At 45.1% G+C, this 72089-nt stretch overlaps 1 protein-coding gene across 1 annotated transcript; it reads right to left on the bottom strand.

Moving 5' to 3' along the window:
* Positions 1-36296: 36296 nt before the first annotated feature.
* Positions 36297-64396, bottom strand: KLHL42 (kelch like family member 42). The gene is made up of 3 exons (XM_084811383.1): positions 62367-64396; positions 40798-40991; positions 36297-38570 (listed from the first exon to the last, which is right to left on the bottom strand). Exons 1-3 carry the CDS (start codon positions 63227-63229, stop codon positions 38125-38127), a joined length of 1503 nt encoding a protein of 500 aa, XP_084667509.1. The 5' UTR covers positions 63230-64396; the 3' UTR covers positions 36297-38124.
* Positions 64397-72089: the final 7693 nt, after the last annotated feature.

Genomic DNA, 72089 nt, shown 5'->3' with positions numbered 1-72089 from the left:
ACCCCTTTCCCAGGGAATCTTTTTCCATCCTGCATATGTAGTCAAGAAGCAAAACACAGAACACAAGCTTAACTGATTATTATCTTCCTTGTCCCTGGAGATGGGTTGAAAGGTCCAGAAAGTAAAGTAAACTGAAGAGTAGGTAAAAACAGTTGAGAGAAACTGCAGTAACCCATCAAATCCGAGTTTGTATAGTATTCGTCTGTAACTTTACTTCTTCAGTAATTCTGTGAAGTGCGTATGTGTGTGCGTGTGCACAAGAGAAATCTATATTCACTACATTTTTATAATGAGATTATAGTGTCCAAGCCAGCTTTGCAGATGTTACCGGCAAAGTTTCAAGTAATTTAAAGAATATGTAGGAAATCTATACCACACCCCCAAACAACAGGCAAAGTATCTGTTCGCCCACATAATTCCTGGTCATTCCATGGACTACCTGGTCTTGAGTCAGCAATGTACAGAACAAAAACAAATCAAAAGGCAGGTTTGAGGGGCCCTGGCAAGATGACCTCCAGAACCAACACCCTGTTGGGCCTCCTCATAAGCTTACCAGCCAGTAGTGAGCAGCAGAGGGGATGGGCATCCTTTTTTCTTTTTCTTTTGAAAGCTTAAAAAAAGAACGAGGACAGCTGGGCCGGTGACACTCAGAAGTGAAGCACTGACATCCAGGCTTGTCCTGTCGCAACAAATAATTAATGCTAAAATTAACCATGCTGTATGGGCTTCTCTGCACAGAAGCTTTTTATCCCACAATTTTACCAGGGCTTCTGCTTCTGGAATCTTTGCAGGATTAAGATCAGCCCTTTACATGCACTTTCACTTTTTCCCAGGGAGTTCCTTTATCTGCAAGTTCTATATGTTTCATTATACAGCCACTAGATGATGCTGTGGCATAGCTGCTGTTATTGCACGACTTTCTCTTTTCATGGAGAAATTCAGCTCATGGTTTTTAAATAGCTCATTATCCCCAATCTTTAAAAAAAATGGGATAAAAGTCAGAAAGCACGGGAGAGACCCTGGAGGCTGATGATGTCATGTAAAGGACCCACAAACTTCCATGAGTAACCAATCTCAACTGCAGGATAAAAGCCTCATGTAAAGAGGCTCTGTGTTTTAAGGCTTGCAATTAGGTTGTTTGTAGTTCATAAAGACAGTACAAGTCCTGCATTAATATTTGGTTCAGTTATAACTACAAATACATTGTTTTATTCATAAGTATTTTAATCACAGATAATACAATTAATGTCTTTAATTTTTAATGTTGACTGAACATTGTCTGATCTCATCATAGGATTTCTAGGAACAACATAAAGTGCCTAGTTCCCACATTTCTACAGCCTTACTCGTAAATCTATAGAATTCCTAGAACTTGCGTGCAATGCCTAAATTGATCATGTAATGCAATTTTCATTTGACCATGTTCAGTACTTTACCTAATGCCATTGAGCAGTGAGGTGTAGTGGTTAGAGTGTCAGGTTTGGACTCAGGAGACCCAGATTCAAATCCCCACTTGGCTGTAAAGCCCACTGGGTGACCTTGGGCCAGCCCCTCTTTCAGCCTAGCCTATCTCATGGGGTATTTTAAAAGTTAAAATGGAGGCGTTGTACTCCACATTGAGCTCCTTGGAGGAAAGATGGGATATAAATGCAATAACTAAAAATAGAATTCCTAGGTATTATACAGAATTTCTAAGTATACTGTAGAATTCCTGAATACCAGTAACATATGCACAAGGCAGAGGCTGATCATAAGCAGAAGAGTAAAACACAACTGAATATACAGGGAGTATTATTTAAACTGTCTAGAAACTACAGTATTTTACAATAATAAGGATAAAATCAGTCCTTAATTTTCCCCAGACAAGTCCTCAACACGCTCGCATTAGACTTCAGACTGCTGAATGAATGAATGCCCCTCTTGATATAGCTTGCAGCTCTTCTGACTTGAGTTGGGGTGGGGGAGGCATTTTGAAATCTCAGGTCCATGTATCATTATAAAGTGGATTTGCAGTCATTTTTAATGGGTCTCCAGGACTTTGCTTTGAAGTGATGACTCACAAAGACGATTTTGTTGAGCCAACTGCACCGTAAAAATATTAAGTGTGGTTTTGAGCAGTAAAAGGTTTTATTATCCTGCTCACTTCCTGTCATGAAGCGTTGCATTAAACTGTACTTTTAAGGGGATTTGACCTATTTGCTCTGCTCTGTGCAGTATTGCCCATTATAAGAACGACTGAAAAACCATGTTATCAACACCAGTGTTAATATGGATTTTAAAAAAAAATCAGCCAAACATGTTCTAACCCAACTATTAATCCTATTGCATTCATATCCATTACTTTCCCTCCTATTGGCTAATGTCAACATGTTGTATCTAAAAAACCCCATATGAGAGGGTTACACCATACAGGGCAGAGGGAAGAGGTATCCCAAAGGCATGCAATATATTCCAGCTTGTAACTGTTTTAAAGCGTTTTTTAAAAAGTCAGGAAATCCCATCACAGATCTCCTGTGTCGGATGTGCTTTGGTCCTCAGGGCCTAAAGGCAACGGTGAAAATATGGCAGCAGTATGTCTGTGGTGAACAACCAGGAGGTAAGTACACTTTTTGCCTCAAATCCAATTCCCAGTGGCATTTTCTCATAGAGATAATGGGAGCTGTGGTTCAGTCGCCAGGATCCAGGCTGAAGATGACACTGCTGCACCAATACACGGATGGCAGTTATCTCCTTCAGTCTTCAAAGAAGCCCAGGGAAGGAGGAGAGGCTTCCCATCTGGGAAGGAACAGCAGAGCCGCCACTCCTTATCGCATACTGGCCCCCTGGGTAAGGATGTGTCATCCTTTCGAGGTCAGGATGGGCTGCCAGGGATGGGGGCGCACAACGAGCAGTATTGGCGAGGGTGCCCCCCAAGGTGGACTGTGATCTCCCCCCGACTGCTCACAGAAATTAAGTAGAAGTATTTCCATATGCAGACATCCTTACTTGATTTCTCCCAACACCCCTAATATAATTTACTTCATATTTTGGGATAAAGCTGTCAGGAGTGATCTTCCTAAGGTAAAACGCCAGCATTTCACATACTATAAACTGTTGGCGCACAGAGAGGAGGAAGTGGGCAAGTGAGAGCTTGTAGATCCCTGCCCTGAGGGAGGCCCCAGGCACAGTTTGTACATGGTTGGCCCCCTCCCCCCTCTCGAGGTTACAGCAAAGACAAAGCGTTTCAATGCTCCGCCTCCGTGTTAATCCTAAAAGAAACAGTAATTACATCAGTAGGCTTTATTCATTAAAAACTCATTTTAGGAAAGATGCAGACCAGATGTTTTACAACTGATTACTTCATTTACAGGTTCGTCACTATCTCCAACCTTAGCTACCGAATAGGAAAGATAGATATTCAGTGGATTGGTGCATATCAACTTTGTGCTTTAATGGAGGCCCTATTTCATGGCAGGAAGACAAGCAAGGCCCAACTATCCACATCCCAACATGCCCGACACAGAGATAGGTCCAGTTCACATGCAATGGTAACCCTAGGTGCCTTAGACCCTGGGTTACCACAAGCAGGTCAGCGTGCTTAATGCACGTGGCTTGATCACTCATGGCTTTAGCCACTCTTTCTGCCAGCTGGAGCAACTAAACAAGCCAGGACACTCCGAGTCCAAACCCAGAACTCTGGTCTGTCTCTCCCCCAGCCACCCAGAACTGTAACCCAGTAACAAACCCTGGGTTACAACTTTGGTTTGTTGGAGGAGAGACAAGCTAGAGTTCTGGGTTTGCACATAACACTAACCAATCCAGGGACAGATCATTTCTGGTTTGTTTAGCCACTCCTACTGGCAGGAGGAGCCAAGTGGGAGCTATTAAGCCATGTGCTCTACCACGCTAGCTCACTCATGGTAACCCAGGGTTTTTTAAAAACCTGGGTTACCACTGTATGCAAACCATACCATAGCGAACTAGGTGATAGTGAAATTCATTGAGTAGCATGTAAGGGAGTACTTCTGTTTGGGGTTTTATTTGGAGACCAGGGGGAGGGTAATCTTCACGACAATGGAACGAGAAGCCCATTGGAGTATTATCTAGATTTTAATGGAATCGGCTTTGGTCCGTCGGGGAAACATGAAGCAAGATAAGTCAAGTGTACTGTACCTTTAAAGTCCAGTTTTCAGGGGTCACACAGTGCTTGAAAGGCACATACTTCTGGGTGGGGAACTGAACTGAACATCATCAAATTGGCAGGGGCTGCTCAACCAATGAGAGAGGCTTGTTTCCCAGCCCATGTCCAGGCTCCCCCTGCTACTACATTATTATGAATGGAGAGCAACTAATAGGGTCCCTGTGAGAGAGTTATTCTCCCCAATGTGCACACTTTTGCCTTGAGAAGCCAAAATCCCCAGTTCTCGAGTGCAGTATCTGAAGGCTCCCCCTGAGAACAGCCCACTCCACCCCACCCCACCGCTACTACATTATTATGAACAGAGAGCAATTAATTTTTCCCCATGTGTGCAGATTTCCCCGAAGAAGCCAAAATCCCTGATTATCCAGTACAGCACCTGAAAGCTCCCTATGAGAGCAGCCTCCCTCATTCCCCCATTCCAGCAAACTGTTGTGAAGTTATTGCTTCCACACACACCGGCCTTTCTCTTTCTCTAGGCGTTTTCTCCCTGCTTGCAATGACAGGTTCCCAAGACCTTACTAGATCAGAGAAGCAACTTTACACAATATCGGAGACATGACTTAACACAACAACAGAGAACCAAAGTAATGCAAACATCAGAGAAGTGCATCACCACGGAGGCTAATTACTGGCAAAATGGGAGTGCAGGGCGATTCTGAAGGCTGGAAAGGCTCAGTGAGGTCATGGCCAGGTGAAGGACATACCGCTGGGCAGGGCTATCATGCAGAAGCAAATGTGGAGGATGGGGCACACCATGCCAGAAGTGGAGAACCCAAATTAAAGAAATAAAACAGAATAAAAGTAGTCTCGGAAAATCTGGCTTTTCCACCAGAAATCTCCAGGGTGGCTGCAGATTGGCCATGATGTCATCTGCCACCAAAGACCTCGAAACATTCCCAATTTGCAGCAAATCCCCCATGAGGGCAGCCCCCAGGAAATTCCATGAAAGTTTTACTTAATTTCTAACTGATACTTATGGTATCAGCACTAAGGCCCAGGCCTGACACTCAATTCCTGGCTTGCTAAACCATAGTCTAGCAGCTGGGAATAAGCGCCAAGACTCCACATTCCCTCCTTTCCCCTCACCACCTCCTTTTTTTGGCACTTACATCCTAATTTAATTAAGTTTGCCATTATGTCTAGAACAGGGAACTATGTTTTAATAGCACTTTACTACACAGTCAGTTCAAAGTCCTGTTCGTAAACTGATGTTAGACCACAGTTCCCCATTTCTAACATAATTGCTAACTCTGATTTAATTAAACCAGGTTGTGTAAGCACCAAATGAGAAGGAGGCAAGGGCATGGGTGAAAAGGGGAGCATGCAGTCATCTTACTCATTCCCTGGGGCTAAACTATGGTTTAGCAAGCCATGAGCTGAGTGTCTGAACCAGGCTGAATTGAAGCAAACTATATGTTGTCCAAGCTTTCAGTAACAAACTGCTGAAAAATGACATGCCCTTCCCTGTGACTAGCTACTTTCTGTTCTTGTCCACCAGTGTTGCCAAATTCTCAGTTCAGAATGCTCATTCCAGAGCTTCAAAAATCCACTGTTTGCTCAAAACGGTCATTCTGGGAACAGGGGGGTTGGGCAAGTACTACCTGCGTCTTCTGCTGCTTAGCAGCACCTTAGGCTTGCGTCTTGAATCAGCATAGCTGCCCAAAATATTGCCATACTGAGCAATTCTGAATTCTTGTAGATTTTGCCTGGTTTCGAATTCATACAGAGGTCCTTGATTCTCATACACGTACATTAATTCTCACATACCTGGCAATATTCTGCTGCCAAATTCTCTAGATCGGAACTCTACTCAAATAATGGAGGTGCCCTTGAAAAGGACATGTTTCCACTGAAGTTTATAATCCGTATATCCTCCTTCCCCGCCCCATACACGTAGTTGGCTTGCTCCCCAAGGCTTTAAATGCCATTAATATAATATGAGCATTAGTTAAAAGTACACAGGAAAGTATCTTCTGTGTTAAGCCCCATGATGCTTCATTTCCATCAGCAATCTGTATTCCAAATGATTTTCTTTTCAAGCTATAGAATCAGCAAACAAAAATCTGGCAAAATGGCTCATGTATTGCTCTGATGATGCCCATATTGACATCTGGCAACTGTCAGCAGAGCACCCTAAAATCTTTACAAGTTTCCAACTCCTTTCTGCCTTCAAACTTAAATTTCAGTGGCGTTACACATCGCAATGCTAGAGTCGAAAGCTGTTAAACCTGCAATTTCCCAGTCCACCTCTGAAGTCTTAGATTCTGGACTGTATTTTCCTCCTGTGCAGATGAGAATCCTGCTAAAAACATCTGCTTCAGCATTCAGTTTTTGCAACCTGCTCGCTCCTTGGCTCTCCTGCTTCCATAAAGAGGTTTTATCTTAACTATGCTGCAGGTCTGGTGGAAAAATGTCAGACTTTAGCCAAAATGAAGACGACCACCAATGCTTAATAAACTACATTCAACTCCTTTTATAGCCAGGTTTGGCCACCATTTGTAAAAACCTTTGGTCAGAATTGAATTTTAAAAATTAAATTATAGACGCCAGTGGGAAAACATAGAAAGCCAGACTAAAACTTCCACCATTTATTAAATAAATGTAACCACAAGTCCCCCAAGTTCATACTTTCCTATTCAGTGAGACAAGCTGCAACCAGGAATAAACCTAGAAATGTGAGGTGGGTGACATTGCTGCCTTAAAAAAACAGCACTAATATCAAAGACAGAAAAACTGTAAGGTCAGAAATTCTGGATAGTCATTAGCATTTTTTAAAGTCACCTCAGTGTTATGCAGCCAATTAAGTGTAAGGATTCTGCTTATTTGCTTCTCTCTCCTTTTTTTTTTTTTTAACAGGTTAAGCCTATAAGAACAAGCTTGCTGCTACTCAATTGTCATTTTTAAGAAGTTAAGACAAATTTTATAGCTTTACACGCTTACACTCAGCTGAAACACAGCAAGTGAGATTTTATTTTGAAGAACTACAGGTTTCTCCACACTGAAACTTCACATGGAATTGGGGTGGGTTTTCTGCTATGCTTGACAAGCGCCCCATCATTTTCATTCTACCACTTACCCGCAACCTTACAATGATTTATATCATAGAATAGTAGGGTCAAAGGCGCCTATAAGACCATCGAGTCCAGCCCCCTGCTCAATGCAGGAATCCAAGTCAGAGCATCCCTGGCAGATGGCTGTCCAGCCTCGTCTTGAACGCCTCCAGTGTGGGAGAGCCCACCGCCTCCCTGGGTCATTGGTTCCATTGTCGTATTGCTCTAACAGTCAGGAGGTTTTTCCTGATGTTCAGCCGGAATCTGGCTTCCTGTAACTCTGCCATCACTTATGTAGCCAAAATGACAAAAGCCACACACAACACGAAGGGGTCCCCCAACTTGGGGAAACCCAAGGTTTATAGAAGTACAAAACCCCTTTAGGAGAGGAAAAAAATATTCATTATCCACTGCCCACTGAGCTCATGCTCAGTGCCCACAGCAGACTAGTGGGCTGTTGAGAGGGACAAAACTTAAAACTGGATGGAAAGGAGTGGCTGGAAAAGGAGGTGCCCAACCATTCACTCTCTTGTTCACCTACCGGTGCCTGCCTGCCCACCCTCTCTCACCAGTTGCCAGCTGCCCATTTGCTTGCAGAGTGGTGAAGGTAGGGCTGGACCTTCCAGGACCCCACAGCCTGCGGGGGGGGGGGTGCACATGCAAATGACCACCCAGAGAACAGCAGGTGATAACGGCTGCAGAAGCAAACTCCATTTTATTCCTGCAGTCATGATGGTGCTATGATTTAAGTGAGCTTAAAATGTGAAGCTGCAAACAAAAATAGGTTTGTTGTCATTTTTAAATCAGCATCGGCAAACCATCTTGTTGTTGTTATGACTTATCAGGAATGTAGAAGCAGTTTTAAAGCATGGAATGGAAGATGTGTGTCAGGGGAGAGATGTTAGTTGTGTGTTTCACAGCTGAGGTAATACAGATGACCGTCTAAAGGGGCACTACGTTCGGAGTCTAAAATTACCTCGCTCCATCACTGCACTTGCCCTGGGCAGCCTCCTGCCTGAGAAGGTCAGTTTTGAAAGCTCCCCATCCCCAGACACACAGACACACCATTTTGGTTTGGGACTCCACTCGGACTGTCATTTACATAGTCAAAACACCCCCACCACACACACACACACACACGGGAGGGGCATTGGAAGACTCGGGGAAACACCAAAGTTTGCAGAAGTACAAAAAACTGTAGAGAAATAACTAAGGAGGACTGAGCATTCTCAGTGGAAATGGAATCCTGACCGGGGAAGGGGGGAGAAATGGAATGAGAAGGGGGAGTGGAATGGAGGGGGTGGAAAAGGAGGATGAAGGAAGAGACACATAGATCTGTGTTATATGTAGAGAGAACCCCCTCATTGTCTCAATAAGTCATTTCTTGGTTCACATTATGAACCAGGACATTTTTATCTGTCCTCAGGGACAGAAGTGAGCGTTGCCCCTGGAAATCAATAGAGGTATACAAAACTTTAATGTAGCCTGAACTGGATGTGTGTCTACCCCACTCCACCACCCCAAAAAGTAGCAGCAAAGAGAAGAGTTCCTTCTCGTTCTAACTCCATTCTTATTTAGTGTGAAACATTTTAAAAATAGCCCTGCTACTGTAAATCCCAAAGCAAATACAGTTCACTGTTTCCATATTGAAGGTTGGAAGGGGCTGTGACTGGGAGAGAGTGGCTTATGACAGCCCTGTTCACACTGGATATTTCAGGTCAGACTTTGAGTGGTTTACAATAAGACTGCAGTGTTGTCCAGAGGCATATTGTAGGTTGGGATTGGGCTGAAGCTAAAAATGTGCTTGCAGCAATCCTGCCCTGCAGTGTTGTCCGTAACTTTTATGCCCACATAGCAGGTTGGGATGAAAGTGTAATACACAACAACCCTGCAGTATAGTTCACCGATATAGCCCTATTGCAGGTTGGAGGTCTGCACTGAGAGAGTAGTTTACAGCAGCCCTGCAATGTAGCCCCTTGTTAATATTGCAGGCCCAAGGTGGGACTGAAGCTGGTTTGGATTCCCAATTAAAAAATATCCCAAAGCTCTCAGATTGCCACCAAGGTCAATCTAGTAAAATTGGCCTACCCAGGCTGCCTTTACACTAAAGAAACCCCCCGCAGTCCTCCCATACTGGAGCCTTTAAGCATTTGCCGCAGGCTCCCAGACAGCAACCACATGATTGCTGAGAGGGGAAGCTTTTAATTTTCAAGGTTCCATAGAACTCAACAGCACCATCTAGTGGCTGTTTTAATTGTGCTAGTTGAAAAGATAGTTCATTAGTTCCAGATCTTTTTGAGATGGAATAACCAGGAAATACCTCTGGACGTGCCCTGGAGGTTGACGATGTCATGAAAAGGACCCACAAACGTCCGTGAGTGAGCAATCTCAATAGCAGGATAAAAGCTCCATGTGAAGGAGCCCCCAGTCCTCCTCCCAGGCCAAATCAAAAGCTCAGCCGTATTCAGAAGCCTCATCTTCCACTGACTTAAATGCAGACTGGCTGTATTTTTAAATATTTGAAAACTAAAAAAACCACCCCAAAAGCCCTGCACGTTTTGGGCATATGAAAAAACAACAACAGTTTTTTGCATTTGAAATAAGACTGAAGCAGGGAAATCCTCTCTTTGCTGCTAACTTTGGGGGGGGGGGTTCACCCCCCTCAGCCACAGGCTCAGGATACCCCACAGCATTTTGTTGTGGGCCACACTTGCTTCCATGTGATGGCCAGAAGAGATGTACATATACTAACATCTTCAGGGAGGTCATTCTAGAACCCCAGGGCTACCACTACAGATGCAGAGCTCCACTCCTACACTTTGCTGCAGACATCCAACATCCCTGCAGTGAGAGACTATTGAGCAGGGCTTTGGTAGATAATCTTACAAAGCTGGGGTGTGGAACCCCTATGGGGAGAGCTCACTAGTAGGCAGGATAAATATTTCAGTTCAGTCTTATAACATATCAAGGTGAGACTTGGAACGTCTCCTTCATAACAACCTGCTTGGCCCATTCCTGCAGCTCTGGCTAAATACATACATGGAAAAACTACAACGTGATAACAAAAAAGGACAAACTCTGAAAAGATTTAGCTGCTTTCAGCTCAATCCACAAATTCTGCCCCTGCCACATTAACTGTCTGTATCCATCCAAAGAGGCTTGCCAGAACAGAAATACCTTCATCCTTTTTCTAACCCTTGCACTGTTTGTTGCTCTTTGATGAAGCATGACCTTGAAGGTGATGCTTGAAGGGCCAAGTTTCTGACATTTTCGGTTTATAAATCAGTCACTTATTCTGTTCTTCCCTCACCTTTCAAGTGATGGGGAGATTTGTCAATCTAAGATAATTTCAGAGGCCGTTTCAGAACTTTGTAGTGTCGTAATTTCAACCTCATCGCACAAGTTTCAGCCTTGCTCTATTTTCTCAACAAAATAAGAGGTTATGAAAAATTTCAATACTATCAGAACCACGCATCTTTCTGTAGTATACTTCTAAACTCTGCAACACTAACTTTTAAACTCTTGTTAAGTTGTTCGGAACTGTGGTTTTCCTTGGAGGCTCAAAAAGGGTTCCTTATTCAGATGGTTGGTAATGGGTGATAAGATTCCTCGAAAAAAGGCTGATCTACTAGTGAGCACATGCTAGAGTGCACTTTGAGTTTACATGAGGCCCAGAAGCCCTGGCTGGTTGCCTACTTGAACATAGAATTCAGTACACTCTAGAGCATACCCAGAATCCTCTGCAATGCATGAGGGGGGCGGTGTCTCAGCAAAGTCAAATCAATGTGGCAAGGGTTTCCTGAGGGAAAGAAACGTGAAAAGTACTTTTCTAGGGGATCCCTGCAATAACTGTTCTTCCTTCCTTCATGCATCCTTGCCTCTGGTTTACTAAATCATCATCACTGGTCTCACCATACGTTAATAACACCCAGTGATGAAATCAATACAGAAATCTGATCCACAGGCACTTTCCAGGAAACAACTGCTTTAAAAAGCTATTATGGCCTCTTAGTTAAACAAAACATCCATGCATGATGTTCACAATCGATTACTTCATCCTTATAATAGGTGGTTCCCTTTTAAGTAGAAACTGGACTTTACCTGTTCATTCAGCAGGAATTTTCTGAGAGAAAGACAACTGCTTTTCTTGAGACACTTAACTGAATACTATTAACTACCAAGGAAGAAAAAAATAATTGTAATATTTATAGCTGACGGGCAAAAATCAAGTCTCTGCAGTTTATATGGCAATATTTATTTTATCCGGAGTCCAAAGTTTTTAATCATAGTACTTGTACAGAATTTGTGACAAGATAGGAAAGGTGGAAACAAGCAAAGATTTGTCAAGGAACATGTTTTCTCTTCTTTAATTTTGGACAGGAGAATCTGAAATATGAATCTTCCTCTCTCAAAGACAACTTATGTACTGGCATGGAACAATGTACATCAACTATGTTGTAGTATTTTCCTGTGTCTTTGGACTTATCTTAGCAACTGGATTTAGTGCAAAAATTTTAGCTCTTGCTCTCACCATCAAATACAGTTCCTTTAAGAAAAATCAACTGGATGTTCTTCTCCTGAGCATGGTAGTGGCAGACCTGCTCACACTTATCCTGATGCCCTTTGTACTGGCTTCGGTCATCTACTACACATGGCTTTGGGGAGATGCATTCTGTAAGTCTTTTCAGTTCTGTTCAGCTTTTTCCTTGGCTGTTAGCATCTATTCCCTATGTGTCGTCTCCAGTGCTAGAGCTAGAATAATCTTGAGACCTTACAGAAGTCCAAAGACTGCAACCATGGCCTTCATGCTCATCTCGGTTTGGGTCCTGAACTTTGTCGTCAGCTTGCCTTTGAGAATCCATGTCACAATGGAAACAAGACTTTCTACCAGCATATCCTTCTGCTTACCTACTGTACACCAGGAACCCTACCAAGTAGTCCTTAGTCAGTTCATCCTACATTATCTCATCCCAGTCTTGGTGATTGCATCCAACTATATCCGAGTTGCTCTTTTCCTTCATAAAAGTCCCATGATGTCTGTGGTGAGTTCTAAAAACACACGAAGAACTTCTGTATTGATTTTTACTGCCACTGCCACTTTCTCAGCCTGCTGGCTTCCTGTGTATATCTTAGAATTATGCATCTACTTAAGAATCTATCATCACAGCTGCAGCTGGGATTCTTTCTATTTTGTCTGCAATATCCTTCAGTACCTTCATCCATGTGTTAACCCTGTGCTGCATGTGTTATTGTCCAAGCGATACAGAAACCAAAAGACAATGTTATGTTGCCAAAAAAGCAGAGTGCACCCACAGATCCACAGTATAACTGATTCGAAAAAGTGTTGTTGTTGTTGTTGTTGTTGTTGTTCAGTCGTGTCCGACTCTTCGTGACCCCATGGACCATAGCACGCCAGGCCTTCCTGTCCTGTGCTCTCTCCCGGAGCGTGCTCAAGTTGCATCAGTGATGCTACATAGCCATCTCATCCTCTGCTGTCCCCTTCTCCTTTTGCCTTAAGTCTTTCCCAGCATCAGGGTCTTTTCCAGGGAGTTTTCTCTTCGCATTAGGTGGCCAAAATATTTGAGCTTCAGCTTCAGTATCTGTCCTTCCAAGGAGCACTCAGGGTTGATTTCCTTTAGGATTGACTGATTTGACCTCCTTGCAGTCCAGGGGACTCGTAAGAGTCTTCTCCAGCACCACAGTTCGAAAGCACTGATTCTTCGGCGCTCAGCATTCCTTATAGTCCAGCTCTCACAGCCATACATTGCTACTGGGAAAACCATAGCTTTGATTAGATGGACCTTTGTCGGCAAGGTGATGTCTCTGCTTCTTACTATGCTGTCTAGGTTTGCCATAGCTTTCCTCCCAAGGAGCAAGCGTCTTTGAATTTCATGGCTACAGTCACCGTCTGCGGTGACCTTGGAGCCCAAGAAAATAAAATCTGTCACTGCTTCCATTTCTTCCCCTTCTATATGCCAGGAAGTGATGGGGCCAGATGCCATAATCTTCGTTTTTTTTTAATGTTGAGTTTCTAACCAGCTTTTGCACTCTCCTCTTTCACCCTCAACAAGAAGCTCTTCAGATCCTCTTCACTTTCTGCCATTAGGGTGGTATCATCTGCGTATCTGAGTTTGTTGATAATTCTCCCGGCAATCTTAATTCCGACCTGTGATTCATCCAACCCGGCGTTTCTCATGATGTACTCTGCATATAAGTTAAATAAGCAGGGTGACAATATGCAGCCTTGTCGTACTCCTTTCCCAATTTGGAACCAATCGGTTGTTCCATGTCTGGTTCTTACTGTTGTTTCTTGACCCTCTTACAGGTTTCTCAGGAGACAGGTAAGGTGGTCTGGTACTCCCATCTCTTTAAGAATTTGCCACAGTTTGTTGTGATCCACACCATCAAAGGCTTTAGCGTAGTCAATGAAGCAGAAATAGATGTTTTTCTGGAATTCTCTTGCTTTCTCCATGATGCAGCGAATGTTGGCGATTTGATCTCTAGTTCCTCTGCCTCTTCGAAACCCAGCTTGTACTTCTGGTAGTTCTCGGTTCACATACTGCTGAAGCCTAGCTTGTGGGGTTTTGAGCATAACCTTGCTGCCATGTGAAATGAGCACAATTGTACGGTGGTTCGAACACTCTTTGGCATTGCCCTTCTTTGGAACTGGAATGTAAACTGACCTTTTCCAGTCTTGTGGCCACTGTTGAGTGTTCCAAATTTGTTGGCATATTGAGTGCAGCACTTTAACAGCATCATCTTTTAGGATTTTAAAAAGCTCCGCTGGAATACTGTCATCTCCGCTAGCTTTGTTGTTAGTAATGCTTCCTAAGGCCCACTTGACTTCACTCTCGAGGATGTCGGGCTCAAATTCAGTGACCACACTATCATGGCTATCAGAAACATTCAGATCTTTCCTGTATAGTTCTTCTGTGTATTCTTTCCACCTCTTCTTAATCTCATCTGCTTCTGTTAGGTCCCTGCCTTCTTTGTCCTTTATCATGCCCGTCTTTGCACAAAACCTTCCCTTGAGATCTCCGATTTTCTTGAAGAGATCTCTAGTCTTTCCCATTCTGTTGTTTTCCTCGATTTCTTTGCATTGTTCATTGAAGAAGGCCTTCTTGTCTCTCCTTGCTATTCTCTGGAACTCTGCATTCAGTTGGATATATCTTCCCCTTTCTCCCTTGCTTTTCATTTCCCTTCTTTCCTCAGCTACTTGTAAAGCCTCATCAGACAGCCACTTGGCTTTCTTGCATTTCTTTTTCTTTGGGATGGATTTTGTTGCTGCCTCCTGAACAATGTTACAGACCTCCGTCCATAGTTCCTCAGGCACTCTGTCTATCAGGTCTAATCCCTTAAATCTATTCCTCGCCTCCACTGTATATTCATAAGGGATATGATTTAGGTCATACCTGAATGGTTTTCCCTACGTTCTTCAATTTAAGCTGAAATTTTGCAAGAAGCAGCTCATGATCTGAGCCACAGTCAGCTCCAGGTCTTGTTTTTACTGACTGTATGGAGCTTCTCCATCTTTGGCTGCAAAGTACATAATCAATCTGATTTTGATATTGACCATCTGGTGATGTCCATGTGTAGAGTCGCCTCTTGTGCTGTTGGAAAAGAGTGTTTGCTATGATCAGCGTGTTCTCTTGGCAAAACTCTATTAGCCTTTGTCCTGCTTCATTTTGTACACCAAGGCCATGCTTGCCTGTTATCCCAGTGATTTTTTGACTTCCTGCTTTGGCATTCCAATCCCCTATGATGAAGAGGACATCTTTTTTTGGTGTTAGTTCTAGAAGGTGTTGTAGGTCTTCATAGAACCGATCAACCTCAGCTTCTTCGGCATCAGTGGTTGGGGCATAGACTTGAATTACTGCCATCGCATTTTACCTAGGAGAAATTTGAGGTGAATTTGGAGCTCCCTGCTAAGGTGAGACATCAGCAGGAATACAAAAGAAAGTCAAAAAGAATTTCAATAAGATGAGATGTGTTGGGATGGAAGAGGGTCACACATCCCTACTCCTAAGTACTGACAACTTAAAACACTGAAGTGTTCAAGAAGTGATCCCTTGTTTACCACTAACTCGTGAATATTAGTTTGATTTAACAAGTGCAGTACATAAAAAACATAAGAAATAAGGAAGCTAGATAAGATATCTGCAGCTCCTCCTCCACCATCAGAATGCGGATGAGGATGCACATTCAGATGTGGATCCAACTGAAAGTAATGCAGTGCAGATAAATGACACCTGAACCCAGATGCAGATCTAGATCTAGCAAGTGATATGCATGCAGAAAAGCCCTGCTTCCACCCCCTGATCCGCTTAGCTGGATTAGTGCAATAGTCTATATCATGAGACCAACATCTCATTAGACATACATTAGACCATCTGAAAAAGTGTTCTAGTTTATTTCAAATATGTGTTTGTTGAAACCATTTTATAGGCAATGCTGTCTGGCAAATAAACACAACTTTTTTAAAATAGCAGAAGGAAAAAAAGACCATTTCATATGCTGATATCCCCCCTCTGCACAGAATTAAATTTGCATACATATGTAGTGTTAGTTTCTTCTCAGTTCATTTATCTTCAGGTATGAACATTATGAGTTGCCTTTGTTGTTTATTCGTTCAGTCGCTTCCGACTCTTCGTGACTCCGTGGACCAGCCCACGCCAGAGCTTCCTGTCGGCCGTCGCCACCCCCAGCTCCCCCAAGGTCGAGTCCGTCACCTCCAGAATGTCATCCATCCACCTTGCCCTTGGTCGGCCCCTCTTCCTTTTGCCTTCTGCATTAATAACAATGATAATCAATATTTAAATAGAATTTAAGATTGTTCAAAGTGCTTCACATATATTATCACAGTAATCCTTAGAAGTAGCCCTTGTAGGATAGGCCACTGGCATTTTCCGCATATTGTAGATGAGCGAGACACACGGAGTGAAGGGGTTGTCTAAAGCCATCTAGATCTGTATTCACAGATGAGATGAGATTTGAACCAGGGACTTTCTGTCTCACAGCCCAGACTACACCAGCTCTCAGGGACAAGGGCAAAAATTAGTATAATCCAAACAGCAGCTGAAGCAGAGATCATACAGCTTGGGTCAATATGTAATTTCTGGATGTTTGAACGCTGCTCAAATGTTGAAGCTGCTTTGTTTTCTTAAAGGATCTATTGCAACTATGTTTCAGCTCTGGGAGAGGACGGGGTGGGGAGGTTTGCTTGTATTTGTTATTCCATGTTTACTTTTTTTGGCATAAACAGCCTGTGTGGATTTGATTAACTTCAGTTTAAAAGAGAGGCTCCACCAACGTGCAAGCAGGGATGCCAAACATTTCAGCATCTATGGCTCTGCTCATCCACCCCGGGAGATTGCTTTCAAATGCCGTGGCAGGAGATGCAAGGAGTCTGAAGGCGAAGGCAGGGGTGAAGGCAGTATTTGAGCAAGCAGGGTTCTGTAACTGCACTGTGGTAGAAAGCAATGCAGTGAGACATAACAAGCCGGTCACGTGACCTCGGACTTCCATCAAGTTCAGCATATTCTTGTCAGTGTTCTCTAGTTTCACTGGGATATTTTGACTGGGGGAAGAGTGAAGCATTGATCGTGGGCTTGTTGACATGGACCGACCTTTCTTCAAGCTTAGCCACCCTGAAGATCATGTAATGTGACAGGCCTCATTCCAGAGATTTAATACTGTTAATGTGGATGTCTTCACCTCTAGCACAAAATCGACATTTAACCTTTGAAATTGCTCCCTTACCGTCCCCTGACCCAGTCCCAAGTCTGAATTCTTGCTTTTCAAAAGCGAGTTAATTTGCACTAGATATAAGCAAATATAGCTCACAAACTTAAAAAGTGTGCTTTTGGGAAACCAGCTTCAAATCCAGCATACAGGATGAATTCCACTCTGCAGCGTAGCCTGAAAAAGTCTGCTGTTTCTATTAGGGCATTAATAGTCAGTTGAGTCAAAACTGAGCTTAACTTTCCCAGTCTCTGGATCAGAAAACCAAACTACTGCAGCCGTTGTAAAATGTTCCAATGAGTGATATTTTTAATATCTTTAAACAATCACACATTGATTTTCAATTACACATTGATCATGTGGGCTTCCCAGTATCTGTAAAAGCCTAGAACATATGGGAAACAGGACCCTTCCTCCTACAGGAGGCACCTTTGAAGCTGCTATGGGGAGGGGGGTATCATCAATATTAATGGCCTTCTTCAGGATCTATAAAAAGCTGTGTTCTATTTATGATAAGTGCAATTATCATCCTCTCTTACTTTCCCCCAGGATTCAACCTAGAAGGAGTAATATAGAAGCAGACCTGGGAAATTAAAACTAATATGCACATTTATATTATCAACAATAAAAAACAAAGCAAATACTTGACAAAATGAACTCTCACAACAATCAAAGAAAAATATTAAAAGCAAAGGTTGCCATATTGGCCATAAGAAAAATTCCAAAAACCATAGTAGGGCAATACCTTTATTAGGGCACCTCAAAGGTGGTGCAAGCTAGGGTCCTGTTCAGGATCAGGCCTCTCCCTGCACCTACTCTAGAGTAAAAATGAAAATGTATCTGCTAGATATGACTTTAAAGTAACGTTTTGCCCCTCAATTTAGCTTGTGGCTCATGCACCGTCTTTATAACCATATAAACTACTTACCAATGAGTTTGAATTAATATATTCACACTGTGCAATAAATTACAGCCATTGACCAATCATTAAAGAATAGAGCTTCTATAAATAAAGTCAAAGCCATTAATGAATGTGACCCGATATGAGCCATAACATACCTTCAAAATAAAAGTTTCCAGGTATTACAATTGTGTACACTCTTCACTATAGGCACCTGGCAGGAAGTGTAGTCTATACGATGCTCTCCCTTTCCCAATGATACAGGATTTTCTGGCTTAAAGGTCTGTTTCCGCTAGCCTTGCCCAGGGTAGCCATATGTCCTACTTTTACACAGGGCAGTCCTCTACTTGAAGGACTGACCAATCCACGACCAGTTTAAAGTACAGGGGGGCTTGAGTGCGGCCCCCAGGCAGCGGACTGAGCAAACACACAGTATTCCCCACTGTGGTGAGATGTATTGTTTTTCTCTTTAAATTATAGTGGTCATTATTTCAAAACGTGGATCTGTTCATGTAACTTAGCATATGTAGAATTTACGCAAACCTATCTCATCTATCGTCCTCTTTTTTGGTGATGCGTTTCCACACTTTTGCAGTGCGTAAGTGGCCACCCTGTCAGGGTTGTGTGCGAAACACAAAGCGCGAGGCGGGCAGGCAGGCAGGCACTTGGTCAGCCGCCTCTTCCCCCAAAGCCAGAGCTTCTGCTCTTGCAGCCCCTGCCTCTCCCAGCTCCTGACTGCTCTGGGCTGGATTGAGTGACCATTCTGCAATACCGGTGTGCCTCTGCTCTCCCAGGATGGTTTTGCTCCCTTTTCGGCAGGTGCAGGCTTTGAACACGCAGAAACGTGTATCTGGTGCATGTATTGCTGGCAGTGACAGTCGTGGTTTTCTCACAGCACACTAGCGCCCTCTGGCTGCTAGTCCGGGGATTACCGGTGGAGTCAATCGTGTGTTGGACGTGGGCCCAGGGAAGAATACCCGAGTTCGCATCCTTGCTCAGGCACAGCGCTCGCTGCGTGATGTTAGCACACATGTAACAGCTACTGATAGTATGACAGTGTCCTTGCCAGTCCATTTCTGGCCTCCCTTCAGATCTACTGTGGATATTGGGAGCTGCCCCTTGGGCGTCACCGACATTGCAAGCTGCCTAAAACCTGCTTTTGACAGGGGCGGGGGCCCTGCGAGGTGGCGCTGAGAAACGTGCCGCTTAGTAATGTGGCACCCATTGGCAGACTTCATAGGAGCTACCCGAGGGAACAGTCTTGCATGCAACATGTATGCATCTAACAAGGGGGCCTGGGAATGATTAATTCGTGTTTACACACATTTGGAGATTGTAAAATACGGTTGGCTGTGAATTACATGCGGTGCCACACACTCTCTTATGGCAGTCATGACATTCCAGTCTGGGTTTAAACTAAGCAAGCACTGATTCACGTTGTCGTTTGCCCTTCCGAAATCCTGCAGGTGTAGAATTGAAAAAAGAAATAATTTGCCATACAACAGACTACCAATTGCATTTGGTTAGACAAATGGAATGTTCACCAAAACAAGTAGATGCAGACAAACTGGAGAGGGTTCAGAGGAGGGCAACAAAGATGATCAGGGGACTGGAAACTAAAGCCCTATGAAGAGAGACTGAAAGAACTGGGCATTGAGAAGAGAAGACTGAGGGGAGATATGATAGCACTCTTCAAGTACTTGAAAGGTTGTCACAGAGAAGAAGGCCAGGATCTCTTCTTGATCATCCCAGAGTGCAGGACACGGAATAATGGGCTCAAGTTACAGGAAGCCAGATTCCGGCTGAACATCAGGAAAAACTTCCTGACTGTTAGAGCAATATGACAATGGAACCAATTACCTGGGGAGGTGGTGGGCTCTCCCACACTGGAGGCCTTCAAGACGAGGCTGGACAGCCATCTGTCAGGGATGCTCTGACTTGGATTCCTGCATTGAGCAGGGGGTTGGACTCGATGGCCTTGTAGGCCCCTTCCAACCCTACTATTCTATGATTCTATTCTATGATTCTAAGAATATCGAAATAATATATGGCCAATGGTTGGTTTGCAAGCCTTGCATGGCCGATCTCACAATTTTATCTAGTTCTCAGGGGGCCTCCCTGCATTTTAACTGGGGTGACATACAAATGTTGCCCAGAGCTTAAACATAAGGAGAAAAGAATGGTGAAATAAAATCAGAATCACTGCAATATTACCTTATTTTTTAAGTTTTCTGTGGCAGTATTCTTGCCCATATGCTTCATAACTGTGAACTCCTTTCTGTTAAGGCTCTTAAATTTGGCAGGACGAGTGACCTGGGGGCAGGGGAGTTACACAGCAAAAGACACTTCTCGTCCCTGGACTGCTATCTGCAGAGCAGAGTAGCCCCTGTGAACATCATAAATAGCATTCACTAATTTAATGTGCACCCAGCACAGAGCCCCCACCCCGAGTAATCGGTTCATTAAGACAACTCTCCTAATGTTCAGCTGGTGGAGAAACCTCTTGGTGGTAAAAGCAGTTTGACAATGGAGTGAATTACCTAGGGGAGTGACAGGCTCTCCCTCTGGAGGCCTTCAAGCAGAGGTAGGCAGACATCTGTTGGGGATGCTTTAGCTCTGGATTTCCTCCATCGAGCAGGGGCTTGGATGACCAACAGCCCCCCACACACACACACACATACACTACATGATTCTACAAGTTTTGCTATTAGATTTCTGTGAATAGGACTAGCACTGTGGGTTGGCTGAAAGAAATACCTGCCAAAGTCTTGGACTTGAAAAAGGAGTGTTAATAGCCTCCACTTGTGTTCAACCTGTACATCTGTAAATAAACTCAAATATTAAAAACCACCATAAAGCCTCCAGTTATCTCCTTCCAAAGGAAACCAAATCTGAGTAAATGCTGCAGCCCTGGAACTTCTCACCACTCAGGTACATGGAGAAAGCATAACAGTATTACTCAGTGCATCCAGAAGCTAGCACCACTACTCTCTCTCTCTCATTATGGACGGGGAGCAGAATTAACATGCAACAGTATGTGGTGAAAGGGAGTACTAGACATGAGAAGATGAAACATTTTGGGCACACATGTACCGTACACAAAGAATGAGGGAGTGGATGAGAGACAAAGATGAGAGTTAAGGCTAAAGGCAGAACTAGATGATAGGGGGACTAAAGACTAGGGCAGAACAAGACTACATGGGAAACAAACACATGGCTGCCACAGAAAACAGCAGCCCCACATCTCTTTCCCCATATTCAACACTACTGTAGAAACAGGATGCCAAACAGAATGCGAAAGTCCATTCTGACCAATGTAGGTATAACGTTTGCAATTAACAAACCAATGTAAGCAAAAAGCACTTAACGCTTTGTACATGAAAACACCTTTACAAGTTTTAATGCTCAAGATCATATAGTCCTTCATTTTAGATAATTTCTGTTATCTAACATTCAGCTACAAGTATGCCTGTCTTTAAAAAAAGGATTTGATTTATTCCTTTCTACATAGGTTCCATCACTCAGCAGCATTTCATTAAGTGCCTTGTCATGCCTGTCAGATGGTTTAATTAATGGGTGCCTTACAAAAGAACGTTAAACGCTTAAAAAAAAAAAAGGGAACTGGATTGGTGGGGGAAAGGGAAGTAGGGACAAAGATTTCTTCTATGAACTCAACAGCCATCTCCCCCCCCCCCCAATTAGAAACACACCCTTTTTGGTACATTTTCAACATTTAACATGATGTAATTTATTTCTGTAGCTTTAAGTCATGCATGGAAGCTTACACCAGACCTCCAGACAGCTCCAGCCTGTGGGTCTGGAATGAATGAAGGCAATATATTCCCAACGTTATTAAGGCAGAACTCTCTGTACCTGCTGAGTACCTCCATAGGACTGTGGCGTGTTCAAAACATTTCACATACATTATCTCACTGACCCTCACAACAACCCTGTAAGATAGGTCTGTATTATCTACAAGGGGTGGAGGGAGTGAGGCTGAAAGAGGCTTGTCTGAGCTTATGTATGATTTTCATACTGTTACACTTATATCCCGCCTTTTCCCCTCGTGCAAGGAACCCAAGGCGGCTTACATGGTCCCCCTCCTATCCGATTTATCCTCATAACAACCCTGTGAGGTGGGTCAGGCTGAGAGTCAGTGATTGGCCGTAAGTCACCCAGTGAGCTTCGTGGCCGAGTGGGGACTAGAACCCCGACCTCTCGAGTCACAGTCCAACACTCCAAACACTACATGTGTTACCTTGCAAGTTCATGGCTGAGGTGAGACTTGAACCAGGGACTCTTGAGCTCACGCTCACTCTTAGGGCCTTTTCTAATACATGAGATGTTAAAGCAATTTTTGTTTTTATTGGTTGATTTCCAATAAGAACACTAAACTACATTGCTCTGAATGACCAGTACCTCTCTTCCAATTTTTGTACTGCTCTAACAATGACAAAAATTCATGTAAAATAGCACATTAGATGCTCAAAAGGTTGATTTAAAATAAGAACATAAGAAGAGCCCTGCTGGATCAGGCCCAGGGTCCATCAAGTCCAGCATTCTGTTCACAAAGTGGCCAACCAGCTGTCGACCGGGAACCCACAAGCAGGGCATGAGCGCAGCAGCACCCTCCCGCCCATGTTCCCCAGCAACTGGTGTACATAGGCTCACTGACTCTGGTTCTGGAGCTAATACATAGCCATCAAGACTAGTAGCCATGGATAGCCTTTTGCTCCATGACTTTGTCTAACCCCCTTTTAAAGCCATCCAAATTGGTGGCCATCACTACATCCATCCTAGTTTAACTATGCGCTGTGTGAAGAAGTACGTCCTGTTACCTGTCCTGAATCTCCCACCAATCAGCTTGATAGGATGACACCAGGTTCTTGCATCTTGAGAGAGGGAGAAAAATGTCTCCCTATCCACATTCTCCACACCATGCATCATTTTGTACTCCTCTCTATCATGTCTCCCCTTACCCTCCTTCTTCCAAGCTAAAAAATCCCCGCTGTTGTAACCTTCTCTCATAGGGCAGATGCTCCAGCCACTTGATCATTTTAGTTGCCCTTCTCTGCACCTTTTCCAGCTCTGCAATATTTTCTTTTAGGTGTGGTGATCAGAACTGGACACAGTATTCCAAGTGTGGTTGCACCATAGATTTGTATAGGGGCAGTATGATATTAGCAGTTTTATTCTCAATTCCTTTTCTAATTATGCCTAACAAGGAGTTTGTCGTTTTTACAGCAGCCGCTGACTGGGTTGACATTTTCAGTGAGCTGTCCACCACAACCCCAAGATCTCTTTCCTGGTCAGTCACTGCTAGCTAAGAGCCCATCGGGCTATACTTGAAGTTGGGATTTTTTGCCCCAACGTGCATCACTGTACACTTGCTTACATTGAACTACATTTGCCACTTAGATGCCCATTCTCCCAGTTTGGAGGGATCCTTTTGGAGCTCTTCACAGTCCCTTTTTGTTTTAACTACCCTAAATAATTTGGTGTCATCTGCAAACTTGGCCACTTCACTGCTCACTCCTAATTCCAGATCATTTATGAACAGGTTGAAAAGCATTGGTCTTAATACAGATCCCTCTGGGACCCCACTATTTACTTCCCTCCATTGGGAGAATTTACCATTTATTCCTACTCTCTGCTTTCTGTTCTTTAACCAGCTACTGATCCATTAGAGGACCTGTCCTCTTACTCCATGACTGCCAAGTTTGCTCAGGAGTCTTTGGTGACTTTGTCAAAAGCCTTTTGGAAGTCCAAGTAAACAATGTGTACCAGATCACCCCTGTCTACAAGTTTACTGACACTCTCAAAGAATTCTCAAAGGTTAGCGAGACAGGACTTACCTTCATGGAAGCCATGTTGATTCTTTTTCAGCAGGACTTGTCCTTCTGTATGCCTACTAATTTTATCTTTAATAATGCCTTCAACCAATTTACCCGGAAGAGACGTTAAGCTAACCAGCCTGTAATTTCCTGGACCCCCCCACCCCCGGATCCCTTTTTGAAAACTGGTGTTACGTTGGGCATCTTTCAGTATAGAGGCTGATCTTAGGGACATGTTGCATATTTTGTTAGAAGATCAGCATTTTCATATTTGAGTTCTTTGAGAACTCTAGGATGGATACCATCTGGGCCCAGTGATTTATTTGCTTTCAGTTTATCAATAAGGCTGAGAACGTCATCCTTCATCACCACTATTTGCCTCAGTTCCTCAGCCTCCCTTCCTGAAAACATCAGTTCAGACACAGGTATCTGTCCTATATCTTCTGCAGTGAAGACGGATGAAAAGAATTCATTCAGCTTCTCTGCAATCTCCTTGTCCTCCTTCAGTGCTCCTTTAACTCCGTTGTCATCCAATGGTCCAACTGCCTCCCTAGCTGGTTTTCTGCTTCTGATATATTTAAAAAATTATTTACTGTTAGCCTTGATGTGGTTAGCAATATGCTCTTCAAAATGCTTTTTTGCATCTCGTATTGTTTGCTTGCATCGCCTTTGTGCAAGCTTGTGCTGCCTATTGTTTTCCTCACTTGGGCAAGACTTCCATTTCCTGAAGGAAGCTCTCTTTCCTCTAAGAGCTCCCTTGACGCTGCTCATTTACCATGCCAGCGGCCTCTTGGACTTGGTGCCGCCTTTCCTAACCTGAGGTATACGTTTTAGCTGGGCTCCTATTATTGTTGTTTTGAGTAATCTCCAAGCATTCTGAAGGGATCTAATCCTTTTAACTTCCCTTTTGCCAGTTCCCTCATTTTAGAGACGTTTCCTCTTTTGAAGTCAAATGTGACTGTGTTGGACTTCCTGGGCAATTTCCCACTTAAATATATATTAAATCTGATAGCACTTTGATCACTGTTTCCAATTGGTTCAACGACATTTGCATCTCCTACTAGGGCCTGGGCGATGCCACTTCGGATTAAATCCAAGGTCGCCTCCCCTCTGGTCGGTTCCATGACCAACTGTTCTACGGCACAATCACTTAGGGCATTGAGAAATTTAACCTCTTTGTCGTGGCTGGAACAAGCATTTACCAAATCAATGTGGGGATAATTGAAGTCACCCATTATTACAATACTTAGAATCCTAGAATCATAGAATACTAGGGTTGGAAGGGGCCTATAAGACCACTGAGTCCAACCCCCTGCTCAACGGAGGAATCCAAGTCAGAGCATTCCTGACAGATGGCTGTCCAGCTTCAACTTGAATGCCTCCAGTGCGGAAGAGCCCACCACCTCCCTAGGGAATTGGTTCCATTCTAGTATTGCTCTAACAGTCAGGAGGTTTTTCCTGATGTTCAGCCAGAATCTGGCTTCCTGTCACTTGAGCCCATTGTTCTGTGTCCTGCACTCTGGGATGATTGAGAAGAGATCCTGGCCTTCCTCTCTGTGACAACCTTTCAAGGACTTGAAGAGCGCTATCATATCTCCCCTCAGTCTTCTCTTCTCAAGGCTAAACATGCCCAGTTCTTTCAGTCTCTCCTCACAGGGCTTTGTTTCCAGTCCCCTGATCATCTTCGTTGCCCTCCTCTGAACCCTCTCCAGCTTGTCTGCATCCTTCTTAAAGTGCGGTGCCCAGAACTGGACACAGTACTCCAGATGAGGCCTAACCAGTGCTGAGTAGAGGGGAACCAGTACTTCAAGTGATTTGGAAGCTATGCTTCTATTAATGCAGCCCAAAATAGCATTTGCCTTTTTTGCAGCCACATCACATGGTTGGCTCATATTCAGCTTGTGATCGACAACAATCCCAAGATCCTTCTCGCTTGTAGTGTTGTTGAGCCACGTATCCCCCATCTTGTAACTGCGAATTTGGTTTCTTTTTCCTAGGTGCAGAACTTTACCTTTATCCCTATTAAATTTCATTCTGTTGTTTTCTGCCCGGTGCTCCAGCCTATCAAGATCACATTGAATTTTGCTTCTGTTTTCCAGGGTACTTCCTTATTTGGAGGCTTCCCTGATTTCATTTTCCATATCAAAGACACTCTGAGCATTCTGGTTTGGGGGACGATATCATATTCCTAGCACTAAATTAGTTTTGGAGTCTGGTATTGTCACCCACAGCACTTCTGTGGAAGAGCCTACCCCTGTTAGGTGTTCTTGTCCACTCAACGCTATGCACTCTTTGACGTACAGGGCAACACCTCCCCCAGTACACCCTTCCCTAGCCTTCCTGTAGAGTTTATATCCAGATATGACCATATCCCACTGGTTCTCTCTGCTCCACCAAGTTTCTGTAATGCCCACTTTATCCAGGTTTTCCTTTAAAATCAAGCACTCTGACTCTCCCATTTTGACTCCGAAGCTTCTAGCATTTGCATAAAAATACCTATACATGGTATCCCTCCTCTGGTGTGTGCATCTTTTGCTTTGAGACGTTGGCCCCTTTGACTGGCTATTATGCCCTACCATGTACTCCTGGCCTATTTCCTCCTCTTCTACATTTGGGCAATCAGAAACACTTTCATCTTCATCCCCTTGGGATGATTTAACCCAAACCAGATGCTTCCCAACTCCTGTCAGTTTTCCCCCAGGGTTTAGTGTAAAAGCTGCTTTGCCACCCTTTTTATGTTTAACGCCAGGAGTCTGGTTCCATTTTGGTTCAAGTGGGGTCTGTCCCTCTTGTACAGGCCGGGCTTGTCCCAAAATGTTCCCCAGTGCCTAACAAATCTGAACCCTTCCTCCTGGCACCACCGTCTCATCCACGCGTTGAGACTCCTCAGGTTCACTTGTCTAGCTGGCTCTGCATGTGGAACAGGTAACATTTCAGAGAAAGCCACCTTGGTGGCCCTGGATTTCAAACTCCTACCTAGCAACCTACATTTGGTTTCCACATTGTTGGTACCAACATGGACCACGACCACTGACTCCACCCCAGCACTATCTACTAGGCTATCTAGATGGCACATGATATCCGCAACCTTCACACCAGGCAGGCTGTTCACCATGTGGTCTACATGCCCATCAGAGGCCCAGCTGTGAATGTGTTTAACCATCAAATCTCCTACTCCCACAAGCCCCCCTCCCACCGGAGGCAAATCCTTGGTGCGAGAGGCTATTTCTTCATCTTCTGAGGAATGGGTCCTCCCAAGGGATCATTTCCCTCTTCCTCAGAATGACGCCCTCCTTCCCCAAGACCCGCATTCTCCGTGACAGCAGAGGAGCTGTCACCCTGGGAGTGGGACACAGCTAAAAGGTCCCCGAAGGTCTCATCCACCAACCTGGAGAAGCCTCTCGTAGCTTCTCCAGGTCAGCAACCTTGGCCTCAAGGGAGAGCACTTGTTCCCTGAGAGCCAGGAGCTCATTACTCCGAGCACACACCCACGACTTCCATCCAGCAAGCCGATAGTCATACATGTGGCACTCAATGCAATTCACTGGATAGCCCCCACCCCCCTGCTGGCTTTCTACCTTCATAACTGTTTTTTTTTTTTATTGGGGTGTGTTTTCCCAGGAAAACTTAGTTGTTACTAGGAGAAGACGGGGAAGCTATTTATAGTTATTTATTTACAGTTACTTACTGTGAGTGCAGGGTAGGGAGGAGAGAGTCACTGCCCTGGCTTCCTCGCCCTGTTGCTGAACTCGCACAGTTGCTTAACTCGCTTTTTTGCCGATACTTTGTCCCTGGAGCTGAGGCGCTTCATCACCGGGGCTCCTCACGCTCAGAGCGCTGGCTCCCTCGCAAGCGTGCCTCCTTATATCGATAGGCCCAACTGCTGCTGCAGTGAGTCTGATTGGAGGGCCTCATTTGAAAAGCAAGGGAGGCTGTGTGTGAACTCCAGATCAGCCCTGGCTTCCAGTGGCTGGGAATGTAGGTCAGTTGGCCCCCAGGGAATGGGGATTCTTACTTAGGAAGGAGGACTGTAAACAACAGTGCATGGGAGACCTATTGAGGGGAGATCCTCTGTTCAAAGGGTCGCTGGAGGGGATAGCAGACAAAGGGTAGGTGATTTGGGAAGGCTGTGGCTTGCAAGGTCTGGATCCTTTTTCTCTGTGTTTTAAAAACTTAAATGATATGCTGAACCCTTAATCTTGCTTTATTTGGTGAACTGCTCTTTAAGGCCTAAAGCCTGAGTCTAAACTGAACCCAATCTGAAGCTAGCCTGAAGTTTTTCCTGCTTTAAGAAGGCTCTTATTCCCCCTTTCTAAGCTTGGGGTTAGTTTAAAATATGCAGCTGAGGTTCTTTTCAACCACTCAGTGGTCTTTGTTAATGCAAGGCTGCAAGGCCTTGCTGGATTCTCCCCTGATATTTAGCCCTGTTGGTAAGGGGTTAACCCTCTGGGATTTAGCTGTGCCCTTGTTTTGGCTTCAGCTATTTATCAATTTTAAATTGTTACCTGAGGTACTTTAATAGATAATTAAGTACTTTCACTTACCTTTCCCTTGCACAGTTGCTTAACTCGTTTGCTTGCTGATGCTTTGTCACATAAGAGTGCATAAGATCTTTTCACACTTAAGGCACTGCATTAACAGATCCCAAATATGCCGCTTTTGTCAGGTTTTACAAATATGGACATACAGCATATGCTCACATTCATAGATCAGACTATTTGTCCATCTAGGCAAAGGTTGCCTACTCTGACTGGCATCAGCCATCCAGGCTCTCCAGGAGAGGACTGACATTACCTATCATCCCCAGTCCTTTTAGTTAGAGATGCCAGGGATTAAACCTGGGACCCAGTGGCATGCAAACCATGTGCTGTCCCATTGAGCCATGGTCCTATCTCCTACCTCATTTCACAGCCAGGGTGCCACAGCAGAAAAGGCCCTCTTCCTGGTAACCAACTGCCTTACTTCCTTTGGCAGGGGCTCATGGAGAAGGACCGCTGAGGATGATCTTAAGGTCCGGGCAGGCACACATGGGAGGAGGCGATCCTTCAGATAACTTGGCCCCAAGCCATTAAGGGCTCTGAATGTTAATACCAGCACTTTGAATCGGGCCCAGAAATGGACTGGCAACCAGTGCAGCTGGAAAAGTACTGGCATAATATGAGCTTGTTGACCAGTCCCTGTTAACAATCTTGCTGCCCTATTTTGGACCAGCTGATGTTTCTGGACCATTTCAAAGGCAGCCCCATGTATAACGCATTGCAGTAATCCAGACAAGAAGTTATCAGAGCATGGATAACTGTAGCGAGGCTGTCTCTGTCCAGGTAAGGGCGTAGTTGGTATACCAGCCTAAGCTGATAAAAAGTGCCCTGTGTCACTGAGTTCACCTGTGCCTCAAGTGACAGTTCTGGGTCCAAGAACACCCCAAACTATGAACCTGATCCTTTAGGGGGAGTGCAACCCCCTCCAGAACAGATTGAATGTCACCTAGCCAGGCAGACGAACCACCCACTAACAGCACCTCCGTCTTGTCTGGACTGAGTTTCAGTTTACTGGCCCCCATCCAGTCCACTACCATGCCCAGGCCCTGATTCAGAACAGCCACTGCCTCACCTGGGTTTGATGAGAAAGAGAGGTAGAGCTGAGTGTCATCCGCATATTGATGGCACCTCAGCCCACACCTCCGGATAACCTCCCCCAGCGTAGATGTTAAACCTCATGGGGGATAAAACAGAGCCCTGTGGAACCCCATGGCATAATTCCCACAGCACAGAGCAATAATCCCCCAGCACCACCTTCTGGAATTGGCCATCCAAGTAGGAGCAGAACCACTGTAGTGCAGTGCCTCCATCTTCCAACCAAGAGAACCTGTCCAGGAGGATACCATGGTCGATAGTATCGAAAGCCACGGAGAGGTCCAGGAGAATCAACAGGGTTGCACTCCCCCTGTCCCTCTCCCAGCAGAGGTCATTCCACAGGGCAACCAAGGCAGTTTCCAGTCCAAAACCAGGCCTGAAGCCCAACTGAAATGGATCCAGATAATCCGTTTCATTCAAGAGTGCCTGGAGCTGTCCTGCAACCGCCTGCTCAAGCACCTTGCCCAGGAAGGGGATGTTGGCCACTGGCCTATAATTGCTAACATCCCCTGGGTCCAGGTTAGGCTTTTTCAGGAGTGGCCTGATTACCACCTCTTTTAAAGAGGCCAGCACCACTCCCTCTCTCAGGAGGAACTGACAACTTTCTGGACCCAGCCAGACATCCCCTCCTTGTTCGATGTAATAAGCCATGAAGGGCAAGGGTCGAGCACACAGGTAGTCGACCAGACTTGGCCAAGCACCTTGTCCGCATCCTCGGGCCTCAATAACTGAAATTCATCCAATAAAACTGGACCAGACAGTGCTGGACACTTCTACTAATGGAACTGCATTAATCGTGGTGTCCAATTCATGACGAATCTGAGTGACTTTATCTTCAAAGTGCTGTGCAAACTCGTCATAGCATGCAACCAAGGGTTCCACAGTCTTTCTCCCTGGCCCAGAATGTAACAGGCCGTGAACCACTCGGAAAGGCTCCACTGGATGACACTGAGAAGATGCAATGCTGGTGGAAAAGGACAGTCTCTTTGCCACCCTCACCACCACAGAGTAGGCTCGATACTGAGTCTAACCTGTGTTCGGTCAGACTCAGCAGCACGCGTTTTCCTCCACCTGCATTCTAGCCGTCTCCCCTCTTGCTTCATTGCCCTCAGCTTGGGTGTATACCAAGGAGTTGGCTGGGCTCTGCTCAGAGGGCAAGGGCGCTTGGGCACGATCGTGTCAACCGCCCGAGTCATCTCTGCATTCCACAGAGCAACCCGGGCTTCGACAGGAGCACCAGCCATACCAGCGGGAAAGTCCCCCAGAGCCCTCTGGAATCCATCAGAATCCATCAGCCTCCATGAGTGGACCATTTTAATAGATCCCCCACCCTTGCAGAGGGGGAAGGCTGCCAAGAGTTGAAACCTCAGCAGGAAGTGATCTGACCATGACAAGGGGACAGACATTAATTCCACCACATTCAGATCACCATCCGCCTGCCCAGTCGAGAAAACCAGATCAAGCGTGTGTCTTTTTACATGCGACTATGAATGGTCTATATAGCCCTGTATAAATGCCAAGTATTATTATAATTAAGGCTAACCCAGCATTATCACTAGGCAGTACTAGATAGCTATGTAAGGGAAAGGATTGTAGTAGAAAATCTGGAATCAAATCAATATAGGATTCTTCCTTAGCTCAGGAAGAATCAAGGGGGTGTGTGTGTGTGCACGCACGTGTATCACATTTGCAACTTGTCCTCTAAGGAGCTTAGGGCAGCATGCATAGGATTATCTCATTTTATTCTCACACGTCTGTGAGATAGGTCACCTTGATGTGCCCAAGACTTCCCAGAAAACTTAATTGGTGGACATGTTTTTGAACTTCACTGTGTCAGGTCCAACACTACCTACCACATACCCCACACTGACAATGCAGACCTGCCATTCTCATGTTTCTCCAACATTGCCAAAATGCTCCACTGAGGTCCATTATCCTCAATTTTAGGTACGCTAGCTTTGAAATCCTTATCAACAGTCATCTGTTAGCTTACACACAGTCTCTCTCTCTCTCTCTCTCTCTCTCTCACACACACACACACACACACACACACACAGAACATAAAGCTAATTTAAGCTCTCATGTTGGCACCCTAAAGGCAGAATGTTTTATTCTGTGTACCAAATCCCATCCAAATTCTGCTTCCCCCACTCAGGCTTCCTGGCCAAAGTCATCAGGACCTGTTTTCCTGCCAATAACCATTCTACAGCACACCTCCTCTCTGGCTGGGACACTGGCAGCTGGATTGTGGGAGGCAAGGTACAAGAAGAGCTGGTGAAAACCTTGTTAATTCTGTAACTGCATTCAAAAGTTATGCTAGAGGGCATTCTGGCCTCTTGCAACTCTGGCTGCAATTTTCTTAATGATACAAAAAAATTTATGGTGCAATTTTCAGCAAAATGCCAAGTAACCACAGTTCAAGGGATTTGTCTCAAAGGGAGTACAAAAATGAAATATTAACTTGATGAGAAGCTTGATGGACGCATCTGGCTATTATTGATGGTCTCTCTGCCCACCACAATCCTTTCACAGCCAACTTATTTAGACTGACATTGCGAAAGAGGGGTCATACTCGTCGTTGACACATGCAGGGTCGTCCCTTGATGGCTGCACTATAATGGAACTTGCATGTGTGAGTACCCACCACAGATTTAATACCACTGAGGTAATTTCTGCATCACCTCAGACACAGTGCTTTTCAATGGAGTCAGTTCACACATTCAGCAGCTAGCCATCAAGTATACAGCAATCAAGTGCAGGAAAATGAAAACGGATGGGCAGAATGACATTTAAAACAAATAAACTTATAGAACTATGATGCCTATTTTAGTGCTTGCCAGGCCTTGATCGACTCCACCAGCAATTTCACCCTTATTTCTGCCTAATTTAACCATGGAAATATGTGAGAATTAACACCAACAGCTTTCAAAGTAGCACTGTTTGGGACAGCTGATTTGTCATATTCAACATTCATTTACTGACCCCTCACACTAAAGTAAAAACAAAGCAAGCGTGTTTCCTCCAGACTCTCTCTCACCACACTAGACCACATTAACTGTATTCAGTTATTATTTCATTTGTATACCACCTTTCTTCCAGAGAACTTAAGGGAGGGTGCATAGAGTTCCCAGGTGTGTTCCCCTCCAGGCACTGATCAGACCCAGACGTGTTTAGCTTCAACAAGGTTACCGCATCACGTGTCTTCAGACCATGGCCAAGGCTGCATGTGACAAAATCAAGTCAGTTCCATGCTGCAGAGAAGGAATCCCATAACTGAATGCTTCCCTGCCATATATCTCTTGCAAGTAAAACCGTACGCACACACGAACACTAGCATGTCAAGAAAAAGGTTATGCCTAACCTTCTCCCTGGCATGCTCATTGCATACATGCAGGTAGATCCCTCCCTCCCCTAAATAGGATAGCATTCAGCCTTGCAACTCCACACCTGCAGCCTGTAGTGGGTAGGGATGCTGGAGAAATTCGAGACAGAATAAAATGAGCTTTGATTTCTAAGAATCCGACCTGCGGAATCTGCTGCGGAGCGACCCCCTCAGGCCCTGCGGAGTCCATGGACTTTCAGATGACTTTTTTACTTTCCCGAAATTTAAGCATATAGATCCGTAGAAAAATACACAAGTTTCTGCTGGGGAAACGTAGAATGGAATAGGGGACAATACACTAAATGTTGCGTACTGGAATAAATTATGTAAATACTTGTGTAAATATTTACATAATTATTTCTGTATTTTTCCACATGACGAAAAAAAATATTCATATCCGTCTGTGGGTGGTTGATGGAACAAAAGGCATCTGACAATCCGCAAAACACAGACGGAGCAGATTTTACACAGTCTGTACATCCCTAGTAGTGGGGGAAAGCATATGAATGGATTCCACTGGCATGTATAAAATGGTGAGAGAGCAATCTGCTCCAGGGAACTCAAAACTCTGCTTGTAGGATCAAGTTTTTCCAGGTTACCTACTGATATACCCACACAGGAAAAAGCACCTCCCTGGTCATATTTATTTATTCAGAGCATTTTTACCCCACTCTTTGACCAAAAAAGGCTCCCAGAGTGGCATACAAAAGCAAATTTAAGACAGTTCCTGCCTCCAGGCTTACAATCTAAAAGACACGACACAAAAGGAAAAGGGATTGGGAGGGAGGAGGGGAAAGAAAGCCAATACATCGCTGACCGGTATGATCTTGAAAAAAACAAAAAAGGTGACGTACGTGTTTTAGATGTCTGCATAGGCCCGCAGCGCTTAAGCTGTGTAACACACACTCCAAAGAAAGCCTCTAGCCGCTCTCGTCTCTTCTGCCACATTAACAAGACTTGACGTTGTGTCCAGTTTTGAAGCTGCTTTCTCAGAGAAAACCAGAGAAGCTTCATGAGGTGGCTGAAAGAAGTGAGAGGCGTGCCAGAAAGCTGTCTTCAGACTCCCTTTTGAGAGCTGCTGGGGTGCAGCAGGAAAAGGACAGAATCAGTTTGACAGGCCCACTTCTACATGCATATCCCACTTTTCTGCAAATAGTGTCGAAACGTCTCACAGCACAGAACTTTTGAGATGCGGCAAATTGGGGCATTTTTACAAACCTCACAGGCACGGTAGCCACTGTTCCCTCGTGACAGCCGGCCACAGCTCCTACGCGCAAAGGTGCCTTTGTAAGGGGGGATGAGGAGTTCTGTAGTGGCATGGGAATGTGTGTTTGCAATACAGGCCAGACAGAACGCCTTTCAAGCTAGGGTTTTACTCACTGTACAGCGCATGTGGCAGGAAATCATTATCTCTCTCTGTCAGCATTACAGTGCTTACTGACCATGATGGCTATCTGTTCCCTCAAAGGCAGCATGCCTCTGAATACCAGCTGCTGAGGACCGTGAGCAGGAGGGTGCTAGTGTGTTCATGTCCATCTTTGGGCTTCCCAGAGGCCTCTGGCGGGCCACTGTGGGAAACAGGATGCTGGACTAGATAGGCCTGTGGTCTGATGCAGCAGAGCTGTCCTTATGTCCTCAGCATAAGGCTCGGGCACCCACGTAACTTGCTTCTTTTTTTGGTTTATCACATCCAAGCAAAGAATCACTGCGTAGCCTTTAAGCAGCAGTTTTCAGGAAGCAGCAACACCAGCAAATGACACTGGGAACACTATCACGATTCACAACACAGTGACACCAAAGAGTATCGCTATTCTAATTAAGCAGCAGGCCACCCTAGACATAACGCTAACACAGTTAAACCAAGGTCGGCCACAATCACGTTTATTTATTTATTTATTTATTATTATTAAATTTATTAATCGCCCATCTGGCTGGTCACCCAGCCACTCTGGGCGATGTACAGCATACAATAAAACAGCCCAAAACAAAATTCTACAACAAAAACATTTTCTAAAATACCCTAACCCAGCCCAAATGCCTGCCTGAACAACCATGTTTTTAATGCACAGCGGAAGCTCATTAAAGAGGGGGCATGGCGGAGTTCCCTAGGGAGGGAGTTCCACAGAGTGGGGGCCACCACAGAGAAGGCCCTCTCCCTCGTCCCCACCAGTCTAGCTGTCCTGGCTGATGGGACAGAGAGAAGGCCATCCGAGGCTGATCTTGTTAAGTGGCCCGTCTGGTGCTGCTGGAGGCGCTCCTTAAGTATAAAGCAGGGATAGGGAGGAGGTCCGATTTGTAGAGCACAAACTATCCCCTGCACCTCTGTATTCCTTCTTGTGGCCTCCCCACCATCCCTCAAACCCTCAAAACTGCTGTACTTTTCTCCAAGCTGAGCTCACTTTAGGTAACAAAATGCAGGCAAGGCAAAAAAGGGCCTGCCTGACCAACTGCAGGGAGATCAGGTTTAGCCTGTGGGTTTAGCCTGTTCTGCTTGCCATCAGCAAAAGCAGCACACAAATTGGACCCTCCGCTGCATACAACTGTGTATGTGACCAACTCAGATCTGCCTCAAACACATGGAACTGTTGCTGTGACATCTAGTTTGGCCCCAAGATGGGTAGTATGTTCTCTGAGCCCATCAGATCAGCCATCCACTAACTTTGGCTATTCCTTAGATTACTGCATGTTAAATATTTTTGAGATCTCCTTCCTAAGGAAACTTTTCCCCTTGTCACATTTATAACTTTGCTGCTTCTTTTTTCAATTTCAGTTGAGCATTAGCAGACCTTTCCATGCAACGTAGTATGTGTTTGGGGCTGGGGAATGCACAAATAAAATGGTGCAGAAAACCTCTTACATTTAAATTACTATATAAGAATAGCTGACAGATTCCCCTTTACAATCATGGTGGAAGCACATTGGTAACCTTCCGTAAAACCACATTTTATATAGAACCTGTACTACCTTTCAGCCTTGCTACACCTCAGTCCAAATTTCCACTGCCAAAATCAAGCACTTCTCTTGTCACTCTGACCATGCGATGGCTCCTCTCGAATCTCTTCCCTAGCTTCCCATTCCTGTTTGCATCCAGCACAGTTACGCATTCTCCTGCACCTGACCTTAGCTCTTCCAACTCTAGCCCCCTCAGCCATCTTGCAGTCTCTTGGCATCTTAAAAGACTCAGCCCATTCACCCTTGCTCCATGTGTAGGGCCACCTCCCTCATTTCCTTCAGAACCCAGATAAAAAGATACTTCGTTTAGGGTGCAATCTTATCGGATCCACCCCTGATACATGTAAGCCCCTGGATTCAGAGGCTTACGAGTATTCAGGGCAGAGCAGGAGATGCAGCAGAGGGGCTCCTCGCCTCCACCATGCCTCCCACTCTGCATTTGAGCTAGAAGGGCGTTTTCACCACCCGGCTGAGGCATCGGTGAGAGGGAGAGCGGGAGGCTAGGGCCAGTTGAACAGCAGCATCCCCAGCCTCCTCCTGTCCCTGCCTGTCAAGGGCTCCTTGGAGGCCTCTCTCAGTCTAATCCAGTAGCCAAGTCCAGACACAGACAAAGGGATTCTTTTCAAAGCTTTATTCCTCTTTTACAACTTAACAACTCTACTGTTAGCAACTAGATATGAGCAGCAGAGTACCTATGCCCTAAGTTGGAACAGTTGGTCCCCGTTTCAAAGGGAATCACTGGCAGACCCTGAACTTAAGGGCTAGGGAGAGTCCCTCCCCTTTTCCCTTGGATCCTCTGGGCGCAACCATTGTTTGCACACCAACCGGGCATTACGCCTCCTTTCCGCGCCCTCCATTTGGTGCCGCTCTCTGCGTCGCGCGTCCATCAAGTCTGCTTCCCGCGCTCTGTCACTCCCAGGACTGCTATCTAAGCTAGGAATGCCGGTGGGAGGAATCTCCGTCAGCTGTTGGCCCTGGGAAAGAGGAGCGCGCTCCTCTCCCAGGAGCGACTCCTCTTCCTCAGAATCAGAACTACTCTGGGATTCTATGAGCTCAGTGTCCACCCTGACACCGCCTACGGGAACTCCCCTTTCCCTTCCCTCCAAGGTTGCTTTTGCAACTGGCATGGTTCTCTCCTCTCCAGCTGCGAGGAGGAGGGGGAGGGGAGCTGGGACTCCTGGGTCTAGAGTGCTGTCTCTGACCTCTGATCCAAGAATCCAAACTATCCTCTCCCCTCCCCGCAAGACTCTGTCTAGGGCCCACTGGATTGCTCTCCCTGTGTAGCAGCATAGTGCAAAAATATTTTACTACTGCCTTCCAGCTCCACATTACAACTAAGAGTTTTTGGCACAGGGAAGCTTGCCTTCCATCTGATTTGCAGTCTCTCAGGCAACTCAGATGGTGCAGATAAGCTTCACTATGTTCAATGGGGCTGCTCATGAGTAAGTCTGCAGAGTTTCATCTTTATGGTAAACAACCTATCAAATGTGGGATACTCATCAAACACATATTTCCAAACAATCTCTGCTGCACATGCTAAGTAGATCCCACCACTGATGGCTTTATCTCTACAGCCATCATGAATGGCTTTGTGGACATCCCCTTTAAACGGAAGCACAACTTCCTGTCCAACTGTATCCAGTTGTTCCATCAGACTGGTTGCGTTGAGCTTGACTGCATCTAAATCCAACTTCTGTGAGTAAGGAGATACCAAGGAAGAATGGGTGCGTGCATCAACATTCAGTACAGTACAAACACACATTCCCATGCATTCTCATACACTTCCTGGGTCTCCAGCTTGGATAAAGTTCCCCCAAAAAGTTGCGCTTCCGTTTGAAGCGGATGTCCGCAATGCCATTCGTGATGACTGTAAAAATAATGCCATCGTTGTTGGGATTCATCTAGCCTTAGTTTGAAAAGATCTATCAGAAGGGTTATTTATAACAAAAATGTAGCTATGTAAACCTACTCATGAGTCGTCTGCAGGAGGCCATCTGGCTGCAGGAGATTGTCTCCCAGATGACTTGCAAACCTCTACATGCAAGACAACTCCCACCTGCAGTACACTGTTGGTAGCCAGAAGTAAAATACGTTGGCCATACCTGTGCTAAGCTCCAGCACTATTTCACAAAGCCATCCTCTCAGTCCCTTAGTCCTTCTCGTCAACTGAAGCAACTGGGTCTGTGCATATGCATCCCGTGCCTCCCCTCCCTTTGTTACTCCACTCATTGTTACCATATAATTACAACTGTAATCTCCTTGGCGCAGAGACTTCTTGTTGTTGTTTTTGCAAAGCGCTATGTACATTGATAGCACTAAATAAAATATTGATAATATTTTAGGTATAAATAACTTGTGCTCCATTTATAAGGGATGATGACCAGATGAAAAAATAGCTTACTCAGCAATTAATAAAGTTTATAGGGGGAAATATGATCATTCCCTTTACGCTCAACTCAGATTTGGAAAATACATAGAACAGACCAACATGTTTTGTCCAAAGGTTGGGAAGTGCCTAAGCGATTCCCAACTGCCTGAAAATATATTGTACTTTAGAAAAACCCGGTGTGCCAAACTTGTAGATAAGGTGACATCTCTGGACAGTATATAGATCCCATCATTGTGTAGAGTGCAAGTCAAATTAAGACCAGATTTTGAAGTGTTTTCTTTGAGGCAGAGCCATTCTCTGGTGGCAGTGTTATAAGACTGTACTGTTAACATGTCCTCATTCTGGCTAGATTTTTTGTTTGGTCTCAGTTCACGGATGCAGCCTCCGACTATGTAGATAGTTTCCTCCACAGACAGCATCTGCTGCTTGCGGATGTGGATGTCACACAATTCAAAGTTAGTCCAGTTGTCAGACGTGGGACAGTACTGCAAAATGTTCAAGTTCCGGTCTGCAACAGAGAGAAGATGTTTAATGCAAAAAAACTCAATTTGTGTTTCCTGGTATACTGGAGACTAGAGCACCCACTTCTACCACAGTTCTTGGAGAAAAGTTCTGATTTCAAATGAAAATACTCTTTCCTTTTCAGAAATGTGAGGGAAGCTTGCCTCCTGTCCTCTGCAGAGTAAGCTATTATTGGATGGCAATTTTCCAAAAACATTGGAAATATTCCCAGTTAGCCTGATTCAGTTGTACCTAAAATTTATTCCAGGTACTTGCTTGCTAAACTTGAGACCTGAGCTACTGATAACGTATTCAGCAAATAACAGATTGGATAAAGGAATGCATTTCCCTCTTTGGATATTTTGTGCGGACCCAAATAAACATTAGAGTCTTCAGAAAGGACAATTATTTGCAGCATTTGTTGACTGGAAAGTGGCTTTTGACACCACTGGCTAAGGACTGTTGTGGTTCAAACTAAAAACAGTAACATAGATTTGTGACTATTGTATTTCGTTTGGCTGCTCTAACATCTGCTTGAAAGTAAGATTACCTTCTCTATAGGACCTCCAGCTGGGTCAATTCTAGACAACAGGGGAGTGAAACAAAGTTGTGTGTTTCTTGCTAAAAAAATTAATAATTACAGGACATAGTCCAACATATATGAATGGGGACGCATGCTTTACCACAACATCCACCGCCATCAATTGGCAGCAGAAGGCTTTCTCCTGTATTGTATTTGGGTTATATGGCCTCATTCTCCTATGTTCCAATAGACATTAGAAGGATTTTGGCCAATTTAGAAGTATATTGTCAAACACAAAAAATATGGTTGGGGGAATTGAAGCTTTTTGAGGAGGCCACAAAAACCATAAAAGACGAATTGGTCAGAATAAGTAGAGAACTATAGGGATCTTTGAGCATTTTTCACTGCCTCATGTTCTTGAGAACCCCATGGAAAAGCCCAGCTTAAAGCCAAATCGTGTGCTTGAACTTAGCTGACTGGATGCACAGGCAAGCTGGCACTGTAGCCTAGAGAGCGCCTTTGAAAGCCAGAGCTCAGTCTAGCCCTGCCCCTTACACCTTACCACTAGTTAAAGAGCTTCACTCTCCTTGAGTTAATATGAAAAAATGATGGTAAGCAGGAAACATTGTTCCGGCTTCTTGCTTAATAATACATCTGTTATTTGACTGTTGTTTCTTGAAATTAGCAAAGAAGGCTCTGCCTAAGGATGTTTGAATTGAAGGATACTTCGCCTTTAAGGCATCTGAACACTGGCAGAACATGCTCTGTTAGCAGCACCCTTTGACCTTTTCAGACCCAGGGCCCATCTTCACCTCAAGGCTGCACCACTGGACCCAAATGGTTTTATCGGATGTGTCTGCCTTCCCTCTTTCTAAGGTGACCAAATACAGAAGGGGTAGACAAGATTTGCAGGTGCCTTTTGTCAATTCAGGAGTGTGTCTGCTGGACGTTCCTTTTCTTTGCAACTACTGGAAGTAAAGGGGTACACCATCCTCCTTTAAATCTGGCCACGCTTTTCTCTCTCCCCACCTTCCTCTTCTCTAGATCAAGTCCTCTGAATAAACTGACCAAATTTATTTGTACCATATGAAGTCTTTGTCTGTATATCTCCCTTTCAAAATGAGGGAACTCTGGCTGCAAATCAAACAGCTTGAGCACCTGAGACCATAAGCTGGCCTTCTCCCAACCTGGTCCCTTCCAGACGTTTTGGACTACAACTCCCAGCATTTCCAACCATTGGCCATACTGGGTGGAGCTGATGGGAGTTGTAGTCCAAAATGCCTGGAGGTCGCCAGGTTGGAGAAGGCTACCATAAGAGAATGTGTCACTAACTTCATAAATTCAAGTGTTAAAAAAGTAAAAACCACCTTGTTATTTCAGATCAACAGATTTCAACCTGGCAATATCCTGCATAAGCCCAAGATCACTTAATACAAATTAATTCTCACATAACTTCCCTTAAATGCCCTGTCCAATTCAAAATCAAGGTTGTCAAAAGGTAGATTTTTACATCCTTCCAATGTGTTTATAGTTGGTAAGCACTGTTTGCCATAATAATAATTTTGCAGTAGTTTTGAGATATTAAACAGAAAACACTAAAGTCTCTTAAAATACACTGCTTTTCTTCAATTTAGTACTGAACATGCCTAGGAGTATGCAACTGTTTAAAAAAAAGGAAAAGAAAAGATTCTTCCCCAGTTGCCTGCCTTACCTCTTGCTGTGTAGCCTCCCATGACATAGATCTTGCCCTTGCACTCACACGCGGAGAATTCTGCAAGGGGGTTTGGCAAAGACGTTACAAAGTTCCACCAGTCATGCTCTGGGTTGTAGCACTCGACATTGGAGAGCGACTGCCCACCAATGGCATACAGTTTTCCATTGACCGCCAACAGCCTGAAATTAGACCTACAGATAAACAGTTTAGACAGTTACAGTCAAGAACAAATAAAAATCTCCATCAGGTTATTTAATCTCAACTAAAGACAACAACACTAAACAACAAAAATATAATTTTGAGTTTCACTGTTCTGCAGGACAAAGTCCTCATGCAAGACTTCGGATGAAATTCTATGCACTTACTTTAGAGCCTTATTTCTAGATCAGTGTGAATAGTGAGGTCTACAAGCATTTATTCTGTCTTGTCGTCTTCATTGTTTGGCAGAAGCAAGGCAAATCTGATTAAGAGGGGACTAAACTAAATCCTGTGGGGAAAGATACAACAGCCTGAAGGCAAGTACAAAGGTAAGCCCTACAGATGGGCTCGGATGCTGCAACAGATACTGGGGGAGTTGTGGGGGTACCTAGCAAACTTCAGGATAAAACGTGGGAGCAGAATATCTAGCAGAAACATTGGAGCAGAATATCCAAGGCTTTTGACGTCTATCTACTAATAATAATTCACAGAGTATGAGCCTGAGTTTGGGCCTACTGACATTGGGCCTACTAACATTATTTTTTTCAATAAGCCTTAGCAAGAGTTAAACTAGTGTATTTTGCACAGTACACATGCATTTTCTTGAACACATTTGTTTCACATTTTACTTTATATGATGTTCATCTGCATTTAATTTTCTTAATAAACCATATCTTAAGACTTCTTGTGTGGCATGATTCATTTGCTTAACGACTTAAAAAGGTACTCACTGTTTTCCTGCTTAAGTTCGTAAATATATTTTCAAACGTATTGACCTTTTAGATAGCTTTTTAGATAGCAGGGAGCTGTACTGGGACCAATGCTTTTCAACTTATTCATAAAGACAGTGTGGTGTAGTGGTTAGAGTGTTGGACTGGCACCTGGGAGATCTGGGCTCTAGTTGCCACTCGGCTTCGCACCACTCACTGACTCTGAGCCTAACCTACCTCATACAGTTGTGAGGATGAAATGGAGGAGGAGGATGCCCATGGAAGCTGCCTTGGGTTACTTGCAAGAGGAAAAAGGGAAGACTATAAATGCAATAATAACAAATGTAATAGTAGTAGTGGTGGTGGTGGTGGTAATAATAATAAATGATCTGGAACTAGGACTAAGCAGCAAGGTGGCTAAGTTTGCTGATTACACCAAATTATTCAGGGCAGTTAAAACAAAGAGGGATTGCAAAGAGCTCCCAAAGGATCACTCCATAGTCGGAAAAATGGACATCAAAATGGCAAATGCAGTTCTATGTAAGCAAGTGTACAGTGATGCACATTGGGAGGGGAGGGGGATCCCAACTTCACATGTACACTCATGACTGACCAAGACGGAGATCTTGGGCTTACTGTTGACAGTTTGATGACAATGTCAACCCAGTGTGCAGCTGCTGTGAAGAAAAGGCACATTCCATGTATTCCAAGGCACAATTAGGAAAGGAGTTGACTTGGCTGAGGGCATGGGAAAATGTTGCAAGGCACTGGTGTTTCAACACACTCATACAGTCCCGCCCCCCATCCATGACTTTCTGGTTCCAGTCACAAAAATACTGTATAAGGACAGTAATTTCACATCTTCTCAGGGCAATTCATGCAGATTCAAACAAAAAGAAAAGTGCAAACTTCCCAGTTACACCTGATTCTTTGTACAACAGAATCTGAAGTATGCCGTATCACGCACTCAGAAATTTTCATTAATTTTTGTCACAGAAGCTTCCACACTGCCAGTCACTTTTTCAAAACCATTTTGAGTAAGAGATATAGATGGATATTGTATGCAAGCCTATTTATTGCATTTTATTCTGCCTTTTAGCTCAAAAGTCTCCCAAGGTGACTTACAAAGATAGGAAATAGGACAGCCCTTGTCCTCAGGCTTACACTCTAAAAGACATAACACAAAAGGAAAGGGGATTGGGAGGGAGGAGGAAACACAGAGCCAAGATGGAGAAGCCATGTGGCGTAGCTGTTTCTCATTGCACATTGCATGGTGCATACAAGAGCACAATGCAAAAGGAGGATCATCAAATCAAACGTGCTATAAAGGGTTTGGACAACTCAAGTTTACACCCCAACAAACCGCACGCACGCTGAACTCAAACAGTAAGTGAAGACAATTCCTGCCTGCAGGCTCACAATCTAAAAAGACATGACACACAAGGAAAAAACAATAGGAAGGGATGGGGGGAAAAATAAGATGCAACCCTAGGCACGTTTAGGCAGAGATAAGTTCTACGACTCCCAGCATTCCCCAGCCAGCCTTTCAGTCTCATCTCCCTCAGCACAGCCTGCTGGGATGGAATTTTTAGGCCGCCTTTAAGGTTGAACTTATAAGGGTAGAACTTACAGGATACAAACATACAAAAGTATACAAATGGGCAATTTTTTTTAAAATTAACATTTTATTTTTGAAATAGATTATCTTTTTCTACAAGGAAATGGTGCTGATTCTGAAGTAAACGTGTTCAGCATCAGGACAGCAGAAGCAAGCTCCATTTTGTTTCTGCAGTCATAGTTGTGACATACTTTTGGTGAATCTAAAGTGTAAAACTACACATGCTCAGAGTACTATTGTTTTTTAATAAGGGCTGGCAAATGATTGTACACCAAGGATTGGTGAGGCAGGGGTGTGAACTTGTTCCTGTACACCAAAGTCTGCTTTTCTGTGTGATTCTGAGAACATCACGTGTTATTTTAATTATGATCGTTATCATTGATGTTATGGTTTGGGGTGTTTTTGTGTATGTGTGTAAAGAGGTGGGTGGGTTGCAAAGGGTTCCTGCTGGCTTCCAAGGAATAAAATCAACATTATCTTCATTACACACAAAGGAATGCCCATACTTTCTCCTGAGCAGTCCAGTACTTTCTTCTTACAAGTAAGATATGCATAATCTGGAGAGCTTCAACTATTGGGGTGGTACAGAAATGAAATAAAGAAATAAATTTGTACTGTGCTGCTGCTGAGTAGGCCAGCTCTGGTGGATGCTTTGCGATGGATTTTTGGATGCTTTCAGAACAAAACCATGGATGTTGGGAGGCTTTCAGAACTTCCAAAGCTGTTTTTCTAAGTGGCTCTGAGAGTATCACATCTTATTTTAATTATTATCATTATTATGGCTGTGTGGATTCTCTGCCCCCATTCATCATCTTAAAGTCACCCAATTCCCTGTGAAATGGGAGTTATTGCTGAAACAGGAGGACGTTGTTGCAAAGGAATACTTTCATGTGGTTATGTGATCCCCCCACCCCCGCTTTTGCATGTTTTGTGCCTCAGTTTTCTCCTTCTGTGGTATGGGTCGGGGATTCAAAGACTGCTCCTCATCCTCTGAACCCCTTGGCTCCACCTCTCATGAGCTCTGGGCTCTGCCTCTGCGGATTTGCCCTCTGTCCCACCATTCAGACTGGCCACTGGCCTCCAGTGCATGATAATGGTGTTTAAAATTATGCATGGTTACAGGAGACATTTTTCTCCCTTTCTCATACTACTAGAACTTGAGGTCATCCCATGAAGCTGATTGGTGGGAGATTCAGGGCAGGCAAAAAGAAGTACTTCTTCACACAGTGCGTAGTTAAACTATGGAATTCACTGCCACAAGATGTAGTGATGGCCCCTAATTTGGATGGTTTTAAAGTGGCATTGGACAAATTCATGGAGGATAAGGGTATCAAGGGCTACTAGTCATGATGGCTGAATCCAATATCAGAGTCAATATGCACATTTACACCAGTTGCTAATGAACATGAGCGGGAGGGTGCTGTTGTACTCATGTCCTGCTTGTGAGTTCCTCGTGGGAAGTTGGTCATCCACCTTATGAACAGAATGCTAGACCCTTGGTTTTATCCAGCATGGCTCTTCTTATAGTCATATTAGAGATAGGACCTCGATGTTCAGCAATACGGTAAGGCTCAGATGCTTCATAAGGCAATACAGGACCAGGGCAACATGGAGCATCTTTGCTGGTCCCAGGCACTCTATCCTCCCAACCTGGATATGGGACTGAAAGACTAGGAAAAGTGTGGGTGCATGGAGGGTAAGTTGTAAGCAAGCACAATTTGTGACATTGCACAACATCATGACTGACCATGGGACTTGGCCAATAAGGCATCAGCCTTAGCTTCCAATTTCCTGGCTTTGTGGAGTTTGGACCAACATGAGATAGTCTTATTGTCTGGTCTTTTAAACCAGCAGGTTTTTTTGATGATTGAATATGTTCAAGGGAAACAAGAACTAGTAGCAATGGAGGACTTCAACTACTAGTTGTATTGGACTCTCCAATAAATTTCTGACAGGCCTTGCTGACACCTTCCTCTTTCAGAGGGTGGAGAAAGGAATGAAGGGATCAGCTATCCTTGACTTGATCTTAACCAATAGGGAAGAAGAGTTGGTAAATGAGATTAAAGTAGTGGGAACTCTGGAGGAGTCCATGTAAGGATGGAATTCTTGATTTTTTGGAAAGCTAAAGATGAGTGTAGGCAAACATGTGCCTTGGATTTTAGGAAAGCTGATTTTAATAAGCTCGAGAAATGCTAGGTGGGAATCCATGGCCACATATACTAATGGAAAAAGGAGTCCTGGATGGGAGGGAGTTCTTAAAGAACGGGTTACTAAAGGTGCAAACACAAACAATTCTAATGAGAGAAAGAAAAGAAAAAAGGCCTAGGGAGGAGCTAAAAATTCAAAAAGGATATATATAAGGAGAAAGATCGGTCACCAAGCATGAGAACAGATGAGCAGCCCAGACTTCTATAGACAATGTCAGGAAGCTAAAGCTCAGAATGAGCTACGAACAGCAAGGGAAGTTAAGAAGCAACAGAAAAGGCTTTGTCAGATATGTTCAAAGCAAGAGAAAGACATGGTAGGCCCCTGCTTAGAAAGTATGGTGAAATATTAATGGGTGACAAAGACAAGGCAGAACAGCTCAACTACTATTTAGCCTCCATCTTCTCCCACAGGAGAACTGTATCCAACCTTGCATAAGTAGTGTGAGGGGCAGGAGTGCAGCTCAAGATTGGGAAGGAGATAAGGAAATACCTAGCTACCTTAAATGTGTTCCAGACTTCAGTATGAACAGACGAACTGCATCTGAGGGTATAAAACAAAGTTGTTGATGTACTCTCAGGACCTCCATCTATCATCTTTCAGAAATTCTAGAGAATGGGTGAGATGCCACAGGACTGAAGACAGGCAAATATTGTCCCTATCTTCAAAAAAGGGGGAAAAGAAAATCTGGGATATTGCAGACTGGTTAGTCTAACTTTGGTAAGGGGAAAATAACAAAACAGATTATAAAGGAATCAGTTTGTATCTTGATGACAATGTAGCAATTAGTAAAAACCAGCATGGGTTTGTCAATAATAAATCCTGCGAGACTATAGTTTCAATTGGGCTATTAGCTTAGCGGTTCGTGGGAATGCTGTGGATGTAGTTGATCTTGATTTCAGAAGGGGTTCAAAGAAAGGCAACAAAGATAGCCAGAGATATGGAAAACAAGGGGGGACTGGATAGCACTCTGTAAATACCTGAAGGGCCCAGAGGTCAGGACTAGTTCTCATGGGCTTAAGTTACAGGACAGTAGATTTTGACTGAACTTTAGGAGAAACGTCTTGATAGTAAGAACAGTTTGATCTCTCCTTGCCACTGTCCCAACAACAATCGCTTCGAAGCATCCCCTGATGCCAATGGGAGCTTCCCTTGAAATGAAAATAGCAGCTTCAGAGTACAGTTGTTGGTCAGGAAGGGACTGTGGCAGAAGGAAAACAAGTAAAACTCCCCCGCCCCATCCCACAATCCCAAGGCTGCTCAGGCTTCCCCATGGCTGCTTTTTACCTAACAAAAACCCATAATTACACTGCATGTATTTTCACGTCTCTTTCTGCCACCTGCTTAGTGAGAAAACATTAGATATGAATTTGAGGCAATTAGATATTTGTCCCACAGCATGTGTTAGTGAGCAATAGTTTTAGAAAAAGGATGGTTCTTTCCAGATAGAATTTTTGTTCTTTCAACAGCAATGCAATTCAAGAAAGCAGGACACTTATTTGGGAAAACAAGAAAAAAGTCAATGGTAGGGGCTGACTTTGCTGACATTTATAATTGGGTCACCCTGTACATCTCCACCCTCCCATAATATTTTCCAGCTGAAAGTATCTAGGCTAACCATGTAACAACACATGAGCAAACAGCAGTTATTGCTTCAATAAACTGACTTTCAAAGAGGCGCACCTGTCCTAAACATTTTGCTTTAAAATTACATATATAGAGATTAGTGCAGTATGAAGTTGAAGGGGAAATAAGACCAAAGGAGACTTTTTAAAGAACGTAGTTTGTTTGTGGTACACAACATGTATGGATGTGCTGTTATGTAAGATGGGAGAGAGGAGAAATGAATTGTACAGTAGCTTCATTTTTCAACCTGCATTACCACCGATTACTCTGTTGGAGCCCCAAACACAGCCTGGTAGCCAGAGCAAAAAGGAATTGCTTTCAGGCAAGTAAATAGGCTCCTGAAGGAGGGAAGCTTCACCCTCTGTGCCCAGCATAGAAATGCAGCAGGCTGATGCAAGAGGGATGGCTTTGTCCATCCTTCTTCTGCCAATTCCCAGCAGGCAAGTAAACATTTGTGCAGGCTAGTAACCTCTGTGGGCTTGTTTACAAAGCTGCCCAAACATACTGACCCCCTAGATAAGCTTATTTTATAAACATTCCAAGGTTATAAATGTTAAGTTAGACCATACACAAGTTTTCCAGGTAAGCAGACACCAGGTCCATACATGTGTTTGGTTGTTCTGCTTGATGAATGACAGCTGAATGCACGAACTGACTCCAGTGAACAGCATTTGTGTTTAAGGTGATGTGAAAGTTCTATCTGTGTCATGACGTGAAGACATATGAAGTGGCTGTCTGTCCAAGCAGGTCTGGGCCTGGTCAATGCCTGGATGGGAGACAGCGCTGGACTCCTATGTCTTGAGTTCCATCATGGTAAAAAAGTTGGACATCATTGTAGTAAATAAAATATATTTATATCTGTGATGCACATTCACAAGCCAGTGACAACCTGATGTTAGTCATCAAATGTTTTGTATTATTTGATTTCTATTTTATTTACATACATGTTATTTATTTTAAAATATTTCTGTACGACCTATGATGGCAACATATCCAGGCAGAGTACACTGTCAAGGCGGACAAGGAAAGCAACAGCCCCCATCTATCTTTTCTCATACAGTGTTCTGTAATTAATGGACATTACATGCAGTGATAAGCCCGCTTCCTCGGGTTTTGCAAATCTTTGGGCTAATGACTTTGTCCCTTATCAAATCAGAAAAGCTCAACACGCTTCCTTCTTGTGGCAGGACTTGCCACTAGGAGGAGACAGATGCAGCGTACCTACAAAAAACCCCAGCCCTTCACATGGGTTGCATTCCATTATATGAGCGATACCAAAGGCACATGAGGAAGATACATGAAATATCCCCTTTGCTTAAGATCACGCTACGAACTGTGGTGCTGGAGAAGACTCTTATGAGTCCCCTGGACTGCAAGGAGGTCAAATCAGTCAATCCCAAAGGAAATCAACCCTGACTGCTCATTGGAAAGACAGAGACTGAAGCTGAAGCTCAAATATTTTGGCCACCTAATGCGAAGAGGAAACTCTCTGGAAAAGACCCTGATGCTGGGAAAGACTGAAGGCAAAAGGAGAAGGGGACGGCAGAGGATGAGATGGCTAGACAGCATCACCGATGCAATGAATATGGACTTGAGCACACTCCGGGAGAGAGCGCAGGACAGGAAGGCCTGGCGTGCTATGGTCCATGGGGTCACGAAGAGTCAGACACGACTGAATGACTGAACAACAACAACAACAACCTGTAGGAAAGTGTTCCCATTTTTTGTCTAGATTAAGGGAGAAATCCTATGTCCCCTAGACAGCGTCTGGTGGGGCATAGGATTTCTCAGTTTCTGGGCTCCCAGGTCAGAGACAGGGCTCTCAGAGCACAGAAACTGCACTCCCCACCCCCTCCCCTCGTAGCCACGTCTTTGCACTAGGAAACAGGGTGCAGAGACAGAAAAGGGAGCATTCTCAGAGGTGGGGAGGGGAGGAGACTGAGGCAGTGGCGGCCATATGATGTTTCCTTCCCTCCCCCTTGAGGAAGGGATCACCCATCACCCATCTAGTGGAAATGCAGGGCAGCTGGAGAGCAGAGGCAAAGATCGCCTCTGTGCCCAGAAGCCCTGCATTGGATACTCGGCAGCTCCCGACTCTCTTCATAGGATTGCGCCCTAAGTCACTTCTCATAGCAAGTGTGTTCTAAGCAGAACACACTTTAGTAAAGTGTGCTGAATTTGAAAAGCTCAATACACCATTGATGCAAACCTTGTATACTCTCAATGGCCACAAATGAATGGAGCAATCCACAAGTCAAACTCTACGGGTGTTATTTCTTTTTTTAAAATCAATTTTTTATTGTGAGTTTTAACAAAACAAAACCAACAAAAAATATAACAAAACCAAAAAAAATAAAAATATAACCACATATTCTAAAATCCTCAGTTTCAAATACTACAATATTCTAGGGAGAAAGAGAGAAAAAGAGTAGGTTACCCATAAACTTCAGTAAGAGCAGACCAGATATCCAAATATAAGTTGATTTGCAAGTTATGCCTATGTATCAATCTTTCAAATGTTGCCAGCGTTGTTAAGCCTTCAGTCCATTGCATTTTAGGCAGTGAGCTTTGATCCCTCCGTAAGTAGGAACAAGCATTGTTCTAAAACAACTTGGGCTTCCTAATTATTCCGTTCTGTTATGAAAAAAATATTGTGCTCTTAGTGTGCTTACCTAAAAGCACAGAAATAAGAACTGACTAGTAACATATTACAGGACTTTCCTTGATTTTGCAGCCGCTGCCCTCCTTGTTCAAACCTCTGGAAATAATGTTACCTTCTCTTTTAACTCTGTGTACCTCACCCAGTAGCAGCTCTTCTACTTAAAACAAAGACTGCACCTACCTCAGTCATGTCTCTTCAGGTATGACATTTTGCATCTCTCTAGCAGTGACTGCTCATTGGAAGGACAGATACTGAAGCTGAAGCTCAAATATTTTGGCCACCTAATGCAAAGAGAAATCTCCCTGGAAAAGACCTTGATGCTGGGAAAGATCGAAGGCAAAAGGAGAAGGGGACGGCAGAGGATGAGATGGCTGGATAGCATCACAGATGCAATGAATATGGACTTGAGCACGCTCCAGGAGAGAGTGCAGGACAGGAAGGCCTGGCGTGCTATGGCCCATGGGGTCACGAAGAGTCGGTCACGACTGAACAACAAAGCAGTCATGTTACAGTGCAACGTTGTTCTACTCCACATCCTGCTTCTTTGCTGCCTGATGCTTCTGAAAGCATCCCTTATGACTGTTTAGAAGTGGCTGAGCACCTGGCAAAGCCACGTCCAGACTTGTCAGATGAGCCACTGATTAACGTAGATGGTGTGTATTTTGTAGATGGGTCTTGTCCAAGAAATGCTGTCTGCACTTCCCATACTGTAATAGAACAAACTCTTTTGCCTAACTACTTCTGCTCAAGTAGTAGAACTTTTTGCCCTCTCTAGGGCTACTTCCTTATTCCTTTCAGCAATAAGCCAGCCTCCCATGGCAACTTTTGAAGATGTTGCACAACGCCAAAATCAGGCCCAAATGTTGAAAAAAGAAAAGTCGATACTGACTGGTTGTTGTCAGTACACTGTCCATTTGTGGCGCTCCCTGGACGGCCACCTAGTAGCACCCATGGTCCTTCTTCCCCACCTTGTAGTAGCAGATAATAAGGGTAGAATCGACTGAGTCATTCTCCTAAGGGATAAAGGTGCCACAGTGACTTAGATCAAGAAAGGTGCATAAATGTGGATAATGTGTTTTAATGTACTCAGTAATTTCGTTTTTGCTTTTAGAGAAAATGTCTTTATATCTGTATTTGTGGCTATTGTTCTCGCCATGTAGGAGTGAGAGTTTTTTACTCCTCTTAGTCATCAAATGCCTGTCCTTTGGGTCTGCTAGACAGATTGTCCTATATGTCACCTAAAAGCTACAGCAGCAGCAGCTTCTCCCATATAAAAATCAAGATGCAATGACTGTGTGTGACTAGCAATAGAGAGTGTTGGCCGAGGATCGTCTGTACGGTCATGTATTAGCTAATGTGTTTGAACATGCATTATAGCTTAGGCTCAACCTTCTATGTATACCAGTGCTACTTCACCAAGAAGAAAATGCAAACTAAACTAAGTATTTGTTGAGGGATGCTGCATGTGCTAGAATGATGCTGTCAAGATGAGAATGAAATTTTAAAGTGGTCTCAGCAAGGGTAAACTTTTACTGAAAGTCACTGGTGAGATATAGTTGTACACTGACGTAACAGTGGATTGGAAATCCTATGTGTTGCACATCATCCCATTGTTATGTTATTGTTATTTTCTTGCATTGTCTTTTTGCTTTTTATATAGCCTAGCAAGCTTAACGATATATGATTTGTTTTAATTGCTTCACAACTGCATATAGAATCTGTGAGAATTCAAGGAGAGAATGTGTTAGATTTAGTTTCAGAAGACTGGCAACCAGTCAGGTGTGAATTTGCCCAGAATCATATGCAGTAATAACGCAGTAATCAATAGCACAAGTACACTGATTTGCTAGAAAGCAGGAAATTTTCATGATTTTAGAGTTTGTTCTCATAGCTGTATTCACACAGAGTGAAAGCCACTTTTTCCCTACTAACGGAAGCTAAAACAATGCACTGTATCCGCTCTTCACACTGTGTACCTTCTAACTGATAAGGAATGCTTCTTTCTGTACTGTGAGAAAACTTATTTTGCTGCCCAAAGAGAAAGGCCTTGCTGAAGGGGGCCGGGAGTGTGTGTGTGCACTTTCTGACAGTTTCCTAACTTAGTGAGACTTGCTGTATAAAATCCTGAGTGAATTAGTTTGTTATCTGTTCTCATCTGAAAGAAGGTGCACCATCTGCTCAGATAGCCGGCCCCAAAGTACAGCGCTCCGTCACTCCCCTGGAAACAAGAGTGGCTGAACTGAGAGTTAAGAGACGTGTGCGCTTTCTTTTAACATATAGATTTCATTCAGATGAAGAAATGTTGTTCTTTTAAACAGGTATTAGTAGTTGTGTGTACAAAGCTCTGCAAATTCAACAGCATTTCCAGTGCTCCTACCATCCCCAGCCAGCAGGGCTGGTTAAAAAAGAAAGAAAAAAAAGAATGGAGTCTTAAAGAACAAATTAGCCAAAATCTGTGCTGAAACTGGACTTAAATGGCCAGATGCTCTACCTTTGGCCCTGATAAACATACGTGCCACTTTGCACTGACAAACTGTGCTCAGTGCCTGTCAGGGTGGACACTGAACCCATAGAATCTCAGAGCAGTTCTGATTCTGAGGAGGAACAGCCGTCCGTGGGAGAGGACCGCGCTCATCCCTCCTAGGCCCTGCAGCTGGCAGAGATTCCTCCTGCCGGCATTCCAGAAATAGATAGCAGTCCTGGGAGTGAAAGAGTGCGGGAGGAGGGCTGGCTGGATGTTCGACGCAGATGCAAAGACGAACGAGCTATGGAGGGTGCGGAAAGGAGGCATAGTGCCTGTTTGGCGTGCAAGCAACAGTTGTGTCCAGAGGACCCAAGGGAAAAGGGGAGGGACTCTCCCTAGCCCATAAGTTCAGAGTCTGCAAGTGATTCTCATTCAAATGGGGGCCAACTGTTTCTAACCTGGGCATAGGTTACTCTGCTGTTCATAGCTTAGTCGCTGGTGATAGAGTTATAAGTTGTAAAAGGAATACAGCCTTGAAAATAATCCTTTTGTCTGTGTCTGGAGTTGGCTACTGGAGTAGACTGAAAGAGGCCGGCTAGGGCCCCATGACAGTGCCCATGAGATCCTTATAAGAAGACCCATGAGACTCCCATCTTCAGCACCTATTAAAGAACATCTTACTAACTTGCATTTAAGGGATGAGGCTGTGTTGAATTATTGCCGAGTGTTAATGAAGCATGTGAAGGCTTTCCATTCACAGGTTAAAAAGTGCTTCCAGACATTCCTATGATACAGTGTCACAACCTGTAGCCTAGAGATTGAGTACATGAAAGTCTATCAGAAAAAGCCTTCCCGTGAGCCTCACTGAGAAAAGCCCCATCATGTGCTGTTGTCCTCCCACACTGCCGTAAAACTGCAAAGACAGCCTACCTGGATCCCGCATCCCACTGCAAGAAAGTGTTGCCCCCCCCGGAGACAACGTGCCCCAGAACCAGACAACATTGGATGTGCCCTAACACAGAGTTCATCAGCCCTGTGGGTCATTTTCGGCCCAAAAAAGAAGAACATCTCTGGTTGCCATCGTGGTACTGGCTTGTTGCCCTTTTTCCTGCTATTGTATTAGATCTTGAACTTTTAGCACTTTGGCCTCCTCTGGGTTACAAAATAGTCACCTCTAAAGGACCAGTAGTGAGCCAAGCACTTGCTGGTGAGGTGAGCATAAGCCTAGCACCTGTTAGTGAAGAAAGTTGTCTCAGCATCAACCAGAGGCACATTTTCTTGATGTGGCTCACCTGCATCTTGCTTCTGCTTGACATCTTCAGTTGCATGAAAGCAAAATACACTTTCCTGAAAGTAGAGAACCAGATTCAGGTAGACTTGAATGTATCCATCTGCTAGATCTGCAGCCATGAGCCTGTCCACGCCCACAGAAGCACACCAATGATCCAAATCCCACTAAATCAGACTAAAATGATGAAACACCCTAGATCTACCAGAAACAGCCAGCTAGCAAGATGTGCAATGTAAGAAGCATAACTGTTGTTTGTATTGTTTTGTTCCATCTGATCATTGAATTGATTAAATGTTGTATCAAATTCCTTACTAAAACTGCACATAAAGCTGAACTGCACCAGATGGACAGTATAATGCAAAGATAAATGTGAAAAGAGGAGAAAGAGAGAGGTAGAGAGATAGAACAACTGACAACAATACAAGCATGGATGGTGACCCTAATAAGCTCAAAGGGGGGATTGTGAAGGTAGGCGTGAATAGGTCTTGTAAGTAGTATGGTTCAGGGGGGATTGAGAATGTGTGTGTGTCTGACCATGAGAGGGTAATTGTAACTGGCTCATAAGCAGGAATTCCTATCCACCAAAGTAACTCATCCCTAAAGATAAGAAGGCTGCTGTGCTGATAAGACTGTTGCTGAGTACTAATTGGTTTCTGAGCATGCATAGTGTGTTTTCTTTGTTCTCCAACTTTCAGTCTGAATAAATGCATCCCGTTTCTTTTATTTGAGGGAGACACAGTTTTGTCTGTTTCTCCCACAGTCGTGATGTGCTTTAATAAATTTCTGACTGTTCAGCCTAACCTGCCTTGGATATTTCCTTCACAAACATAAATAATTTGAGGTATAGTATTCATCTTAAGTGTATTAACCTTACCCCATAAACTCAACTTTAAAGATGCCCATCTATCTATATCTCGTGAAATATCATTAATCAACTTATTTAAATTTAACCTCTAGATATATCTCTAGAGATAATTATTCCCAAGTAAGTAACAGACTCTGGGCACTGTCGAAATTGCCAATTGGCTAATACATTAGAGTATACCCTACCTCCAATCGGCATTATTTCTGACTTTGACCAGTTAATTCAATAGCCAGACAATTCACCAAAAGTATTAATCAATTTCATCAAAGCTGGAACCAGCAACTGGAGTTTTGAAATAAACAACAAAAGATCATCAGCATAAATCCTTATTTTAAATTCTAAGCCAAAATGGCCAAATCCATGAATATTACTATTTTGCCTAATTGCACAAGCATGAGTTGAATATCAATGGAGAAAGTGGACAACCTTGTCTAGTGCCCCGCCCAAGTAAAAATAAAAAAGCCAAAAATATACCATTAGTCATTACTCTTGCCCTTGGAACCGAGTATAAAATTTTAACCCATTTCAAAAATTCTATTGGAAAACTAAAATTAGTCAATGTGGTAAAAATAAATTTCCAATGAATTTTGTCAAAGGCCTTTTCTGCATCCAAAGAAATGATGGCCGCCTGGTCAATTCTTTCAGAGTTTCAAGCGACTAGATCGACAACTAATCTAAGATTATCAGCCCCCAGTCTATTTTTAATAAATCCCACCTGGTCCGGTCTAATCAATATGGCCACAACTTGTTGCAATCTATCGGCCAAGACTGCTGTTACTATTTTGATATCTACATTAATTAATGATATAGGCCGATAGTTAGCACAAAAGGTATGATCTTTGCCAGGCTTAGGAATCATGGTACTATAAGCTTCATTTAACGATGACGAAAGCAGCCCACCTCAAAAATATGGTTATAGAGACAGTACAACTTTGGAGCTAAAAAACTGGAGAATGTTTTATACCATTCAATTGGGAATCCATCGGGACTGAGTGATTTCCCAGTGTTCATTTTCATGATTGCATTCATAATTTCCTCTAAACGCAGAGGAACTAAAAGGCACAGTTGTTGTGAAGAATCTAAGCACAGAAGATTAATCTGAGAAAAAAAGTATCCATATCTTGCCCTGATATCTTGCTACTAGTACTGTAAAGATCCGAATAAAACTTTAAAAATTGTGAATTTATGTCTATAGGGAAAGTATATAATTTGCCACTCTCATTTTTAAAATGAATCCTACAGGCTTTACACTGAATCCTATGGGGAGGGAGACGTAAAGTTGGGGGTAACAAGGGACGAAAGCTCATGCATCACAACGGACACAACAACAGCTCTAATAGCACCCAATAATAGTCTTCGAAACATATAGGAAGAAAGCCAGACTATAAAGCACATGGTCTTTGATGTCTATATACTAACGTCCAGGGTATGGGAAACAAGCAGAACGAACTTGAAATCTTAATACGGGAGGGAAATTATGACTTGACAGGTGTAACTGAAACTTGATGGGATGACTCCCATGATTGGAATACAGCAATTGAAGGATACAACTTGTTCAGAAACAGCAGAAGGAACGGAAAGGGAGGTGGAGTTGCACTATATGTTAAAAATACATATCTCTGCACAGAAATACAGGAGGATGAGCTTGGTAGCCCCATCGAGAGCATCTGGGTTGAAATAAATGGAACAAAGAATAAAAGGAACATGGTGGTCAGAGTCAACTACCAGCCACCCAATCAAGGATAAGTCAAGGATGAAACTTTTGAAAACCAAGTAGCTAATGTTTCAAGGAAGCATGATATAGTGGTAGTAGTAGTAGTAGTAGTGGTGGTGGTGGTGGTGGTGGTAGTAGTAGTAGTTGTTCAGTCGTTAAGTCGTGTCCGACTCTTCGTGACCCCATGGACCACAGCACACCAGGCTTTCCTGTCCTCCGCTCTCTTCCGGAGTGTGCTCAAGTTCATATTCATTGCATCAGTGATGCTATCTAGCCATCTCAGCCTCTGCCGTCCCCTTCTCCTTTTGCTTTCAATCTTTCCCAACATCAGGGTCTTTTCCAGTGACTTTTCTCTTCACATTAGGTGGCCAAAATATTTGAGCTTCAGCTTCAGTCTCTGTCCTTCCAATGAGCAGTCAGGGTTGATTTCCTTTAGGATTGACTGATTTGACCTCCTTACAGTCCAGGGGACTCATAAGAGTCTTCTCCAGCACCACAGTTCGAAAGCATCAATTCTTTGGTGCTCAGCCTTCCTTATAGTCCAGCTCTCACAGCCATATGTTGCTACTGGGAAAACCATAGCTTTGATTATATGGACCTTTGTCGGCAAGGTGATGTCTCTGCTTCTTACTATGCTGACTAGGTTTGCCATAGCTTTCCTCCGAGGCGCAAACGTCTTTTAATTGCATGGCTACAGTCACCGTCTGCAGGGATCTTGGAGCCCAAGAAAATAAAATCTGTCACTGCTTCCATTTCTTCCCCTTCTATATGCCAGGAAGTGATGGGGTCAGACGCCATGATCTTAGTTTTTTTTAATGTTTTTTGAGTTTCAGACCAGCTTTTGCACTCTCCACTTTCACCCTCAACAAGAGGCTCTTTAGATCCTCTTCGCTTTCTGCCATTAGGTTGGTATCGTCTGTGTATCTGAGGTTGTTGATAACTCTCCCGGCAATCTTAATTCCGACCTGTGATTAATCCAACCCGGCGTTTCTCATGATGTACTCTGCATATAAGTTAAATAAGCAGGTCGACAATATACAGCCTTGTCGTACTCCTTTCCCAATTTGGAACCAATCGGTTGTTCCATGTCCGGTTCTTACTGTTGTTTCTTGACCCTCGTACAGTTTTCTCAGGAGACAGGTAAGGTGGTCTGGTACTCCCATCTCTTTAAGAATTTGCCACAATTTGTTGTGATCCACTCAATCAAAGGCTTTAGCGCAGTCAATGAAGCAGAAATAGACATTTTTCTGGAATTCTCTTGCTTTCTCCATGATCCAGCGAATGTTGGCGATTTGATCTCTAGTTCCTCTGCCTCTTCGAAACCCAGCTTGTACTTCTGGTAGTTCTCGGTTCACATACTGCTGAAGCCTAGCTTGTAGGATTTTGAGCATCACCTTGCTGGCATGTGAAATGAGCGCAATTGTACGGTAATTTGAACACTCTTTGGCATTGCCCTTCTTTGGAATTGGAATGTAAACTGACCTTTTCCAGTCTTGTGGCCACTGTTGAGTGTTCCAAATTTGTTGGCATATTGAGTGCAGCACTTTAACAGCATCATCTTTTAGGATTTTAAATAGTTCCGCTGGAATACTGTCATCTCCGCTAGCTTTGTTGTTAGTAATGCTTCCTAAGGCCCACTTGACTTCACTCTCTAGGATGTCTGGCTCAAGACTTCAATTTCCTCGATATTTGTTAGGAGACAAATTCTGCAAAATATGGCCCCTCCAGGAAATTCCTGACTTGTGTGGCGGATAACTTCCTCCTACAGAAAGTGGAGGAAGGAACTAGAGGATCGGCTATCCTTGACTTGATCCTAACCAATGGAGACGACTTAGTGGATAAAGCAGCAGTTCTGAGAACTCTGGGGGAAAGCGACCATGTTATACTGGAGTTCTTGGTTCTAAAGGAAGCAAAAGCCGAGTGTAGCCAAACGCGTACTCTGGATTTTAGGAAAGCTGATCTTAATAAACTCAGAACAATAAGTAATGTCCAATGGCAAGCGACTCTAAGGAGAAAAGGAGTACAAGATGGGTGGGAGTTTTTAAAAAAGGAAATTCTAAAGGCACAATTACAAACAATTCCAACAAGACAAAAAGGTGGAAGACAATGGAAGAAGCCAATGTGGCTTCACAAAATGACCTGAAAAGTCGAGATGAGTGAGATGACCTGAAAACAAAACAGGGCACATATAGGAAGTGGAAGGAAGGCCAAGCTACAAAGGAAGAGTACAGGCAGGTAGCACAGAATTGCAGGGATGGCATCAGGAAGGCTAAAGCTGAGAACGAGCTGAGGTTAGCAAGGGATGCTAAAAGCAACAAAAAGGCTTTCTTCAGATACATGCATAGTAAAAGACAGAGGAAAGGTGGTGGGCTTTCAAGACGAGGCTGGACAGACATCTGTCATGGATTCTTTGACTTGGATTCCTACCTTGAGCAGGGGTCTTATAGGCCCCTTCTAACCCTATTATTCTATGATTCGATGATCTTTAATAGCTGAAATGACATTTTGATGTTGATGCTGTTTAAGACGATGTGCAAGGATCTTACTAGGACGTTCACCATTTTCCCAATATTTCTGTCGTAAACAAGTCAGAGCAAATTCCACCTGCTGTGAAAGAATATTATTCAGCTCATGCTTAGTGTTCTGCAACTCTTGATAAAGTTGTGCAGTGGGGGAAATGGCAAACCGAGCTATAAGAGATTTCAGCTTCTTATTTAAAACCGTCTGTTGAGTTTCTTAAAAGTTTTTTTGGGTAAGAAGCATAAGCTATAATTCAGCCCCTTATTAAAAGCTTTACTGGCCTCCCACTCAATGGCACACGAACCCACCGTACCCTCATTAGTATTAAAATACTGTTAGTTCAGCTAACATCTGAGTTTGAAACTTCTCATCATTGAGAAGAGAAACATTAAGGGCACAATCCTATGCATGTTTAGACAGAAGGAAGTCCTACAACTCCCAGCATTCCCCAGCCACCAAAGACCGGGGGCCCTAGGAGTGTCAGAAAATTGCAGTTCCAAATATACTGGGGTGTGATCTGACACTACCAATGTGTCAATCTTGCAATCTTTAATTTGGCATACTAAAGATGTAGAGATCAAAAAAGAGTCTAATCTAAAACAATTACCATGAACTGTTAAAATAAAAGTATACTCTCTGTCGGCAAGATGTAAAATTCTCCAAGCATCAATTAAACCACATTCCATCATGTAAGCCTAGAGTGCCAGTCTCACAGCAGCTGGGTCTTAGGAGAAGGTGTACTCCTATCTAACAAAGGATCTAAGACCTCATTAAGGTCCCCACCCACAATCAAATAATCATAAGCGATATCAATCAGTTTAGCAAAACAATCATGAAACATAGATGGAGAATCAATATTTGGCCCATATACATTGATCATAGCAATTAATTTACCCATGCACTTTCCTACCAGAATAAAAAATGGGTGTTAATTCAAAGAATGTAATGGAGTGGAAATCCTCCTCTTATGCCTTTGATTCTAAATGCAGACAATTTAAGACAGAACAGGGCCATGTCAAAACTAAACACTTAGTCTGTGCCTAGGGCAGACTCCTAATTATCTGGTCTTCCCTGTCTGCCAGTAGCTGGCTTGAGTCATATGTCTCAAATTCTTTTCCGTTCCTCTAACAGCAGTATTCAGTGGCTGAAATGTGCTTTATGACAGTAGGTTGTATGGACACAGAATCCATGGGAAGCTCCAAGAATATCACAGCACAAGGCCTGCTGCCCCTACTAAGCCTCCAGGAAGTTGATGTTTGGCTTAGAATCAGAGCTGTAGCACATCTTATAAGCCATCAAGTCCAAGCCCTTGCTTGATGCAGGAAGACCAGAGCTGGAGCGTCCCCAACAGATGGCTGTCCAGCCTCTGCTTCAAGACTTCCAGCGTGGGAGAGCACACCTCAAGCTGATTGGTTTCAATGCCAAAAGGCTCTTACCATCAAGAGGTTTCTCTTAACATTCTGTAACTTCAACCCACTAGGTCTAGTTCTCTGGAGCAGCAGAGGGCAAATATTTGCCCTCTCCAGGGATCCGAAGAACTCTCCCATCTCCCTCGTCAATCTTCTCTTTTCCAGACTGAACATACTCAGTTCCTTCTATTTTTGCGCACAGGGCCTCTGCTTATTCTCTATTAACATTTTGCTTGATTGATAACTGGCAAATAGAGGGAGAAAACGTGGAGGCAGTGACAGACTTTGTCTTTCTAGGCGCAAAGATTACTGCAGATGCTGACTGCAGCCGGGAAATTAGAACACGTTTACTTCTTGGGAGGACAGCAATGACAAATCTTGATAAACTAGTGAAGAGCAGAGACATCACACTGACAACAAAGGTCCGCATAGTGAAAGCAATGGTATTCCCCGTAGTAACCTATGGCTGCGAGAGCTGGACCATAAGGAAGGCTGAGCGAAGGAAGATGGATGCTTTTGAACTGTGGTGCTGGAGGAAAATTCTGAGAGTGCCTCGGACTGCCAGAAGATCAAACCAGTCCATACTCCAGGAAATAACGCCAGACTGCTCACTTGAGGGAAGGATATTAAAGGCTAAACTGAAGTACTTTGGCCACATCATGAGAAGACAGGAGACCCTGGAGAAGATGCTGATGCTAGGGAAAGTGGAAGGCCAAAGGAAGAGGGACCGACCAAGGGCAAGGTGGATGGATAATATTCTGGAGGTGACGGACTCGACCGTGGGGAGCTGGGGGTGGCGATGGCCGACAGGAAGCTCTGGCATGGGCTGGTCCATGAAGTCATGAAGAGTCGGAAGCGACTGAGTGAATAAACAACAAACCACTAAAAAGCCATTAAGGCAGTGTGCAACAGTTCAAGACAACAAATCCTCGCAACCATAAAAACAAGAACATTAAAAGCAGTCAACCATTAAAAACTACACATTTCAAAAGGCCAAACTGTGAAGAGGTCTCCACACCCTTTCTAAAGGCTAAGAGAGTGGGGCCAGTCCAGTTCTCAATGGGGCGCATTCCACAGTTTGAGGACAACACAGGAGAAGGCCGTTTCACACGTGCTGGACAAACGGGCCACTGCAGGTAACTGTGCCTCAAAAGGGCCTCTCGTTTTCCATACCCCAGACCACCTTTATTGCCCTCCTCTGAACCCCTTCTGACTTTACATTCTTCTTAACATGCAACACCCAGAACTGGGCACATTACTCCAGTTCAGGTCAGACTCGTGCAGAGCAAGTGAAACTAGTATTTCTCGTGACTTGGAAAGGATGGCTCTACTGATGCAGCCTAAAACTGCATTAGCCTTTTTTGCAGCCGCATCACACTGCTGGTTCAGGTTCCGCTTGTGACCCCCGAGCTCCCTTTCATATGTGCTACTGCCAGACCAGGTACCTGAGTCACCTGCATGTGCCTCAACTGGAAACAAACTGGAAACAAAGACCTATGGGGAGAGACTGAAAGAACTGGGCATGTTTAGCCTTGAGAAGAGATGACTAAGGGGAGATATGAGAGCGCTGTTCAAGTGCGTGAAAGGTTGCCACAGAGAGGAAGGCCAGGATCTCTTCTCGATCATCCCAGAGTGCAGGACACGGAATCATGGGCTCAAGCGACAGGAAGCCAGATTCCAGCAGAACATCAAGAAAAACCTCCTGGCTGTTACGGCAGTACGACAATGAAGCCCATTACCTGGGGAGGCGGTGGGCTCTCCCACACTGGAGGCCTTCAAGACGAGGCTGGACAGCCACCTGTCAGGGATGCTCTGACCTGGATTCCTGCACTGAGCAGGGGGTTGGACTCGATGGCCTTGTGGGCCCCCACTATTCTATGATTCTATGAGTCTTTCTTTGTATCCTTTGCCTGAAGGCAGAGCTTCGCATTTCCCTGCCCTGGAGCGGGCCAGCGTCCCATCCGGCCCCGGTCACCTCGAAGTACCCCTGCTGTCTGCCGAGCTGCCCCGCCCGGCGCCGCGTCAGCTGCGCCTCTGGCAGGCTCCCTCCGCCCCTGCACCGAAGCTGCGAAGGAGCGCGCGCCCGCCGCGCGGCCCCCTTCCAAGCTGAGCCCGGCGCCACTTCCCGGCCTGCGCCGAGCCCACCCACCGTTATTCCGAGCCGCGAAGGGGGCGTCGCGCGAGGCGCGGCAAGCGCGCCGCGGGAGGCCGGGCCCGTGTCGTGCGGAGGCGCCTGGCTCGGCTTCCGGGGGGGGGGGGCGCCGGCGGGCTGCCGCGGGCTCACCTCTTCTGGTTCATGGGGGCGACCTGGCCCCACTCGTCCAGGCACGGGTTGTAGCAGTGGGCCGCCGAGATGTCCTGGCTGGCGACGCGGCAGCCCCCGGCGACGAACAGGTAGTTGTCCAGCACGGCCGAGGCGGAGCCGCGCACGCGGGCCAGGTCCGGAGGCGGGCGGCTGGGCAGCGGCAGCCAGCTCCGCGCCGCCTCGTCGTACCGCAGCATGGCGCAGGGCGCGTCCTCCGCGGAGAGCCGGCCCGGCGCGGCGGGGCCCGCGACGCGCCCGACGGCCACCAGGGCGGCGGGGCCCCTCGCGCGCCGGCCCCGCAGCTGCTGCCGCAGGGCCGGGGGCAGGAGGCGCGGGGCCCGCGCCTCCGGCCTGCGCAGCACCTGGTGGTAGCGGCCGGCCATGAAGTCGAGGCAGGCGTCCTGCAGCTCCCGGAGGCCGTAGGCCTGCGCCAGCCGGCGGAGCTCCAGGCAGTTGGCCAGCCGCACCTGGGAGGCGAGGCGGCGCAGCAGCGGCGTGACCTGCAGGTAGGAGGCCGCCTCGACCAGCTCCTCCAGCGGGGGCGGCCGCCCCTCGCCGTCCGGCTCCAGCCCGGCCAGGCGGGAGGTGGCGATGAAGCGCAGCACCAGCTCCAGGCCCACGGCGCTCAGCCCGCCGCGCAGCTGCTGCGCCTCCGCGCCCCGCCCGGCGGCCTCCCGCATCCCGGAGCGGTACAGCGCGCGGAAGTAGTCGCTCTGCGCGATCAGCCGCCTCTTGCAAGCCGGGAAGCTCCGGTCGCCCAGCTGGATCTGCACCACCTCCTCCTCCTCCTCCTCCTCCGGAGGCCCACCGTCCTCACGCAGGGGCTGCTGCGCGCCGGACATCGCCCCTGCCCGCACCGGCTCGGCGCCCGTCGCGCCCTCGCCGCGGAACGAGCCGCGCTCCTCCTCCTCCTCTCCTCTCTCTCCTCTCCTCTGCTGCCCCCGTTTCCCCACCCGCCGGCCGGGAAGAGGGCGGGGCGGGAGGCGGCCGCGCTTCGCCGCGCCTCGGGAAAAGCCCTGAAAAGGCCGGCTGCGGCGCGCCCGGCCTCCCGCGCCCCCTGCTCTGCCGCGCCCAGCTCGGCGGCCGGGCAGCTGCGTCACGCCGCTCCCTGCCAGAGGCGCGCCGGCCGCTGGCGCCGGAGACGTCCGGACGAAGCGGCCCAGGGCTGGACGTCAGGGCCAGGATCCATCCACGGGACCGGGAGCCCCTCTGGCTGGGCCCGGGCGCCTCCCTTGCCGCAGGCGAAGCCAGCGGGCGCGGGCGAGGGCCTGCCTAGGAGCGCGGTGCCCGCACCAGTCCGACACCAGCGGACGGAACTGTGGAGGCGGGCTTCTGATGCTCGAGGAGGCCGCCGAGCGTTGTTGCAAGAACTAGAAACATACCGCATACATGCCATCTAGGGCTTGTCTTGCTTAAAGGATGGCGCTCATTGGCGCGCCGATCCTTACAACAGCCCTAGAGGTAGGCCAGGGTTGTCCCCATATTGCGGGTAAGAGACAGAGAGCTACAATTAACTTGAGGAGAGAAGACTGAGGGGAGATCTGATAGCGCTCTTCAAGTTCTTGAAGGTTGTCCCAGAGAGGAAGGCCAGGACCTCTTCTCGATCATCCCAGAGTGCAGGACGCGGAATCGTGGGCTCAAGTGGTAGGGAGCCAGATTTCGGCTGAACACCAGGAGAAACGTCCCGACTGTTAGAGCAAGACTACAACGGAACCAGTTACCTGGGGAGACAGTGGGCTGTCCCACACTGGAGGCCTTCAAGGTCAGGCTGGACAGCCATCCATCAGGGATGCTTTGACTTAGGTTCCTGCACTGAGCAGGGGTTGGACTCGAGGGCCCCTCCCAACCCTACTATTCTATGATTCTATGTGTACAAGAGCTGTCATTGTTGAGCTTGTATGGTGTTTGTTGGATATGTTTTTCAAAATGTTGTGTACACCCTGGGATCCCTAGTGGATGAAGGACAGTTTATAAAACGCCAAAAAAGAATAAATAAATACAACATTATGATATTATTCTGTCTGAAGGGGTCATCACAGATAGAACTTTCAGATCACCTCAAAACTATTAAATATAGTTTTCAATATATCAGTACACACTTGATAACTGGCAGCACCTGAGTATGTGGAGATCAAGTAATGCACATGTGATTATTTCTCGCCCAGGGGGTGAGAAACGTGGCTTCCCAAAAGACATCTCGTAAATTCATGGCTGAGGCAAGGGCTGAACTGGGTGAGCTTAAACTCTCCACCACTACACTATATTAGTTCCTCCTGTGTCACTCAATCTGATGGAGGAGTCTTGCTAACTTTAAGTCACTATTTAGATGTATGTCTACACTTGTTTATTCATTCAGTCGCTTCCGACGCTTCGTAACTTCATGGACCAGCCCACGCCACAGCTTCCTGTCGGCCGTCGCCACCCCCAGCTCCCCCAAGGTCGAGTGCGTCACCTCCAGAATATCATCCATCCACCTTGCCCTTGGTCGGCCCTCTTCCTTTGGCCTTCCACTTTCCCTAGCATCAGCATCTTCTCCAGGGTGTCCTGTCTTCTCATGATGTGACCAAAGTACTTCAGTTTGGCCTTTAATATCCTTCCCTCAAGTGAGCAGTCTGGCTTTATTTCCTGGAGTATGGACTGGTTTGATCTTCTTGCAGCCCAAGGCACTCTCAGAATTTTCCTCCAGCACCACAGTTCAAAAGCATCCATCTTTCTTCGCTCAGCCTTCCTTATGGTCCAGCTCTCGCAGCCATAGGTTACAACAGGGAATACCATTGCTTTCACTATGCGGACCTTTGTTGTCAGTGTGATGTCTCTGCTCTTCACTAGTTTATCAAGATTTGTCATTGCTCTCCTCCCAAGAAGTAAACGTCTTCTGATTTCCTGGCTGCAGTCAGCATCCGCAGTAATCTTTGCGCCTAGAAAGACAAAGTCTGTCACTGCCTCCACGTTTTCTCCCTCTATTTGCCAGTTATCAATCAAGCTGGTTGCCATAATCTTGTTTTTTTAAGGTTTAACTGCAGCCCAGCTTTTGCACTTTCTTCTTTCACCTTCGTCATAAGGTTCCTCAGCTCCTCCTCGCTTTCAGCCCTCAAAGTGGTATCATCTGCATATCTGAGACTGTTAATGTTTCTTCCAGCAATTTTAACTCCAGCCTTGGATTCATCAAGCCCAGCATGTCGCATGATGTGTTCTGCCTCGTCTTGAAAGGGGAGGGCGGTTCCCCGTTGACATGGCTCTGCATGTGTACGCACACACGTGTGGCCCACGTGGCACTACATGTGGTCCTCGGGGCCACAAAGGCTGCCCACACCTGATTCAGATATATGGGCCCAGGTTGCAGAATCCTCAAAAGCTTGCTGTGACCCTGTATAACGAGTGCAGGTCTACATGTACACATGTCACAAGTTCATGTGTGTGTGTGAATGATGCATGGCAATGATTCTGGAGGAGAATATGGCCAACTAAGTATCTAACAGAGTGGGTTCAGACGTTCAGCTGAACACAGAAGTATACTTCATGGTGTTCAATGGACCTGGGACTGGAATTGAAAGTTCTGCTGCTTTGCATGCTTTTTTGCACAAACTAGCCCTTGCACAAAAAGTTGATGTTGGGTGACAAAAAGAAAATTTGGGGTGGTATGCATTTCTAGGGATGGGTGAAAATTTTGCAGAGTTCTCCATATTTGGGACGAAAGAACACTGCTAACCTTGCATCAGATTCCCAGCTATTAAATTCTGCAGTCTCCCTGCTGCTCCAAAGGCTGCCGCCCCGGCCCGTTTTAGCTAACTGTCTCCACCTAACGAATCTCAACTCCCACTCTCTCAAGGTCAAACTTCATATTTAGCTCCAAATTGTTTCTCTGCCCATTCTCTTCCTCCACCCCAATTAAAGGGTGCCACCTTCCCAAATTAGTGGCGATTCACTTTTATTAGGCACATTCCCTTTTATAAGGGTGGGGACTCAAATCTACTGCAGAAATACCAGTTGGTCATCTCTGACCACTAACATGCAATCAACTCAACAAGGAATTGTCAGCCAACATTTGTAACAATATTTTGTTAGGCATTTCAGTTGAATTTTATTGTAGTGAGATCTAATATTGTAGTAGTACTCACTACAGTACTATTGAAGCAGTATTATAAAAGCCATTAGTGTCTGTCTGGGCTTTGCCTATAGTGGGAGGTCACTGCTGCATTTACCACTGAGTATACGCCCCAACCACAGATGCTGAAGAAGCAGAAGTAGTTCAGTTCTATGAGAATCTGCAGCACCTACTGGATAATATGCCAAAAAGAGATGTTATTTTCATTACAGGAGACTGGAATGCTAAGGTGGGTAGTCAAACGACACCTGGAATTACAGGCAAGCATGGTCTGGGAGAACAAAATGAAGCGGGACATAGGCTGATAGAATTTTGCCAAGACAACTCACTGTGCATAACAAACACTCTCTTCCAACAAGCTAAAAGACGACTTTATACATGGACATCACCAGATGGGTCAACACCGAAATCAGATTGACTACATCCTTTGTAGCCAAAGGTGGCAGACATCCATACAGTCAGTAAAAACAAGACCTGGAGCTGATTGTAGTTCAGATTGTAGTCCAGCCTCATCTTGAATGCCTCCAGTGGGGGAGAGCCCACCGCCTCTCTGGGTAATTGGTTCCATTGTCGTATTGCTCTAACAGTCAGGAAGCTTTTTCTGATGTTCAGCCGGAATCTGGCTTCCTGTCTCTCGAGCCCGTTAGTCCGTGTCCTGCACTCTGGGATGATCAAGAAGAGATCCTGGCCTTCCCCTCTGTGACAACCTTTCAAGTACTTGAAGAGCGCTATCCCATCTCCCCTCAGTCTTCTCTTCTCAAGGCTAAACATGCCCAGTTCTTTCAGTCTCTCCTCATAGGGCTTTGTTTCCAGTCCCCTGATCATCTTGGTTGCCCTCCTCTGAACCTTCTCCAGCTTGTCTGCATCCTTCTTAAAGTGTGGTGCCCAGAACTGGACACAGTACTCCAGATGGGACCTAACCAGTGCTGAGTAGAGGGAAGTAGTACTTCCCGGGATTTGGAAGCTATGCTTCTATTAATGCAGCCCAAAAGAGCATTTGCCTTTTTTGCAGCCACATCACATTGTTGGCTCATATTCAGCCTGTGATCGACAACAATTCCAAGATCCTTCTCACTTGTAGTGTTGTTGAGCCATGTCTCCCTCATCTTGTAACTGTGCATTTGGTTTCTTTTTCCTAGGTGCAGAACTTGGCCTTTATCCCTATTAAATGTCATTCTGTTGTTTTCTGCCCAGCGCTCCAGTGTATCAAGATCACTTTGAATTCTGTTTCTGTCTTCCAGGGTATTAGCTATCCCACCAGTTTTGTGTCATCTGCAAATTTGATCAGCATTCCCTGCACGTCCTCCTCCAAGTCATTAATAAAAATGTTGAAGAGCACTGGGCCCAGGACTGAGCCCTGCGGTACCCCACTTGTTACCTCTCCCCAGTTTGAGAAGATCCCATTGATAAGCACTCTTTGAGTCCGATTCTGTAGCCAACTGTGGATCCACCGGATCGTTGTTTCATCTAGCCCACTTTGAGCTAGTTTGCTCATCAGGATCTCATGGGGCACTTTGTCGAAAGCTTTGCTGAAGTCGAGGTATATTATGTCCACAGCATTCCCACGGTTCACTAGGGAGATTACTTGATCAAAAAATGAGATCAGATTCATCTGGCAGGATTTGTTCTCGACAAATCCCTGTTGGCTTCTAGTAATCACTGCATTGTTTTCAAGGTGCTTCCAGATGGATTGCTTTATCATCTGCTCCAGAATTTTCCCAGGGATTGATGTCAGACTGACTGGTATGTAGTTCCCAGGTTCCTCCTTTTTACCTTTTTTGAATATAGGGACAACATTAGCCCTCCTTCAGTCATCCAGCACTTCACCCATCCTCCATGATTTCTCAAAGAGAATAGACCTCTGCATCTTATATTAAGAAAAGAGGGTGGGGATGGGAAGAAAGTTGTAATATAAAGCCATACAGTCCTTGAAATTTGCCAATTGAAATTTAATTGACGAAATTATTAAAAGGCAAATAATTAAGTAAAATTATTTAGGCCGTTGGTAGGCACATTTCACTTGCATTTGGTAGAGTGCAGTATGTATGTGGTCTTTTGCAGCCTATAAAGAAGGCCATGTCGTACATACCTGAGAGAACTGAAGCCACAAATACGTTTTTATTTGTTACAGAACACTTGACCTACCTGTTTCTTCCTTGTTATTTGTCTCTCGTTATTAATGTTTAGAAGGATTGCAGGTGCCTGTTCTCAGGTATTTCTAGGAGGTAAAAGCCAGGCCAGCTTCTTTTCATGGAAGGTATTCTCCACGGATCAAGGAGCGCCACGATCACCAAGGCATAGAAAGGAAGCATGTGTTCTCTGCCAGATCATGGTGGCGACACTCAATCTGTTTAATGTAGCAGGCAAAATGCTCCAGAATAGAATTTCTTTGTACCTGACTCAGGTGAAGAAGGCTCCCTAAGAGTCTAAACCCAGGGTCAGGCAGATAGAAAATCTCCTCTGTACTGGTGCATTCCGTTAGAGTCATGCGCTTGTGAGGGCTTTTTGTTCTGTGAAGCACAGGATGGTGTTTTATTGCATATGATGGCTCTCTCTACACTCGCAGCATTATGTCACTTTGTTGCCAGGGTGGACTAATTTACAGCCTAATCTTAGTCACAGTTGCCTTGCTTGATCAGACCAAGGTCAATCTAGCCCAGTATTCTGTTTCAGACATTGGTCAGCCAGATGCTTTTTGGAAGCTCACAAGCAGAGCATGAAGGCGATTCCCTCCCTCCAGTTTGTCCCGATCATCTGCTATTCAGGGGTATACTGGCAGCATACATGGAGATTTTTTCTTAATACTTGGCATTTATGTAGTACTTCATTTTTATATATAATGTTTAATTACTATTATGACAAAATAATACCAAAATAGATGTTTCAATTGTTCAGATATTTCCATTATTATACACCCCCCCACCCCCCGAAACATCCATAGTTATTTTGTTGAAAATAAAGATATTTTAAAATTAACAAATAAATTGCTGCTTAAAATAAATCTCCTAATGGTAACTGCCCCTTCCCTCCTTCTGTAAACTCTGCTAAACACATAAGCTTTACCATGTATAATGTAGTCTGTCAACCAGTTTTTAATTTGTGCACCTTGGGCATTTACCACCTGGATGCCAGCTCAATTTGAGCCGTGGTAATTCAGTTGCCAAGCAGTTCATGGTTTTGCAATGGGATTACACCATTAATATACCCAGAAGAAATCTTAATGCTGCTAACAGTAATGTGTATGAAATAACTTGTAAAATAATCTCTGCAACTTGCTCCCAATAAAACCAGATTCATTAGATACCAAATATCTAGATCTGCATCAAATACCTGCATCAACAGATGCACATAAGTCAGTTATTCTCAGATTTATTTTACTTAGTTTTAGGTGGGTTAAATACCGGTTATACAGCACTTTAAAGGGATTTCCCAGTATGCTGTGCAGAGGAATCTTATATATGCCATTTTACAGCAGGGGAAGGGATAGACCACCACTACATCATCACAAGCAACATCTACCATATCCTCAACCAACCCAAAAGGGAAGAGGAAAACACACTGCTCTGAAAAGCACACAGTGGAACAAAAATATCAGCCATGGCACCAGCATCCGTGGCAACCCCACCAGTGCCTGCAGTGTGGCAGAGAAATTGCAAAGATGTCGCAGGGGATGCCCCCTTGTCAGCCAGACACAGGAGCCCATCCATTCATAGTGACGGGGGAATGCCCTCAATATATCCTCCTTCCCCCAACACACGATCTGGCAGATGCAAGATGCCACAGCACCTTCCACCATGACAGCCGTTGTGGTACAGGTAGGAAGACACCAGCAGCCATGAGCCCCAGGCATCCCTGCTCACAGAGATATGACTCTCCTCATGCCGCACGCCATTTACAAGTGCCATTTTTGATCACAGCATGCAAAAGGAAGGAAGGAGAGGCCATACGATAGCCCCCAAAGAGTTGCCTTGACAGGAGGCCTGCAAAAAAGACGCAGCACGTGCACCCCGCCCTGGGATGAGGGTTTAAGACCCACTTAGGAAGCAAAGAGTATTTTGCCAAACAGAGAAAGGGAGGGACTAGTGCAGGCAACAAGGGAAGATACAACCACTCACTGATAGCAGCAACCTTCAAAAGGTCACCAAACAGGGCATGAGGTGAGGAAACTGGAGGTATCCATTCAAACCACATTGAGGAGAATTGAGGGAATTGTTGTTCAGTCATTAAGTTGTGTCCAACTCTTCATGACCCCATGGACCATAGCACACCAGGCCTTCCTGTCCTCCGCTCTCTCCCGGAGCGTGCTCAAGTTCATATTCATTGCATCGGTGATGCTGTCTAGCCACCTCACCCTCTGCCGTCCCCTTCTCCTTTTGCCTTCAATCTTTCCCAGCATCAGGGTCTTTTCCAGGGAGTTTTCTCTTCACATTAGGTGGCCAAAATATTTGAGCTTCAGCTTCAGTCTCTGTCCTTCCAATGAGCAGTCAGGGTGGATTTCCTTTAGGATGGACTGATTTGACCTCCTTGCAGTCCAGGGGACTCGTAAGAGTCTTCTCCAGCACCACAGTTCAAAAGCATCGATTCTTCGGCGCTCAGCCTTCCTTATAGTCCAGCTCTCACAGCCATACGTTGCTACTGGGAAAACCATAGCTTTGATTAGACGGACCTTTGTCGGCAAGGTGATGTCTCTGCTTCTTACTATGCTGTCTAGGTTTGCCATAGCTTTCCTCCCAAGGAGCAAGCGTCTTCTAATTTCCTGGCTACAGTCACCGTCTGCGGTGATCTTGGAGCCCAAGAAAATAAAATCTGTCACTGCTTCCATTTCTTCCCCTTCTATATGCCCGGAAGTGATGGTGCCAGATGCCATGATCTTCATTTTTTTAGTGTTGAGTTTCAAACCAGCTTTTGCACTCTCCACTTTCACCCTCAATAAGAGGCTCTTTAGATCCTCTTGGCTTTCTGCCATTAGGGTGGTATCATCTGCGTAATTGAGGGAATATGGCCCTACTAACCTTTTGCATGCCTAAACAGCAATGGTCATGTCGAGGATGAAAGACAGGCTGCTCCCAGAACTTGAACCCGGATTACAAACACCATAGAGCAAGTCCTATGGACTCAGCCAGAGAAGCAGATGGGACACAGAGACATCCCGGAGCACTTATCTTCTCCCAGCTGCTGTCAGTTTGAGGATCCAGTCATTTACTCCAGGATCACAGGAGGTTGCAGGAGGAGCACTAAGCTTGTGGAACAGTTAAGGTTTACATGGAGGAGGTCATAGGTTCAAATCCAGGGTGCAACTTCATACTAGAAAAGGTAGGGAGGGACCTCTGCACCCAAGCAGATCTGAAACCATCAGGGGGAGTGGTGCATGAGCCAATGGCCCTTTTGTCCCACTCCTTCCCCTGGCAACCCATGTAATGGGATCCTCCTCCTGCCCAGCTAGACAGCATCTCAACAGGCCTCATTGCCCGTCCTCCCCTCTGCCCGCCCCCCTCACCTGCTTCCCACCAATTGCCTCATACACCATCGCCGCAGCCATGGCCTGTTCTCACCTGAGTCACCGGTATATTGTAATGTTTAAATATTATTATTATTAT

The sequence above is a fragment of the Heloderma suspectum genome, chromosome 7 (genome assembly GCF_057233095.1).
Source record: "Heloderma suspectum isolate Gila_16-S chromosome 7, 16-S_ref, whole genome shotgun sequence".
Taxonomy (NCBI): domain Eukaryota; kingdom Metazoa; phylum Chordata; class Lepidosauria; order Squamata; family Helodermatidae; genus Heloderma; species Heloderma suspectum.
The sequence above is the reverse complement of the archived record's forward strand: the minus strand, read 5'-3'. Positions and strand labels throughout refer to the sequence as shown.

What these genes read in the sequence shown, in the direction of transcription:
- KLHL42 (XM_084811383.1), bottom strand. Translation starts at nt 63,229, where the DNA reads ATGTCCGGCGCGCAGCAGCCCCTGCGTGAGGACGGTGGGCCTCCGGAG. An exon ending in GCCCCCATGAACCAGAAGAG is followed by an intron (nt 40,992 to 62,366) that starts GTGAGCCCGCGG and finishes GTTTATCTGTAG; the next exon opens with GTCTAATTTCAGGCTGTTGG. An exon ending in GGGAGGCTACACAGCAAGAG is followed by an intron (nt 38,571 to 40,797) that starts GTAAGGCAGGCA and finishes TCTCTGTTGCAG; the next exon opens with ACCGGAACTTGAACATTTTG.